General features: G+C 41.3%; 1 pseudogene; it reads left to right on the top strand.

The window, feature by feature from the left end:
- Positions 1–54,969: 54,969 nt before the first annotated feature.
- LOC100592135 lies at positions 54,970–56,189 on the top strand (annotated as a pseudogene).
- The last annotated feature ends 15,416 nt before the right edge of the window (positions 56,190–71,605 follow it).

The following is a 71,605-nucleotide window of genomic DNA, read 5'->3' as shown; positions in this document are numbered from 1 at the left end:
ATGACACTGTTAACATTGTTAAAATGATGACAAAGGATTTAGAATATTATATAAACTAAGTTGATAAAGCAGTGGCAGGGTTTGAGAGTATTAACTCCAAATTTGAAAGAAGTTCTACTGTAGGTAAAATGCTATAAAACAGTATCTCATGCTACAGAGAAAGCTTTAGTGAAAGGAAGAGTTCACTGATGCAACAAACTTCATTGTTGTCTTATTTTAAGAAATTGCCACAGCCATGTCAACCTTCAGCAACCACCACCCTGATCAGTCAGCAGCCATCAACATATAGGCAAAACCCTCCACCAACAGAGATTACAAATGGCTGAAGGCTGAAATGATTATTAACATTTTTAAGCAATAATTTATTTTAAAATTAAGGTATGAACATTATTTATTTTAAGCATAATGCTACGGCATACTTAATATGTTTCATTATAGTGTAAACATAACTTTATATGCACTGGGAAAACAAAAAATCTGTGTGACTCCCTTTATTGTGGTGGTCTAGAACTGAACCTGCAGTATCTCCAAGGTATGCCTGTATATATAAGGTGCAATAAAAGAAGCTGCACAAGAGAGAAGAAAGGTATTTTAAAAGTTCCAGGGAAGAAAAAGGTACTTCCACTTTGATTAAGATTTCATGAAGGAGGATTAAAATGGCAGACAGGAGGCAGAAGTAGCTTTCAGCTTCTATTCAGCCAGACAGAGCAGCATGTGGAGGCTCACATTGTGAGCTTTTGCTCCAAGAAATACCACAGGAACATACCAGGAAAACTGAGAGAATCCACAGACCCTTTGAAGGAACTGGATTGCCGCTGCAGGCTCCCTGAGATTCCAAAAAAACTGTTAGTCTGCTTGCTTTCTCAGTGGGGAGGCTGGTGGTCTGGGGCAAGTTCTCAGCCCTGGTCACTGGCTGTCTTGAAATAGACTCTGTGCTGTTGCACGGCAGGATGGGAGTGAGATCGGCCTTTAGGACTGCGGGCTGTGTGAGAGAGGGGTGAGGCCTGTGACTGCCAGCTTTCCCCCACTTCCCTGGTGACCTGTGTGACTCAACAGAGGCAGCCATAATCCCCCTGGGAACATAACTCCATTGGCCTGGGAACTGCACTCCCAACCCCCACAGCAGCCACATCAAGCCCCGCCCGAGGAAGGCTTAGCTCAGACACACCTATCCCTTTCCCCACCTTCTGGTCTTTCTCTACCCACCCTGGTTGCCAAAGAAAAAGGACATAATCTCTTGGGAGCTTGTGGCCCTGCCCACTGCCTGAGAAACCTAAATACTTAACTAGGTGACCCTAGCCAAGATTCCTTCCTCCCTATAGTACCACAGCTAATGCACTCTTGAAAGTGCCACCTCCTGGCTGGAGGCCAACCAACACAAAACCAGCACACTAAACAAAAATACAGCCAAGGACACTCAAAAGGTCCACTTCACTCACCTGCTACCTCCACCAGAGCAGGTGCTGGCATCCACAGCTGAAAGACCTGAAGACAGTTCATATCATAGGACTCTTTGCAGACACTCCCTAGTACCAGCCCAGAGCCTGGTAGCTCTCCTGGGTGGCTAGACCCAGAAGAGCAAAAACAATTACTACGGTTAGGATCTCAGGAAGCACCGTTCCTAGGGAAGTCCCCCTAGGAACAGGACATCAAGGAAGCACCCCACAGACAAAAGAATCTGAACTACCCTTGAGTCCCAGATCTTACCTCTGACATAGTCTACCCAAATGAGAAGGAACCAGCAAAACAATTCTGGTAATATGGCAAAATAAGTTTATTTAACACCCCCCAAAATTACACCAGCTCACCAGCAATGGATCCAAACCAAGATGAAATCTCAGAATTGCCAGTAAAAGAATTCAGAAGGTCGATTATTAAGCTAATCAAGGAGGCACCAGAGAAAGATGCAGTCCAACTTAAAGAAATTGAAAACATGATACAGGATATGAAAGGAAAAATCTTCAGAGAAATAGATAACATAAATAAAAAATAAACACACTTCTAGAAATCAAAGACAGACTTAGAAAAATGCAAAATGCACTGGAAAGTCAGCAATAGAATCGAACAGCAGAAGAAAGAACTTGAGACCTCAAAGACCAGGCTTTCAAATTAAACTAATCCATCAAAGACAAAGAAAAAAGAATTTTAAAAAATGAACAAAGGGTCCAAGTAGTTTAGGACTATGTTAAGCATCCAAACCTAAGAAAAGTTGGTGTTTCTGAGGAAGAAGATAAATCTAAAAGTTTGGAAAATATATTTGAGGGAATAATCAAGGAAAAGTTCCCTGGCCTTGCTAGAGATCTAGATATCCAAATACAAGAAGCTGAAAGAACAACTGGGAAATTCATTGCAAAAACATCATTGCCTAGGCACATAGTCATAAAGTTATCTAAAGTCAAGAGGAAGAAAAGAATCTTAAGAGCTAAGAGGCAAAACCATCAGGTAACATATAAAGGAAAATCTATAAGAGTACCAGCAGATTTCTCAGGAGAATACCTACAAGCTAGAAGAGATTGGGGTCTTCATTTTAGCCTCCTTAAGCAAAACAATTATCAGCTAAGAATTGTGTATCCAGTGAAACTAAGCTTCATAAACAAAGAAAAGATACATTTTTTTCCAGAAAAACAAATGCTTAGAGAATTCACCACTACCAAGCTAGCACTATATGAACTGCTAAAAGGAGCTCTAGGTCTTGAAACAAATCCTCAAAATACACCAAAATAGAACCTCCTTAAAGCATAAATCTCACAGGACCTATAAAACAATAACACAATTTTAAAAAGGGTATTTAGGCAACAAATGGCATGATGAATAGAATAGTAGCTCATATTTCAATACTAACATTGAATATAAATGGCCTAAATGTGCCACTTAAAAGATACAGATTGGCAGAATAAATAAGAATTCACCAACCAAGTTTCTGTTGTCTTCAGGAGACTCACCTAACACATAAGGACTCACACAAACTTAAGGTAAGTGAGTGGAAAAAGATATTCCATGCAAATGGACACCAAGGTGAGCAGGAATAGCTATTCTTATATCAGACAAAACAAATTTTAAGTCAACAACAGTTAAAAAAGACAAAGAGGGACATTATATGATGATAAAAGGACTAGTCCAATAGGAGACTATCACATTCCTAAATATATATGTACCTAACACTGGAGCTCCCAAACGTATAAAGCAATCACTAGTAGGCTAGACCTAAGAAATGAGACAGATAGCAACACAATAATCATGGGTGACTTTAATACTCCACTGACAGCACTAGACAGGTCATCAAGACAGAAACTCAAGAAAGAAACAATGGAGTTAAACTATACCCTACAACAAATGGACTTAACTGATACTTACAGAACATTCTACCCAACAACTGCAGAATATACATTCTATTCATCAGCACATGGAACATTCTCTAAGATAGATCACATGATAGACCACAAAACAAGTCTCTGTAAATTTAAGAAAACTGAAATTATATGAAGTATTTTCTCAGTCCACAATGGAATAAAATTGGAAATCAATGCCAAAAGGATTCCTCAAAACCATCCAAATAAATGGAAATTAAATAACCTACTCCTGAATGATTGGTGGGTCAACAATGAAATCAATATGGAAATTTAAAAAAATTTTGAACCGAACGATAATAGTGACACAACCTATCAAAACCTTTGGGATTTGGCAAAAGTGGTGCTAAGAGGAAAGTTCATAACATTAAATGCCTACATCAAAAAGTCTGAAAGAGCACAAATAAACAATCTAAGGTAATACTTCATAGAACTGAAGAAACCAGAACATCCAAACGAAAGCCCAGCAGAAGAAAAGAAATAGCAAAGATCAGAGCAGAATTAAATGAAATTGAAGCAAAAAAATACGATACAAAAGAAAAATGAAATAAAAAAAACCGCTTCTTTGAAAAGATAAATAAAATTGATAGACTGTTAGTGACGTTAACCAAGAAAGGAAGAGAGAAGATCCAAATAAGTTCAATTAGAAGTGAAATGGGAGATATTACTACTGATACCACAGATATATGAAAGATTATTCAAGGCTACTATGAAAAACTTTACATTCATAAACTAGAAAACCTAGAGGAGATAGATAAATTCCCAGAAATATACAACCCTCCTAGATTAAACCACAAAGATATAGAATCTCTGAATAGACCAATAAGAAGCAAGATTAAATGGTAATAAAAAAGTTGCTAATAAAAAAAAGTCCAGGACCAGATGGAGTCACAGCTGAATTCTATCAGATGTTTGAAGAATTGATACCAATCCTATTGACACTATTCCACAAGAAAGAGAAAGAGAGAATCCTCCCGAAATTATTCTATGAAGCCATTACCACCTAATACCAAAGCCAGGGAAAGACATAAAAAAAGAAAACTACAGACCAATATCCCTGATAAACATAGATGCAAAAAATCCTCAATAAAATACTAGCTAAACAAATCCAACAGCATACCAAAAAGATAATACACCATGATCAAGTGGGTTTTATACCAGAGATGCAGGGATGGTTTAACATCCGCAAGTGAATAAATGTGATACACCACATAAACAGAATTAAAAACAAAAATCACATAATCATCTGAATAGATGCAGAAAAAACATGTGACAAATTCCAGCATCCCTTAATGATTAAAACATTCAGGGAAATCAACATAGAAGGCATATACCTTAAGGTAATAAAATCCATCTATGACAAACCCATAGCCAATATTATACTGAATGAGAAAAAGTTGAAATCATCCCCTCTGAGAACTGGAACAAGACAAAAATGCAGACTTTCACCACATCTATTCAACATACTACTGGAAGTCCTAGCCAGAGCAATCAGACAAGAGAAAGAAATCAAGGGCATCCAACTTGGTAAAGAGGAAGTCAGACTGTCACTGTTTGCTGATGACAGGATCATATACCTAGAAAACCCAAAAGACTCATCCAAAAAGCTCATAGAATTGGTAAATAAATTCAGCAAAGTTTCAGGATACAAAATTAATGTACACAAATCTATAGCTCTGCTATACACCAACAGCAACCAAGCTGAGAGTCAAATAAAAAACTCAACCCCTTTTACAATAGCTGCAATAAAAATTTTAAAATTTCAGAATATACCTAACCAACCAGGTGAAAGATCTCTACAAGAAAAACTACAAAACACTGCTGAAAGAAATCATAGACAATGCAAACAACTGGAAGCACATCCCATGCTCAAAAATGGGTAGAATCAATACTGTGAAAATGACCATACTACCAAAAGGAATATACAAACTTAATGTAATTTCCCTCAAAATACCACATCATTCCTGATAGAACTAAAGAAAACAATTATAAAATTCATGCAGAACCAAAAAACAGCGTGCATAGTTAAAACCAGACTAAACAAAAACAACAAATATGGAGGCATGACAGTACCTGACTTTAAACCACACTATATATAAGGCCACAGTCACCAAAACAGCATGATACTGGTATAAAAATAGGCACATAGACCAATGGAACAGAATAGAGAATCCAGAAATAAAGCCAAATACTTACAACCAACTGATATTTGAGAAAGCAAACAAAAACATAAAGTGGGGAAAGGACACCCTATTCAACAAATGCTGCTGGGATAATTGGCAAGCCACATATAGAAGAATGAAACTGGATCCTCATCTCTCACCTTATACAAAAATCAACTCAAGGTGGATCAAAGACTTAAATCTAAGACTGAAACCATAAAAACTCTAGAAGATAACATCAGAAAAACCCTACTAAACATTGGGTTAGGCAAAGACTTCATGGCCAAGAACCCAAAAGCAATTGCAACAAAAACAAAGATAAATAGATGGAACTGAATTAAACTAAAAACCTGCACAGCAAAAGAAATAATCAGTAGAATTAACAGACAACCCACAGAGTGGGAGAAAAATCTTCACAATCTATACATTCCACAAAGGACCAGTATCCAGAATCTACAAAGAACTCAGACAAATCAGCAAGAAAAAAACAAACAACCCTATCAAAAAGTGGGCCAAGGACATGAGTAGACAATTATCAAAAGAAGATATACTAATGGACAACAAGCATATGGAAAAATGCTCAACATCACTAATGATCAGGGCAATGCAAATCAAAACCACAATGTGATACTACCTCACTCCTGCAAGAATAGCCATAATAAAGAAACTAATAGATGTTGGTGATACAGTTTGGCTCTGTATCCCCACCCAAATCTCATCTTGAATTGTAGTCTGAATTGTAATCACCACATGTTGGGGAGGGACCTTGTGGGAGGTGATTGGATCATGGAGGTGGTCTCCCCATGCTGTTCTCATGAGAGTAAGTGATTTCTCACAAGATCTGATGATTTTATAAGGGTCTTTTCCCCTCTTCACTCTGCACTTCTCCTTCCTGCCGCCTTGTGAAGAAGGATGTGTTTGCTTCCCCTTCTGCCATGATTGTCAGTTTCCTGAGGCATCCCCAACCCTGTGGAACTGTGAGTCAATTAAACCTCTTTCCTTTATAAATTACCTGGTCTTGGGAAGTTCCTTATAGCAGTGTAACAATGGACCAATACAGTAAATTGGTACTGAAGGGGCAGGGCACTGCTATAAGGATACCCAAAAATGTGGAAGCAACTTTGGACCTGGGTAAGTTCCAAAGGAAGAGGTTGGAACTGTTTGGAGGGCTCTGAAGAAGACAGGAAAATGTGGGAAAGTTTGGAACTTCCTAGAGACTTACTGAATGGCTTTGACCAAAATGCTGATAGGGATATGGACAATGAAGCCCAGGCTGAGGTGGTCTCAGATGCAGATAAGGAACTTGTTGGGAAGTGGAATAAAGATGACTCTTGCTATGCTTTACCGAAGACAGTGGTGGCTTTTTGCCCCTGTCCTAGAGATCTGTGGAACTTTGGACTTGAGAGAGACGACTTAGGGTATGTGGCAGAATAAATTTCTAAGCAGCAAAGCATTCAAGAGGTGACAGAGCATAAAAGTTTGGAAAGTTTGCAGCCTGACAATGCAAAAGAAAAGAAAAATCCATTTTCTGGGGAGAAATTCAAACTACCTGCAGAAATTTGCGTAAGTAATGAAGAGCTAAATGCTAACTGCCAAGGCAATGTGGAAAATGTCTTGAGGGCATGTCAGAGACCTTCATGGCAGCTCTTCCCATCACAGGCCCAGAGACCTAGCAGAGAAAAAATGGTTTCCTGGGCAGGGTCCAGGGACCCCCTGCTGTGTGCAGCCTTGGGACTTGTTGCCCTGCATTCCAGCTGCTCCAGGCTTGGCTAAAAGGGGCCAAGGTACAGCTCAGGCCATTGTTTCAGAGGGCGCAAGCCCCAAGTCTTGACAGCTTCCATGTGGTGTCAGTCCCGCAGGTATGCAGAAGATAAGAATTGAGATTTGGGAACTTCTGCCTAGATTTCAGGGGATGTATGGAAATGCCTGTATGTCCAGACAGAAGTCTGCGGCAGGGGTGCAGCCCTCATGGAGAACAACAGTGCAGAAGTGAAATGTGGGGTCCAAGCTGCAACACAGAGTCCCCACTGGGGCACTGTCTAGTGGAAATGTGAGAAGAGAGCCACCATCCTCCAGAAACCAGAATGGTAGATCCACCAACAGTTTGCATCGTGTGCCTGGAAAAGCTGTAGACACTCAATACCAGCCATGAAAGCAGCCAGAGGGGGCTATATTCTGCAAAACCACAGGAGTGGAGCTGCCCAAGGCCGTGGGAACCCACCCCTTATATCAGCATGCCCTGGATATGAGACATGGAATCAAAGGAGATTATTTTGGAGCTTTAAGATTTAATGATTGCCTTGCTGGATTTTGGACTTGCGTGAGGCCTGTAGCTCCTTTGTTTTGGCACTTTCTCCCATCTGGAACAGCTGTATTTACCCAATGCCTGTACCTCCATTGTATCTAGGAAGTAACTAACTTGCCTTTGATTTTACAGGCTCATAGGCAGAAGGGACTTGCCTTGTCTCAGATAAGACTATAGACTTGGACTTTTGGGTTAATGCTGAAATGAGTTAAGACTGGGGAACTGTTGGGAAGGCATAATTGTGTTTTGAAATGTTAGAAAGATGAGATTTTGGAAGGGCCAGGAGCAGAATGATATAGTCTGGCTCATGTGTCCCCACCCAAATCTTATCTTGAATTGTAATCCAAATTGTAATCCCCATGTGTTGGGGTAGGAACCTTGTGAGAGGTGACTGGATCATGGGGGTGGTTCCCTCATGCTGATCTTGTGATAGTGAGTGAGTTCTTACAAGATCTGATGGTTTTATAAGGTGCTTTTCCCTGCTTCGCTCTGCACTTCTCCTCCTTGCTTCCTTGTGAAGGACATGTTTGCTTCCCCTTCTGCCAAGATTGTAAGTTTCCTGAGCCCTGTGCAAATGTGAGTCAATTATACCTCTTTCCTTTTTAAATTACCCAGTCTTGGGCAGTTCCTTTTAGCAGCATGAAAATGGACTAATACAGTTGGTGTGGATGTGGTAAAAAGGGAACACTTTTACACTGTTGGTGGGAATGTAAACTGGTACAAGCACTATAGAAAACAGTGTGGAGATTCCTTAGAGAACTAAAAGTGTATCTACCATTTGATCCAGCAATCCTGCTATTAGGTATCTACCCAGAGGAAAAGAAGCAGGGGTGGGTTGTGGCCATATTGTGGATGCTTTAAATGCTGGGGATGGAGATTAACTCAATTTGAAAGAGCCAATGAGACATTTTGAACAGGGGGCAATATGATTGGAGTTTTTATCAGAGTTCATTAATCACGTAGTAAATGATACTCACACCTTGGGAAGTGATAAAAATTAAATGAGTCCAAAGCAGCACAATTTGCAATTACAAAAATATTGAACCAGCCCAAATGCCCATCCCTCAACAAGTGGATAAAGAAAATGTGATATCTATATCAATATCTATATCTATAGCTATACTATGGAATACTACTCAGCCACAAAAAGGAACAAAATAATGGCATTTGCAGCAACCTGAATGGAATTGGAGACTATTATTCTAAGTGAAGTAACTCAGGAATGGAAAATCAAACATGGTATGATCTTACTCATAAGTGGGAGCTAAGCTATGAGGACACAAAGGCATAAGAATGATACAGTGGAATTTGGTGATGACTTAGGGGAAAGGGTGGAAGGGGGGTGAGGGATAAAAGATTACACATCGAATATAGTGTACACTGCTTGGGTGATGGGTGCACCAAAATCTCAGAAATCACCCCTAAAGAACTTATTCATGTAACCAAGTACCAACCTGTTCTCTGAAAACCTATTGAAATGAAAAATAAATTAAAAAAATAAGACTTCATTAAGGAGAATTCACATGACTTTAAAAGATGGGTGGAATTTCAACAAGTGGAGGGAGCAGAGCAAGAGGGTATGTCAAGACAATCTGTCAGGTGGAGGGAATAACATTAACCAAGGATGGAGATGGAGAAATGAAGTCTTGTTTGGAGAACATCAAGGAGTCAACTTCAATTGCACTAAGGCAAGAGATACATATATTTAAGTAGTGGAAGAAAAAGCAGCAGGGGTGGGTTGTGGCCATAGTGTGGATGCTTTAAATGTTGGGGATGGAGATTAACTCAATTTGAAAGAGCCAATGAGACATTTTGAACACGGGGCAATATGATTGGCATTTTCATCAGAGTCCATTAATCATGTGGTAAATGATACTCACATCTTGGGAAATGATAAAAATTAAATGAGTCCAAAGCAGTGAAGTATCTAAATTTAGTAGGTGCAAAATTAATTTCCTCTTCTCCCTTCTATTGCACTCATTGTTTCTGAAGCTGTGATCTGCAAAAATGGGCCTAGAATCCTATCAAGACTCTGCTGGCTGTGAATTTCATTTTTCCTCCCAGAATCCAGCTAAAGGGGTCACTCTGTGACCTGGGTCTAGAAAATCCCCAGGTGGAGGCCAGAGGATAAGTTTTTGTGACCTCTAGCTATTTACTTGAGCCTGAGAAACTTAGAATTCCAGCCAGCCTAGCACTCCCTGCTAAAAGCTGCCTGAGGAGAGCTGGCCCTCTCTCTCTCCTCTCTTTTAATATGTCTCTTTAGAGGCTCATTTTGACTGACCAGCCAACATCACTTGGCATTCAGGAAGCATGTCTCCCCCTTCACTGCCTCCCCTGCGCTGAGCCTTGAGGATGATTTGGGGTTTTGTAGCCTATTATTTCTCCTCCCTCTTCCCTTCTCCTGCTGCTGGGAGGCCTTTTTTTCTGATAAGAACCTTCTAGCAGTTTCATCAGAGCCATTGTTAAGAAGAGGCGAGTCTTCTCACAATGGATGCCTGACGATTTCCCCCTTTCTGCAGACAAATCAGTCCTTAGTGAAAGGTCTCATAATTGCTCTTGCACCATTATTCTGGATGTGCTGGCTTAGGGCCCCTCACTCAGCCCCCTCGGGGGAGGGAAAGAAAAATCCTGTTCCTTGCCATTCACTTTTTAAAAAATATGGCTCTGAAAATGCTCTCATTCTCCACTAATGGGATTTGAGGAAGACACAACTTCTGCACTTCTTACCCCTACACATTCTTGCAACGTCCTTTACAGACTCAGAGGTTAACTGTGCTTTCCTGGGGTCCCTCCTCTCTTGTCCAGCACAGGGTGTTTCATCTCCCCAGAAATCAAAATGCACTAACCCAGGTCCATCTCAAGCATTTCAGTGTCTTAAAATAGAAAAACCACCCTTTCTGTATTCCACCCCTCCTAGGTAATTTTCTTTTTCTTCTATTCCCACACCTGCAGGCTAGCTTTCATCAGCTCACTCAAAAATTCATAAATTAAGTGTCCAGTGTGGTTAAGGCACTGTGATAGACACAGTGGGAGATGAATTACCCCTCAGCCTTCTCTATCTCACATTCCTATTATATATTAGAGATCAAAGGCAGGCACTTTCGTTGGAAAGGCCAAATCCTTCCCAAGGCACCCAGGAGCAACCCCATCTGATTTGCTCGTGATGTCCTCCGGGTAACAGACACTCTGTCAGAGGTAATTATTTACTTTAAAGCCACTCATTAGGAAATATTTAAATCTGGATTTCTTAACCCAACTTCCTGCAAATTGCAAGACTAATCTCCAGTGAATTCGTTTCTTACTCAACTTTTGGCTGACTCTTGGGAAAAAAGGAATTGGGGAAAGTGTTTCAAGTCAAACTGAGAACTGAACATACAGATACTCATCTGTAAGAGGAAAAAATGTATTGACCAGACAAAAAAAGGGGAAGGTGGAGGTCTCCATTGATGGGTGACAAAAGAGAAACAGATTTAGTCTTATAACTGTCAACTGAAGAATGATGGGTTCATAAATTTAGGAAGGAGAGCTTCATTTCTCATAAATGGTTAGTCTGCAGGGTGGCCAATCTGATAAGCTGGAAAGCATAGCCTTTGGACAGAAGCCAGAAACAGACACTTTGAGGGAAGGGTAAATGGAATATAAATTTATAATATGTAAAGCAGAATGGTTTTATATATTTTATTTATAGATATGTGTGTATATATATATATTATATGTATATAAATATATATTATATAAATATATATAAGTATATATAAAGCCATTCTGCTTAATATTATATAAGTTATAGGAGAAGTCATGAATATTTATGAAAGGAGAAATATGCATGAACTTCATGCTCATTCATGGATCCCATGTTCAAAAAAATGGTGGCAAGCAAGATCCAATGGTGGAATTTTGGGCCTGTAATATCCAAAGGTGAAGCAGAGGACAAGAAAACCCTCACTGCACATCCTCCACAGACTTGCCAGAAGCACTCCATGGTCAGTAGTCTCTTGTCAGGAAGGAGTGCTGGTTAGTTGTGTTGAAACCACAAAAGACAGGGGCAGTGTCGGGTGGCTGGTGGATATCAGGGGTGGAGTCTTTTGAAAGAGCTGGTTTCTGTTGAACCCTTTGGGAAGAAAGCCTAATGGCAGTTAGCGAGGGAGGAGGTATGACAAGGCATGTCAGATCCCCCATCCTGTCATGGCCAGGAACTCAGCTTCCAAGGTTTCTCTGAGGTCCCCTTGGCCAAGAGGGGGTCCATTCAGTTGGCTGGGGGGCTTAAAATTTTATTTTTAGTTCTCATAATTGAGTAATTTGTTGGAGGAAGAGCAAGTACTACAGGTTTCTCTACTATTGACCTCTAAAGCAGAGGATCTGAAGGACAATTAGACCATGTTAAACAGTGTTAAAGGCACTGGTTTTGCTACATGAACATGTAAAGCCAACATGGTTTTAATACAGTAGCCATATCTCTCTTCTTGCCTCCTTCATCTTGTCATCCTACAGAAGCAAGCAGAGCCAATGCTCAACTGCCCATGCCAAGGAAAAGGGGCCATACACATTATTGAGACTCCAGGGCCTTCTCTGTAGGGCTTGGTGTTTTGCTCAGTTAATCTCTCCTTCCTAACTGTTGAATTCAGTTAATAACATCTCTTTTCATATTGAGGGTCTCTTGTACTTGCTTCCTTATTCTTGGCTACATTTCATTGAGTTTGGCTTATTGAGTAAGCAATGCTTTGCTTTGGTCCTGTTAAAGGCTCTTACCTAAACATTAAGGGAAGAACTATGGGCAGAGATTTTCCTTTCACCAAATAAGCCATTTCACAGGAGGCTTACATAGATTCACTAGACATCAGTAAAACAAGAGTAAGCCTCCACGCCACCCCTAATCTGCCAGCACCCAAAGGGAGGAAAGGGCAGCATCCCTGGTCCAGAGTGATAGCTCTCATAGTGCTAAACAGTGTGAGGACCATGCAAGAATACAGATGAACAGACATTGTCCTAGCAGCATGTGTTTTATGAAAAAGTGCCAAGTCTTATTTTGGTCAGAAGGGTCATCAATCCTGTTGCTGGTTTTAGCATGGACAAGTGTGCTAGGATCCCCCAGAGAGAGGTGGCCACTTGGAAGTAAGCATGGCCCTTAGGAGGTGTGGCTAGGTATTCAAATGCTGGACATCATGCCGAGAATGCACTGCTTCTTTCAAATTACATCCCTAAAACCAGTCACATCTTTCCAAATCTAACATAACATTTGCACCTAAATTCAAATACAACTCTTTCGTACAGTTGAATGAATCATTTTGTGCCTTAGTTTTTTCACTTAAAATACTGAAAAGAGGCCAGGTGTGGCGGCTCATGCCTGTAATCCCAGCACTTTGGGAAGCTGAGGTAGGTGGCTCACTTGAGGTCAGGAGTTTGAGACCAGCCTAGCCAACATGGTGAAACCCCATCTTTACTTAAAAAAATTAGCCAGGCGTGGTGGCTGGTGCCTGTAATCCCCACTACTTGGAAGGCTGAGGCATGAGAATCACTTGAACCTGGGAGGTGGAGGTTGCAGTGAGTCAAGATTGCGCCACTGCATTCCAGCCTGGACAGCAGAGCAAGACTCTGTCTCAAAAATATAGATAGATGATAGATAGATGATAGATAGATAGATAGATAGATGATAGATAGATAGATAGATAGATAGATAGATAGATAGATAAAAATGTTATTATGATGATTAAATGAGATTAGAATAGTGCTTGGCATATAGTAAAAACTCATTAAATGTTGTCTAGTATTATTGTTGTTGTTGTTGTTATAAGTTAAAATCTACAAGCTTTAACTTAGAGTAGAATTTGGAAATTGGAAAAAGTAATTTCAAGGCCTAAGTTTCACCAAAAACGAACTTCCCTGAGAACCCTTATCAATACACATCCAAATAAGTGAAGGAATACAGTATTATATCTTATTTGGCAGAATGTTTTCCTTCTGGGTCTATTTTACTAATTTATAGCTTCAGTGAGAGAATGCTGATTGGGTTGCAGGGAAAGTTGGGTAAAGTTTTCATAGCCTAGAATATTCTTGATAATGACTAGAATTTATCCAAGAAATTAAAATATAAGATCATCCACAGGTTATATATCAGTAATCAAAAGTGAGTATATTATTCTCACTCGGTTTGCTAATGGTTGAAATTGCTCAGCGGGGTAGTGGAGTAGTAGAGACCAGATGCTAAGATTCTCTGGTCCTGGGGAAGCAGGTCTCCATAGCACAGGTCACGGTGACATTTACCATAACTGGCAACTCATGCACAGCTCCATAGTAAACATGGAAATGACTTCACTGTAACTAACTTGCTAGCTCCATGTTGTAAGAATTGTGCAAGAACCACTCATCTGCATAGATAGTACTGATGGTTACACAGCATTCTGAATGTATTTAATGCCAGTGAATTGTACACTTACAAGTGGTTACAATGACAGATATGTCTATCTTGCCACAATAAAACAATAAAGTTGCAAATAAAAAATAAACAAAAATAAGCACCACCCCGTCTTTAGCCCAGAAGATAGGACATCGTAATACATCTACCCACCAAATGGTAGGACAAAATAGGTAGTAAGTCCATGGGTGAGAAAGTTGACTTGAGGAGAGGAAAACTAGCCTATGAATCACATCTAATTTCAGAGAGTATCAGCTGGTATTCAAATATGTACAGCCCCTTATGTATGCTGGGATGGAAAACTAACAAACAGGAAAGAATGTGTCTCTGTAGTTTAGCAGGGTAGCCAAGATGCCAAAATAGATTCTGCCCGTAAAATGCTATTAGAAATCTACTCAATTAAGGCAACCCCTTACTGTGAGGCCCAATTTCTTTGGCCACATTTTTCACTCTGTATGGGTGAGGTTGAGTAAGGACGCCAGCCCAAGTTTATGGGTCTTCAAGTCTTCTTTTAAGAAGGCTTTTAATCCCTCTTTTCAGGGAGGCTGGTCTCGCCAGGAATGGCAAGCTTGCCAGGAACCTACAGTCTTTGGCGCCACTCACAACACTGCTAACTGCTGCTGTCACCATGCTTGTAGGGGGTGATCTCCTGCACGGCGCCTGCTGCGCCCTCTAGTGTCGTCAACGGTCTTGTGCAGTTCTTTGTGAGAAAGGGAACAAGGCTTAGCGCTACTCAAAGCCTAACCTCCAGCGATTTTCCTTTCTGGACTCGTTGGTTCATAGAGAGCGCCCTCAGGGGTCATGGCAGAGGGATGCCCTGGGTATCCTGTGTATCCGTGTGTATACCCAGGAATTCGGGTCACTTAAAAGTCTTGCATTCCTCTTCATTCATTTTCCAGTGAAGTTCAACAGCACACATACAATAGCAATTTTAGAAACTATTCTGGACAGATAGGTCTCCAGGGCGCAGAGGCTAAATAGACACTAACAACAACTATGGCAGAGCCAAGTTGAGGCTCACAGCCCTGTTTTTTCCCCCTAAGCCTATGTCTAGACTGTACATCCCAGCCAGCCTTGCAGTTAGCTATGACCAGTAATTGAATTCTAATCCATGTGTAAAAATCCATATATAAAGAAACAATGAATTTGTTTAGGCTCATAAAAACTCCCACACTTCATCCTCCTTTTTTTTTTTTCCTCATGTGCTAGCTGAATGAAAAAGATTTCAATTTCCTGGAAGACAGTGGGCTATAATATGGGACACCATCCAGGGAAAAACATGGACTTTGGTCTGTGACATGAGTGAGAAATAAACTTTTATTGTATTAAGCCACTAAGATTTTGAGTCTGTTCATTATATCAGCAAGGATTACTTGGTCTAACTAGTACATTGACCCTGTGGTTCTACTTTCAAAACAGCATGCTAATAAAAAAAGCAGTGATGCATATAATAATTTTTAAAAAGAAGATAATAAGGAGGAAAAGTTGTGTATTTTTCATTAAAAAACTATCCCTTGTTTAATGATACAAAAAGCTTCCAGTAAACTGACCACACGAGAAATGATTGTCAAGTGAATCTATTTCAGTAATGAAAACCATTATAAAACCAGCTATATTTTTTCTGAAGAAAAAACAGCCTTTTATGTGGTAAAATTACATGTTTAAAGATATAATAAATATTTTATAAATCAAAATTATAAAAGGAGAGCAGAATAATTTATCACAATTAGGTACTATTATATACGATATAGAAATTATCAATATTATATATCATTCTAGACTTCAAAGGAAGTATCTGCATTATGTCAATTGGTGAGCATTACTCAGCTGCCAGAATTTCATTGTCAGAACCTCATCGAGGTAGGCTCTGTTCTTTTGTCCAATGATGGCAAGGAGGAAAAGTTCCCTGACCATCTGGCAGGGATGCTCTGGTCTGCCTTGGGTGGGTATGGGATGGAACTCTGAGACCTCTTTTAACCCTGAGTGTTTATGCCTTAGCAAAGGAGCCAAATGATCTCCAAATTCCATAAGTTTTATGAGGCTTAATGTGAGGCCATATTTGGAATTCTTGGAGCAATTTTTTACTTATTTTGTAAAAAAAACTCCCAATTCTAAATTCTAATTAAGAAAAGCACAAATGCAGCCAGGCGCGGTGGCTCACGCCTGTAATCCCAGCACTTTGGGAGGCCGAGGCAGGTGGATCACGAGGTCAGGAGATCAAGACCATCTTGGCTAACACAGTGAAACCCCGTCTCTACTAAAAATACAAAAAATTAGCCGGGCGCTGTGGCGGGCGCCTGTAGTCCCAGCTACTCGGGAGGCTGAGGCAGGAGAATGGCGTGAACTCGGGAGGCGGAGCTTGCAGTGAGCGGAGATGGCACCACCTCAGTACGGCCTGGGCGAAAGAGTGAGACTCTGTCGCAAAAAAAAAAAAAAAGAAAAAAGAAAAGCACAAATGCATATGATGAGGTCTTCCTAGCAATTTCCTTGATGTTTTTTTGGAATACTAAATAATACTGATTTTGCATTACCTGAGTTTTCACTAACTCAAGTATAAAGGGAGGGTGGGAAGAATGTGAATTCTTTCATCCTAAAGAGCTATCAGCATTTCAAAAGCAAGAAAGTCATTCTGCAACTTCCCTGTCTATCTGGGAGGGGAAAAATGAATTTAAAATAAAGCAAATGGTTGAACTAGTGTTAATTGAAGATCAATCAGGAGTTAACCTACATTACGTCTGAAATTTTAGTGCTAATTGATGGAATGCTAGGATTCAATTTAAAAGCAGATGGTTCATATACAGATTTTCACAACTCAAATAATATAAAAGATTAGATATCCTGCCATATTTGTTTACGCTTTCAATAGGCAGGAATGAGCTCCTTCAAAGATGCACATGTGAAAGAAGAAAACTTCCTCTTTAGTTTCATTGGTTTAATTTCACTGGGGGCCTAGGCTTGGGATGAAGGTAGGTAGGGGCAGGGTCTGAGCAGTGAGTAGATACATATTACCAAACATAAATTGCCAGTACGCTTTCTGTTTAACTGCTGTGCACATGAAATCTCTGTTCCCAGCAAGAAGAAATTTGCAGGCTGGTTGCATTCATCACCAGAAAAAGCCCTGGATTTTCTGCTGCTGTTGTGTTTGGTGGCTTGTTTTAATTAGGGACCAGGAAATTGATCAGTTTTAGCCTACCGAGCACGAATTCCGGCTTAGACTCTTACTCTTTTTGCCACCATTTTCAGAATTAATTTCTACAGTTCTTCAGCTGCATCAGCATTTTGACCCTGTATTCACGTGAATCCAAAACAGTTGCTTGAGTTGGTCAATACAAACATGAAAAATCATGAAATACAGTCGAGAAAAATCATCATTTCAGTCAAAAAGTTGATTTAAATGCAGTAAGAAAAGCCTAAAGTTCACCTTTTTGTTGAGAAGCAAAGGGCTGTGAAGAGATTTTACTCTAAGGCAAAATTTAAGACAAATGTCTTTAAAATGTCACTATCTCTACAACCTAAAGATCCCTGGGCACAGTGTCTATGTGTATCCTTCTAACAGTGAATGAATTTAACATTCTATAAACACTTGCCTGTATTTCTGCTCTCCACCCCAACACATACACACAAAATAAGACAAAGCACTAGTTTTAGATGCAAAGATTGTACTCTTTCCTTAATAGTTACATTTGTTGTTTAATGGAACCTATTATTTTGAAAGTGAATCCTTTACTTAAGATGGTATCAAGTGTAACATTGACTTGCATTTCAGAAAACAGTGGTACATGTATGACTGGAGAGAGGTATGACTCTCTCCCTTCAGGAAGAAATTTAAAACAAGAACCACAGTCAGAATTTAGTTTTCAATTCCCCCTTATCTAAGGTCTATGTGATAGCAGTGGGCATTTTCCAGCTGGTGGGAGTTTCTATAAAACAACTCAAGAACATATGCTAAGAAGTTATCTTTTAGTTTCTATAAGGAGCCAAAACAACTTGTGACTCTGGCTTGCTTGGGAGATTGTTGTTACTATTTTCTTGCTTATCTGTTCCTCATTTACTTTTTTATTATTTTGAGCTCTGTCACCCAGGCTGGAGTGCAGTGGTGGGATCTCGGCTCACTGCAAGCTCTGCCTCCCTGATTCACGCTATTCTCCTTCCTCAGCCTCCTGAGTAGCTGGGACCACAGGCATGTGCTTCCACTTCCAGCTAATTTTTAAATTTTTCGTAGAGACAGGGTCTCACTGTGTTGCTCTGGCTGGTCTTGAACTCCTGACCTCAAGCTATCCTCCCATCTCAGCCTCCAAAAGTGCTGGGATTATAGATGTGAGCCACCACACTTGGCCTATAGTTTAATTTTGAAATAAGAATAATAGGCACTTTGCAAAACTGAGTCCCTCAAGGGACTGAATCTGCCTTTGTAAGACTTTGTAAAAGGCCACAAATTTAGGATTATAACAGGGGTCTGAATTCTGCTAAGACATAGGGATAATTAAACAATAACCAGCCATTGTTCCCTAGCTTGCTTTTTGATAATTGCTTACTGCTCAGGAGTCACGTTGCTGAAGGTCACAAGATTTGTAACTTCCCCAATTGCTCCTATAGATAACATCACTGTTGTAAAACTCAACACGATCTTTGAGATACTTTTTAGACTTTTGCGTTCTAGTGGTCCAACTGACACCATCTGGACCCACTCATACCAAGAAACTGACTTAATTGGTCCTGTGACCTCCCAGCCAGAAACTGATTCAGCACATGAAGACAGTTTTGACATTCCTATGAGTTCATACCCAGCCAATCAGCAGCACCCATTCCCTAGCCCCCTGCTCACCAAATTATCCTTAAAAACCTAGCCTCTGAGTTCTCAGGAAGGTGGATTTGAGAAATATTTCTCATCTTCCTCACTCTGTGCCCCACAAATATTAAACTCTTTCCCTACTGCAACACCTGCAGTCTCAGTGTATTGGCTTCTTCTGTGCAACAGGCCATAAGAACCCTCTGGTTTCTTTTGGTCTGTAACAAAAGTGTCATACATGCATAAGCTATTACAGAATAATGTCTGGCACAGAGTAGCACTCCATACATATTTATCCCCAAATTAATGAGTACATATGCTATGACACTCATAAAAATCTTTCCAAAAGGAAAATACAATATGCATTGACCATTGTGTCATTTGACTTTAGAAACTTAACTCTCACAAAATCTCAAAAGTATACAATGACTGTTTTTTCCCAACCCTTTCTGCTAACCATCCCACAACTCTCCTTGAAGACAACCAATGTTACCAGTTTCTTAAGTACATTTGAGATATTCTATGCAAAAACAAGCAATTTTTTTCTATTTTCACACAAAATATAACATATGGCAAAACATACATGATATATACATATGTGTATATATAGTATCATTGGGGCTCAGAAAACAATGCCCTAAAATATGTTGCTTTGACATGCTGGCTTAAAGCAGCAGCTGCAAACTCTATTTCTGACCCCCTGACTCCTCTCTCTGATCCTCTTCTTTTCTGAGGTACCACAAGAGACTTTCTTTGGAATTTTCTTATCTGAATAAGAAAACTTCTTTCCAAAAGAAATACAATTATCTTAAAACCCTCCCTCTAGGAATTTCCTCAAGGAAATAGGAAAGATTAAGAGAGGAGACTGGGAGTTGTCATTATGCACAAGTAGACTTTTCCATCTATTCTTCTGAAAGAAGCTCTGAGAGATTACCTGGGAGATTGTATCTGCATAATAAGACAGTATTTGTTCTGTCTTTCACCTTCCTGTAACTTGTCCACAAACAATTGTTTGTCCTTCAATTGTTGACAAACCATTGCCTGATCTTTGGGCCCATTAATTTACAGCTTCCCCCTTTACATCTCCCCAGGGAAGATGATATTTAAGCATCAACTATCTGGCCTTTCTTTGAGTTTTCACCCTTTTTCTGCCCTTACAATAAATACACACACACACACACACACACACACCCCTTAATGTTTTCTACTTAAGATATCTTAGAGAAAAAGTTCTAAGATCTTTAATAAGATCTTAGAAAATACTTATGAATATATTATATTACACTTTCCAGATGTACTAGAGTTTACTTAAAAAGTCATCCACTACAGGAAATTTAGATCGTTAACAATCTTTTGATTATGAACAATGTTGCCATATAGATGTATCATTTCTGTGACTACAGCTGTAGAATAAATTCCTAGAATTGCAGAGTCAAAGACATATGTTTATAATTTTGATATATTTTTGCCAAATCACTTACCATCACTGTATGATAGAGCTGTTTACCACACTCTTACTCATATAGTCTTCAAACTTTCGAACAAACATTTAAAACAAACATCAATTTAGTTTTCACTTAGATATATCTTATTATGAATATAACTGGGTATCTTTTTCTATGTTCAAGGGAGTCATTTGTATTTCTTTTATATGTGTATGTGAATTCTCTCTTCATATAAATTATGACTTAACTTACGACTTTATTATTAAGTTGTAAGAACACTTTACATACTTGGGAAACAAGCTTTTGTGATGTGAACTAAGAATAGCCTATCAGATTATTGTTACTTTTTACTTTTTGTCATAATTTATTATATGCACAAATTTTCATTTTCACACATTAAATTAAGAGTCCACACATAACCATTTTGCTCTATTTTTTACTTGAATTGTCGTGTTGGATGTACTAATAAATCCAATATAAGTTCACCTTACTCTCATGAATAAGATGTCTCTCTTATCTTCAGTTTGTAGATAAGATAAATGAAGTTCTGAGTGTATAAGTAACTAGTCATGCATTAAGTGGCAGAGCCAAGATTTAAACCCAGATCATTTGGGTTACACTTGATGTTTTTAGCCTCTTTGCTGAATTGCATTCTCAAATACCTGTAAGTTTCATGAAAGTTGAGCCTGTCTTTATTTTTTGTATTCTCATAATACCTAACACAGGGCAAGGCACATAGATTTTCACTAACTGATGGACTGTTTTCCATTTACTTCTTTCTCTTTCTCTTATTAATGTAGCTCTTATGGGTAACGTGCTAACTTTCAGCCTCTTATATTGATTTTTAAGAAATCCACAAAGTCCTCAGATAAGAGAGAATTCACAGGAAGACAAACATCAGACACAAAATAGCTAAAGGACATTTGCTTTTAGAATAGTCTAGGGCGGCTTCATTTGGATAGATAAGTGTTTTCACTTTAATAGGAAGCAAAGACACTAGCTACATACAGACACTGAAGTCCTCAAGTAATCAAAAGTTCACCTCTTTCTAGAGGCCAAGCAGGGAGCCAGCATCATTTACCAACCACAAAGAGGTATGATATGAGGACTGCATTTCATGGCAGTTAGTGTTAGGGCAAGAAAATGATGCCCCAAAATACAGTGCTTTGGCATGCCAAGTGCTTTGAATTTTAAACAATGGAAAGGCCTCAGAAATAATCCTTAGAACCAAGATCTCTCTCTGATCCTTTCCTGCTCTCCTGTGTCTCTGATCCTCTTTCTTTCCTGAAGCACCAGGAGGGATTTTCTCTGGAGAAATGCAATTGTCTTAAGACCCCCTTCACAGGAATCTCATCAAATAACCAGGAAATATTAATCCCTAGAGAAGAGAAGACACTAGACGTCATCGCCATGCCCAGGCAGATTTTTCCTCTATTCTTCTGAGGGCAGTTCCAAGAGATTACTTGGGAGGCTTTATCTGCATAACAACAAAACTTTTGTTCACAGTGAAGTTCCACCCCTCACCTTCCTGCCATCTCCCCCACAGCACAGAGGAACTCTGTCCTAGGCCTTTGTTCTTTGGGTCATTCCTTTCCCATGAAAATGACGTACTTTTACAACCTCCATCTCCCCTTCCCCTATGAAGAAGTGTACATAAGTATCTGGACCTCATTGGGTTATTGGGGAATCATTATCCTGTAATTCCCCCTTGCTCATGCACATTAATTAATAAAGCAAAGGCAAAGCTTTCCCTCTTCAACGCTGTATTAGTGATCCCTCAGCTGTAAGACATCCCATTCCTGGTAGCCCATTTCTAGGATAGTAAGCATGTGATTTCCCATTCATATCTCAGAGAGCCCTACCCCACATGGGCATTTCCCGAAGCTGCCTGTATGGCTTTATCACTCCACCTAGCCACCGAGAAGCAGCAGTAGTTCACTGTGCCCATGAGATTAGCAAGTGAGTAAAGGGCACCACAGCAAGCCGTTGCCGCTGCACTGCTCTCCACCACCAATTAAAAATGGACGCACAAAAATCAGATCAGTTAAGGCTTTACTAAACTTTGGCCTAAACAATGAGCCTTATTTGCTTAGGCAGTATGTGGGAGAGAAGCAAGACACTAGCTCCTTGTGTATCTCTGCTTGATGTTTCATTTTAAAAAACAAACAAACAAAAAAAGAATGTTACTGTTTCACACTCCCTTTAAAAAAAAATAAAAGGACCTGACAGTCTCCGAAGGCAGCCTCTTGTACAGCCTAACCTTGTGCTCTCTTTTATCTTTCCTCCTTCGTGCTGCTAGATAATTCAAGCCCAACTCCTCCCTCTCCTGCTTGCCCCAGCCCTGTATTACTTCGCCCCCTCTGTAGTGCTATAGAGGCGCTGCGGAGCACAGGCTCCCCACCTGGCTGGGCTTGGGAATCACCGGGGAAGCTTTTTAGTATGAATCTGCAGGCCTGAGTGGAAAGTCACTGAATCACAATGTCACGGCAGGAGGGGAAGGGGCAGGTGTCTCACAAACTTGCTTTGTTGTTGTTGTTGTTGTTGTTGCTGTTGTTTGACTGGTTCGTTGGTTTGCTTTGGTTTGGCTTGATTTTGTTTGTTTTTTAATGGATTTTAATGCAACCAGCTAGAAAGGGCCAGAGTCTGGGAACCACTGCCATAGAAAATTTTTGTCTTGAGATGAGCAGTTGAATTAGGCTAGTTTAAAAGTTCTTTTCTACACCAAGATTCCGATATTTGGTATTGCGTACAAGCAAAATGAAGTCCATAAGGTGCAAAGAGTGAGGTGTGTGCAAGTTGTATTTGGATTTTGTTTCCATCACTTGCTATGTCACCTTCACCAAATTTGTTAACTTCTTGAATCCTCCATCTCTCCATCTGTAAAATGGGAGTAGTAACTGCGCTCACCTCATATGATCATTATGAAAGTTACCTGAGATAGGATGTATAGAGGGCCCAGTACATAGTAAGTATTCAATAAATGCTAGCTCTTATCAGTGACTTCAACATTCTGATTCCGCACTCAAGTCCCTGGTATAAAATAGCACAGTAAGACAGGTGCAGTAGCTCATGCCTGTAATCTTAGCGCTCTGGGAGGTGGAGGCAGGGGGAATCACTGGATTCCAGGAGTTTGAGACTAGCCTGGGCAACATAGCAAGACTCCAGTCTCAACCAAAAACTTAAAAATTAGCCAGGTGTGGTGGCACACACCTGTGGTCCTAGGGACTCAGAAGGCTGAGGTGGGAGGGTTGCTTGAGCCCAGGAGTTTGAGGCTGCAGTGAGCTATGATCACACCACTGCACTCCAGCCTGGGCAACAGAGTGAGACCCTGTCTTTAAATAAATTAACAAATAAAATGGTGCATCTGCACACAACCTCCCATATTCTTTAAATCACTTCTAGGTTACTCATAATACTTAATGCAATATAAATGCTATGTAAATAGCTGTTACACTGTATTTTTAAATTTGTATTATTTTTAATTGTTGTATTATCATTTTATTGGGTTTAAAACAAACATTTTTGATCCAAGATTGGTTGAATCTGTGGATGCAGAACTTGCGGATATGGAGGGCTGACTGTCCTTAAATTACCAAGTTAAAAAGATTTTTTAAAATTTAAATAAATGGTAGATCTGCAGTTGTTGTTGTTGCCTTTCAATGGTGAACTGCTGTTACTTATGCTTCTGACACTAAATTTGTGGTTTTGTTTTTTTGTTTTTTTGTTTTTTTCTGACACTATCCAATTCTCTAACTATCTGGACATCAACTGGTTGCCCTTCAACCCAACTCAAGTCAGACAGTAACTACCCAGAGTTTGATAATTTGCTGGAATGGCTCACAAAGTGAGGGAAATATTTACTTACATTGACTGGTTTATTATAAAGGAATAAAGGATACAAATGAAAAGCCAAATAAAGAGATACATAGGGTGAAGTCCAGAGGGTCCTGAGCACAAGAGTTTCTCTGCCTCCAAGGAGTTGGGGCACATCACCCTCCCAGTATGTGGATGTATTCACCAACTCAAAAGCTCTCAGAATATTATTATTTAGGTCTTTCACAGAAGTTCCATGAGGTAGGTATGCTTGATTAAATTATTGGCTATTGGTGATTGAGCTCAATGTCCATCCCCTCTCCACTCCTAGAGGTTGAGGGATGGGGCTGAAAACCAAATCTCTAATCACATGTTTGGTTCCTCTGGAAACCCACCCCATCCTGAAGCTATCTAGGTGCCCACAAATAATCATTTCATTAGCATAAACTCAGGAATAGTTGAAAGAGGCTTGTTATGAATTACAAAAGATGTGCCTATTATCCCTATCACTGAGGAGTTTTAGAAGCTCTCTGCCAGGAACAGGAGACAAAGACCAAATATTTATTTCTTATTAGTGGTTGCCCAACTCTTCCTGGGAAGCTCAGATGTGCTGCAGGTGCTGAGTCTACCATACAGGAGAGAAGGCAGTGCCAGACCGGCAGTACAGGGCATCCTAAAGTGAAATATTTGTCCAGATGGACTGAGACCACTGAAGGTGGGTCCCCTGTCTTCAAAAGCTATAGGTGCCCCAAAGGTATAATTATCATTCAGCACAACCTCCCAGAGTGAGGAGTTAAGGGAGGGGAGGATTTTATATTCTGTTTGCAACCTCCTGGGCATCCTCCTTCTCCCTCTTCAGTCCTTTGTCTGTTTACTCATCAGAGCCCAAAAAGGAACAGGGAAGCAATCTGGTATTATGATTATAACTGTTTATGTTTCTTAATATTATAATCATCATCCAGATCATTTCTGTTGTTATTCTTACTTAATGTCTAAATGGCCCACAGTGCTTTCAAGATGTACACAGTGGAGATGCCAGTTAAAACTGTGGTGAGGCCTGGCCAGGCACAGTGGCTCAAGCCTGTAGTCCCAGTACTTTGGGAGGCCGAGGTGGGCGGATCACGAGGTCAGGAGTTCGAGATCAGCCTGACCAACATGGTGAAACTCCGTCTCCACTAAAAATACAAAAATTTGCTGGGCGTGGTGGCATGCACCTATAATCCCAGCTACTCAGGAGGCTGAGGTAGGAGAATCACTTGAACCCGGGAGATGGAGGTTGCAGTGAGCCGAGATCACATCACTGCACTCCAGCCTGGGCAACAGAGCAAGACTTCATTTCCACAAAAAAAAAATTGTGGTGGGGCCTGAGGTCAGGCCCCTGGGCTGGCAGAGGCAGCAATGACAGTCACTCTCACTCACTCACTGCACCGTGGGCTTCCACCTGCAGTTCCTCATTCCCAATGCCAGCCCTTCTCAGAAATGATCTGTAAGTAATCTGTTAAGTCCTTTCTCAGGGACTTAAGGGAATTGCAAATTTATTGTCTAGCCACTAGGTGGCAGGCAACACGATGTGCATTTTCCAAGTAAGATATTAACGACAGTCATAAACGGTCCCCCTCTGTCTCCAAGCATTTATTCCCTATAATAAAGTCAGTAAATCTCAAGCTCATTTCTGATTGCAAGCCCAACTTGCTCCATCTGAGAGCACCCCAGGTCTGCCTGCTGTAATGTCTGCCCTTCAGGGATTCATAATCACAACTCTGATAATAGCAAACCCGTGTGTCTATGGCGTTTTATAGTTTACAAAGCACTGTAGGGTTGGTAAAGCTCTTTTGCATGCAGGATCTTATTTGACAAGTGAATGTACATACACACCAAGCCCAGCCATAATGCAACTTCATTATACTGATGAACAATGCATACACAATATCCTGCTGATCCATTTGCATCCACTTTATATGGAAACAGTTGCTACAGAAGGTCTTGGAACCAATGGCAGTATTTTAAGGTACTCAACTAGTGATAGGCATCACTTCAGCTCAGTGTCTCTGGGACCACCATGGGGAGGTCAGCAGCTGAAAGGCCAAAGCTTTTGGGCTGGGCACCACGGGTACAGCATCTCCTCATTTGGCCTAGTAATGCCACATCATGGAGGTCTGGTTTGTTCTTTCTTCACAAACAAGAACCAGCTACATCTTGTCATTTGCATATAGCCAGCATGAGTTAAGTCACCCTTGCACTCTGGAATAAATTAATTCATTCAAGAAGGGAATGAATCCTGTATACGTGAGTGTGTGTGTGGCGTGGTGGCAGGGGGGGCGGATTTGGGGGGATTGAGGGTAAGAGAATTGAAAATCCACTTGTCTGAGATTATTTTCATCTGTCTCACAGTTTTATAACTCTGTCTGAAAAGGTCTGATTGCTTTTATTAACAATTGTGAAGGCTTTTCTCCCAGGCTGAATTTAAGAGGCCAACTCTGCATAGGCAGATAGTGATACACTGCAGAGCTCATTGTTTTCTGTTTTGAACTACAAATGACACACATTTGTATTTCATAAAATCAGCATAAAAGCAAAAAATGTATTGGCTTGGAGAGTGAGTTTGTCCATCAATGTAATATTCCTATTAGTGCAGCTATTCAGCTGTGGAAAAAAACCACATTGTATTCCAATAATTAAATAGAGCAGGTGAGTGTTAGGACTTCCACATTAGAAACTCTGCTATTTACACGTTGCATGTATTTTATTATAGGGCTGGAGGGAAATGAATTTTGCATAATTTTCCAAAAATCTTCATTGCATGTGGAGACTACAGAAAGCCACGGCTGTTCCCTTAGACTGATCTTTAATCAAGTCCCTTCCTCTCCAACCAGCCACTGAGATGACCCTGTTCAGTCTCCCTGGGTCACCCACTGTCCCAGGCCTCTCAGTGCTGGCCTCAGGTACCTTTGGTAACATGACTTGCTATTTCAGAATGCAAATTGCATAGCAGTGCAAATTCTGTGATGGAACTTGCAGAATGGACAGAGCAAAATCTCACCAGTTTCATTTCATCTGTGCCTAAAGCAGACTTTATAAAGCAATAAAGACTGAATGTATAAGGACTTAAAAGAAATGTGCTGTGTTATCATCAATTTATGAAACTCCCACAAGGAAGCAGGCATGATACAAAACATACAAATTGTATCGTTGTTGCCTCTGGAAGTTTAAATGGCAAAGTACGAAATGTTGAAATTGGATATTACTTCTGTCTCACCTCCTCTTTCTTCTCTCTCCCTACCCTTTTTTTAAATTTTCTCTTTTGCCTTTGAGTTTGAAGGGTTCCCTCTGGCGACCAGAGCTTGGCGAAGCCTCTGAGTGTAATATCTTAGAAGACACTGAGGTGTGAGCCACTTCTAAATACTGGGTTGGGGCTAGGGCCACAAGAGGGAAGTGGTGAGAAGTGTGTGTGTGTGTGTGTGTGTGTGTGTGTGTGTGTGTGTGTGTTGAACAAAGGAGTACAAGTTAAATGGGGCTAAAAAAGAAGGAAAACAGATGGAGATATTGACTAGGCTGTGTTCACTTTGTTTCTGTGATAGATCCTCCCTCCCTACCTCCACATCACCATCCCACCCTTTGGGAATTACTGGCCACAAGGACCTTTCCCTGCTTTTGGACATAAGCCTCATCATACTCATTGCACAAACTCTCCTCTGTGTTTAGAATGTGTCAGGCATTATAGAAGCAAGGATGACAAGGGCATGGCTCCCACTCTTGACAAGATCCTAATCGTGTGCTGAAGACAATTCTGCCATCCCAGTACAGAAGAACATGTTCTATGAGGACTGAGCAAAGTGCTAAGGGAACAAATGCATCTGTTCTGAGTGTCTGGGGCAGCTTCAGAGGACAGGGGACATCTTATAAAAGGCTGAAGGAGATAAAGAAATTCTGTAGAATTCTGAGCAGAAAAGACATGCACGTAGTACAAAAGCAGAAAATTGCTCACCCTGTTTTGAGTGATGATAAATTCTGTTGAAGAATATTGAAAATAAGAGTTGTAAAAGTTGGTTGGGGTCTTACTGTCAATTGCTTTATATGCTACAGTTAGCCAAGTCCTTTTAATTGCAAGTAACGATACCCAGGCTGGAGCTTAGGTTTGGGACAGGGAGAGTTGTTGTCGTTGTTAAGAAAAATTATTACAGAAGTGCTAAGATGTCTCAGAGGACTCAAGAAGAAGGATACAGTTAGGCTTCAGAAACAACTGGAAACAGGCCGGGCGTGGTGGCTCACGCTTGTAATCCCAGCACTTTGGGAGGCTGAGGCGGGTGGATCACAAGGTCAGGAGATCAAGACCATCCTGGCTAACACGGTGAAACCCCATCTCTACTAAAAATACAAAAAAAAAATAAAAATAAAAATTAGTTGGGCATGGTGGCGGGTGCCTGTAGTCCCAGCTACTCGGGAGGCTGAGGCAGGAGAATGGTGTGAACCCGGGAGGCGGAGCCTGTAGTGAGCAGAGGTAGCACCACTGCACTCCAGCCTGGGCAACAGAGCGGGACTCCATCTCAAAAAAAAAGAAACAGCTGGAAGCAGAGACTTGCATATTGTCAGTAATCCAGTCATCTAGGTATCACAAATTTCTGCTCCTCTCTCTCTCTCTCTGCCTGTCTTTTTCTCTGCATGATATGTATGTGTGTTGTTTAAATGCTTTCTCATTTACTTTTCTTGTCCACAAAATGAGAAACATGGCTGCAAACACAACCTGGCTTTCAGTCTTACATTCAAGGAATGCAAAGAGAAAATGACTTCTTTTTACCCATTTCAGTGCCAAAAGTCCCACGGAAGAATTTAGATCAACTTAGGTTATGTCAGGTATCTATGGAACAATCTGCTATGGACATGGGGCATTACAATGTTCAAACCAGCATGGGTCCTATGCCAAGTCCTCAACCAATATAAGAAAACTGGGCACTGGGGGAGGGATGTCTTCATGCAGCTACTATTCTGCAGCCTACTGATAGACAGACAGTCAAATCCTCAAATTAAAAAAAAAAAAAAGATAGTGCTGAGCAGACAGTTCTGTAGGAGCCCACTCCACCATGAGCTCCATTCAAAGCCACAGAGAAATATTACCAGCTTCAAGGAGACAATGACATGGTCTGATCCAATCTGTCCCCAAGAAACAGACAACAATCCTATTTTGGAATTTATTATAGCATCTAATAATTTTATTGTCAGCAAGTGTTTCTTTGTATCTGAACTGTCATATCTACACTTCCTTTAGAGAATATGAAATATTCACCTCATGACCACAGACTCAAAGACAACTAGTAAGCATTTCTAAAATGTGTCCCCTATAATCACGCACTGACAAAAAGACTGCCGCGTAGTGAGTACTCGGCTAGGTTCTAGGTTTTTAATAGCAACTAAGATCCAGTCCGTGCTGACAAGGAGTTTGAAGTCTGGGACCCAGCAAGACGGCAAAGACAAATCAAACCTCCACCAACTAGCAGCAGAGCATTTGGTTATGTTTCTCTGCCCCTTCTGAAGACCCAGCTCTGTGAGAAGAACTCGGAGGACACAAAGACCGCATCTCCCACTGCCCTCCCCATCCCTGACCTCCAGCTAATTGGGTGCCAGTAGGTTTGAACCCAAGGTAGGCAACTCTGCACCGAGAGTTCCTCTCCCACTCGCTGCTGTGCAGTTCAGTCACAAAAGAAGCCCTCTAGTTCACAGGCTGCTGAGCCCTGACAAGGAGAAAGCAGAGGGCTGCAGGCCTAGCACAGCCAGCCCACGAGACTCTGTGGATCCACTCCATGGATGCTTGCTTGCCCAGAGGCAGTTGGTACCCTGTGTCTATCATGCCCTTCCTGGTGACCAAGCCTCAGCACTTCCTGAAAGAGTGAGCAGCCTGAGAATCAGGACACCTTGGCTGTCAGCCACAGGGAGGAAAAAAGGCAGATAAATACTCCTGGGAATCAGAAAATCGGGCTTAGAAGCTCCACGATAGGCCAGATCCGCTGAGCTAGGCAGAAACTACCATTGCTGAAAACCAGGGCCAGGAAAGGAACATGTGGGTGGCACACGCATGAGCATCTGGTGCTTCTGCTGTGACTGGTGACTCTGCCACCCCTGGAGTGGGACACAGGGCCAGGAGACAGGTCCTACCACTTCAACCTCAGCTGTAACCCTGAACCCCCAGCCAAGTTAAACCACAAATCATTATTCTTCCGAGGCGTGGGGAATGGAGGCAGGAGTTGGCATTATTTTTCCACGCAAGTCGGAGCCTGAAAGCTTTGTTTCAGCGTAGGCGGAAGCCTCGACTCCAGGGCTTGGGGTGGCTCAGGAGGCCGCCCGCCGTCGGCCTGGCTCACAGCGAGCTCGGCGCTCCCTCTTGTGGCTTCTGCGTTCTCCGCCAGCCTCGGGAAGCTGCCGGCCACCACATACAAATGGACTCCGCGTAGTTAAGCTGTCAGGTCTAATGTATTTATTTGACTCTTTCCTGTTAAAATGATTTCTCTACAGCACTGCCGTTATTTACGACTATTGTCAGTACAAGGCGATGAGAAGGCAGCAGCAGAGGAAAACAACAACAGCTGAAGGAAAGGTTCTGTCTGGGAGGGCTGGGTGGCTTGGTCAGGGGCTTTCCCGCGGCTGCAGCGGCTGTGTGTTTACTTTATCTGCAGCGGGGGCTTCGGAGCTCATCCATCCATAATACAGAGCCCACTGCCCTCAGCCCGCAGTTCACGGCCAGCCCCAGTGAGCGCCCTTGCGGAGGAGCTCTGGCCCGGGGAGGACACCCCCAGCTCTTTTGAGCGCTAAACATTTTCACAGAGACCCCCCGAGTGGGCTTTTGGCTTTTCTAGGGTCCAGATCAAGTTCTTTCTTATTCAGATCAGGGCAGTTCAGAGATGGCTGAACCTGGGACCCAGATGTCGTCCCATGGTTTGTCATTTTGGGTACCGTTTGCCAGAATGCCGTCCCTGGGTAGCAGCATCCACGTCACCTAAGAATTTGTTAGAAATGCACACTCTCAGGTCCCACCCCAGGTTGAAATAATGGAAGCTCCAGGGATGGAGCCCAGTCATCTGCCTTGTAACAAGCCCTCCAAGGGATTCTGATGTGGGCAAGTGTGAGAATGACAGACCTGGAGAGTTAAGCCCCAGGACAGACCTTGAAGTGAGTTTCCAGAAGGAAATGACCCAATACTCCTGCACCCCAGTCTCTTCCTTCTTTTAAAGGTTCCTAGAGGCCAGGTGAGTCCCAGCCTCCCCTGGAGCTGATTTGGAAAATGATCTGCTCTGACCTGCGGTAGCATGGAACAGGAGTGATCTGAGAGAAGCAGGATAAGGTAGTGGTTAATGACACAGGTCCTGCAGTCAGTCTGTGTGCACATTAGATCACTCCACTTACGGGTCCTGTGATCTTGGGGAAATGACTTAATATCTGTAAAATGGACATGAGATAGCTTTATAGGGTTATTGTAAGGACTAGAGGAATTCATTCAGAAAAATTCTTAGAAGAGTGGCCGACATGTAGTGTTAGTAAATGCTAACTGTGATTCTATCTTGTAATATGGGCTTCCATGTCCATCTCCAAGTCTCGGTCATCACTCAAAGCTGCAGGTTCATGGAGAGATCACTTGTTATCAGAAGACCTGTGTTTATATGTAGCCCAGGCTGCTTATAAGCCATAGCACTTGGAGTAAGCCACGTAGCTTCTCTGTGCCTCAAATTTCTCATCTAAAAAATCAATACCTATCTCAAGTTTTCATATAAATTATCCTATTTACTCCTCGCACAAGCATTTGTGCTAGGAAAAACAGGTCTCTCACGATGCTCATTATACAAATGAATCAACTAGGACTCAGAGAGGCCAAGTCATGTATTCAAGGTCACACAGCAAGTAGACGGTGAAATCGAGACAGGCATCCATTTCATCTGAGTCCAGGTCTAATGAATTTTTATGAGATAATGCCTGTGAGGGCATATACAAATGATGGTTATTGTTGTTGTTATTTTGGAAGGGCAATCAGAAGAAAACATCCCATTTTCTGAATGTGAATTCAGGAAATTAAAATAACAAACCATAAAGTCCTTCTGAAAATAAATAAATAAATAAATAAATAACACCCCCCAAAAAAAAAAAACCAACAAAAAATAGAACACAACATTCCACTGCTATGATTGAGATAAAATCACAAAAATAAATAGAGAAGTGACACCAACATTTTCCCCTTCTTGGGAGATGTGTCTGTGTTCATGAAAGGTACAGAATTGACAACAGGAGCGGATGGTCTATTTATTCCTGGGACAAGCACAGCCTCATCTGTTTAGCATTTATATAGTGCTTGCCTCCTCTGCTGTGCCAAGGCGCCAGGGAGAATGGGTTATCGCTGTGAAAGCTGAGGAGCAGCCGAGGTCCCTGAGCAAGACAGAGGGTCCTTCCACTGCTCCACTCCACCCTGCCCTGAGTAAGGAAGGGACTGGACAGCTTCAGACCCACTCTGCAGGTTTGCCTGTGCTACTCATCAGCAGGGGATTCACAGAGAAGGAGCCCAGGAGGAGAGATCTCCGGAAACACTCCTCCTGAGATGTTCTGCAACAAGCAGCTTCCTTCCCCCAGGGGGTAAGGAAAAGAAACCTCCTGCAGCTGATCTCTGGGGAATTATCCTTAAACACTGATTCTATCCTGACCCCCAACCCTTTCCCTATAAATCTTCCATAGCCTTCCATTCCTGCCTTATTCATTCTTAACTTCTCTGCCTATTTTCTAGCCCTGCTCTTCCTATCTGGTCCTATTTTCCTGAGCTCCCCAATTGTGGTCTTCACTTTAGATATACTATGATGTTATGGAAGGTGCAAGAGACCTAGAAGTGAAAAGCTGGGCCTATGAACTGTGTGGTCTTGAGCAAGTCTCTTTACTGTTCTGTGCCTTGGTTTCATCTTCTGCAGAATAATGCAGAGCTCTTTTGAAGATAGAAGCTTGTGAAACATCTGTCATGTGTTTCAATGTGCTGTTCTCTTTTTTCTTTTTAAAAATTTTTTCCAGGAGCCCCTTTGCCCTGGGGGACAATAAGATTTTTTTATTTTTAACAGAAGTAAGAAAGAGTTAAAAGTCAGCTATTGTTGGTAGAAAGAATAATTGAATTTGCATCTAAACAAGTGATGTTGTCTTGAGATGTGATTTTCTGAATTTCAAGATGTCCTTTTTAAGTCTAGCAAGAATTAAGCCTAAATATCTCTGTTCATGGAATTTTCTCAGAGTCTGGAGAAAGGAACCCAGTGGGCTGTAACAGCTAACCTGTGAGAGTCACTGCTGTACTGAAGAAGGAAGTTATTTTGCAGGGCATTTGGGGGTGATGGGAAAAAAGAAGGCACAGAGAGAGGAACAGAGTTAAGAAGGAAGTTGGGTTTGGCTCAAAGGGGTACATGTGCATTAGCCCTCTGGTTTCTCTCTCTTACCACAAGGGAGCTCTCGTCCAAGGAGATGTTTCACAGGCCGCCCCTGGGTTAGAGCCACAGCAACACTGACTTGGTATTGCAGCATGGTGAAGCTTAAACACACTTCAGGGATTAGCTTAGGTGGGTCTCCTTGAGTTTCAGTGACACAGATGGGACCCAGATGTCCCCATAGCACCCCACCTGCAGCCTCAACAGTGAGACAGGAAAGGCTGCTGAGCTGCCTGTCAAAAGCCCTGCCATGGGGCGCACTATGACCAGGGAAGGGGACTCAGAGCAGAGGTTAGGTGGGAAGATGGAAGCTGTGGCAGAGACAGAAACAGAGGGGTCTACCAGGCAGGCCAGGAAAGTCAGCTAGAAAGGACTATTGCCCTTGATCAAACCCAGGGGGTGACACTAGCTACTGGCTTCATCACTGGAGGCCAACAGAGAATCCAAAGGCAACATCGACACTTCTTCACTGTCCCATCCTAGAGCCAAGTGAGTCCCTCACTTCCACCCTGCCACACACCCAGGCATTATCTCAGAAAAGAAGAGGAAACAATAGGAGAGACTGAGTACCATCCCCAAATTCGGGACATTACCTTCAGGGAATGTTGACATTAACAGAATGAACCATGTTTTAAACCACGGTAGATTAAACTTTAGTTTCTTTGTCACCATTCAGGGGATATGGGGGCTTGTAAGGAAGACCAGATAAGACATAGACCATGTTTGCTGAATATGAGTATACATAAGGAATTCAGGCAACAATTCATTAGACAACTTTGCCTATCCCCTACAGAGGCTAAATGTATCCTGACCTCTCTATTTCTGTGGCTCTATTGTACCTGTAGAATTTTTATCCTGTCCATCTAACTTTTGCTTACCCTTTGTGTCCTCATTACAGCTCATCTCATCCAGGAGTTGTCCCTGAGTCCTCCAACCTTCATAGGTGCCACCCTTCATTTGTTTCTTCCTTCACCTGTGTGTCCATTTATCAAGCCCAGATCAAATGTTCCTATGGATCAAGCACTAGGGATACAAATATGGCTACAGCACAAGGCATTTGCAAATGTCTTCAGAATCTTGCAGCACCTAGAAACTTTGATCGTTAGCTCTTAGGTACATACAGTTGCTGATGCTTTGTGCAAAGCTGACCCTTAATAAACATTGGTTGAATGAATGAAGAACAACTTAATCTTGGATTCTTGTCCATTCTCTTCCTCTGTTTTTTTCTAGAAAACAAAAGCAGGGCTGCAGCAGCACATGCTTTCGTGAGGGCAGGGGATGACAAGCCTCTAAATGGTTTCTCAGGTTCCAGTGGGTACCACTAAGTGAACACCTGCAAGTTCTTCTCTCTGCTTCCCAGGGTCATGCAGTGTGGTGATACTGCTGTACAGGGAGTTATCATAGCATAAAATAACAGGTTCAGTGGCTTGGAACTTCTACCTTTTAGCTGTTTGTTGTTGTTGTTGTTGTTGTTGTTGTTGTTGTTACTGCTACTTAGCTCAGGGAAATGAGAAAGAGAAGGACATATTTCACATGATTCCTCCTTCCTGGTCTTTAACAAGTTTAGCAGTCTACCACTAAGACCTGCTGATTCATTCTTTGGAAGAAAAATAATCTCTTATTTTTTCTTCTTCCTCTTTATTCCTGTAGTCACCAGGTAGGTCCAGATCCTCACCCTCAGAAACATCCCTCGAGGTTCCCCAGCCTGCCGTTTAGATAAAACGCCCCTCACTCTGAAGTACACCCTCCCATCTGGCTCACTGACATTCTTAATCATTTTCATCCCAATGGACAGAACAGTCCTGGCACCAAGTAAGCATGTAATAAATAATTATTGAATAATCAGGCACATTTCACCCTTATCTAACATGTCAAGTCTAAATTACCCCACCTGGAATTCAAGCAACTTTACACTCAGCCCCCTTGAGTTTCCTCTCTAACTGCATTGTAGCTGACCCCTCTAATCTAGGATGCCAGATCCCTCATTACTGTCCATCAGGGCCCAGGATGATTCTGACCTTAGGCAGAAGACTCTCTATCCAGGCATCCCAACATTTGCCCTCATTCCCTCTTTCTTCAACCATCTTAATTCTATCCATGCTTTCATTGATCTGAAGAGGCTCTCAACGAATGTCCACGCTGTGCAGTCCAGTTCCACTTCTTATAAGAAGCCCTCTGACTATGCCTGTGTGGGGCTCATTCCTGCTTGGCTGCAACACTGTCTTCCATTGGTTTGCTTGTATTGATCTCTCACGTGGCTACTCAAATGTCACCCCTAGTGCTGTAAAAGTTCTCCAAAGCCAGGGGCTATTTTACTTTCTCTTTTCATCTCCTTTTTACTTTTTCATCTTTTAATATAGTCTTTCCTTTTATTAATATATAATATTTTACATATTTTGGGGGCATATGTGTTTTTTACATGCATAGAATGTGTAATGATTGTGTTCTAGCTACTTTGAAATACATAATAGGTTGTTGCTAACTATAGTCACCCTAATCGACTGTTTAATATTGAAACCTTTTTTCGTCTATCTCACTGTAAGTTTGTACCCAATCACCAACCTTCTTTGTTTCTTCATCCTATCTTCACAACCTTCTCAGCCTCTTGTATCTACCATTCTATTCTCTATCTCCATGTGATCAAGCTTTTTAGCTCCTACATATGAGTGAGAACATGTACAATTTGCGTTTTTGTGCCTGGGTTATTTTACTTAACATAGTGACCTCTAGTTCTATCCATGTTGCTGCAAATGACATGATTCCATTCTCTTTATGGGTGAATAGCATTTTATTATGTATATATGCTTCATTTTTCTTATCCATTTGTCCACCGATGGACACTTAGATTGATTCCATGTCCTTGCTATTGTGAATAGTGCTGCAATAAACATGTAAGTACATATATCCCTTTGATATATTGATTTCTTTTCCTTTGGATGGCTCTCCACTAATAGGATTACTGAATAATATGGTAGTTCTATTTTTAGTTTTTTGAGGCATCTCCATACTGTTTTCCACAGTGATTGAACTAATTCATATTAACAACAAAAATGTATAAGAGTTCTCTTTTTTGCACATCCTCGCCGGCATCTGGTACTTTTCTGTCTTTTTAATGATAGCCATTCTATTTGGGGTAGGATATCACATTGTGGTTTTGATTTGAATCTCCCTGTTGCATAGTGATGTTGAGGATTTGTTTCAGGTACCTGTTGTCTATTTATGTTCTTTGCCCACTTTTTAGGAGGATCTTTTTTTTCCACTGTTGATTGAGTTGTTTGAGTTCCTTATGTATGCTCAGTATTAGTTCCTTGTTGGATGAATAGTTTGCAAATATTTTCTTCCATTCAGCAGGTTTTCTCTTCATTCTGTTGATTGTTTCCTTGCTGTGTAGAAGTTTTTGAGTTTGATATAGTCCCATTTGTCTACGTTTGCTTCAGTTGTTTGTGTTTTTGAGGTTTTGACATAAAATCTTTGCCTAGACCAATGTCTTGAAGTGTTTTACCTATGATTTCTTCCAGTAGTTTTATAGTTTTGGGTCTTGCGTTTAAGTCTTTCACCTATCTTGAGTATATTTTTATATATGGTGAAAGATGGGGTCCAATTTCATTCCTCTGCTCATGGATATCCAATTTTCCTACTGTCATTTATTAAACAGAATGTCCGTTTTTCAGTGTTTCTTCTTGGAGACTTGTTGAAAATAAGTTGGTCATGAATATATGGATTTATCTTCTGGGTGCTCTATGCAGTTCCACTGGTCTATGTGTCAATTTTTATAAAAATACCAAGCTATTTTGGTTACTAGAGCCTTGCAGTATATTTTGCAAGGCTACAGGTAGTGTGATTTGTTCTTTTTGCTCATATTGTTTTGGCTATTGAGGCTCTTTTTTGATTCCACAAGAATTTTAGGATTCCTTTTTATATTTCTGTGAAAAAATGCCTTTGGTATTTGATAGAGATTGCGTTCAGTCTGTACATTGCTTTGGGCAATATGATCATTTTAATGATACCAATTCTTCGAATCCATAAGCATGGGATGTCTTTCCATTTATTTATGTTTGCTTCATTTTCTTTCATCAGTGCTTTGTAGTTTTTCTTGTAAAGATCTTTTACCTCCTTGGTTAAATGTATTCCTAGGTATTTTTTATTTTTGTTGCTATTATAAATGGGATTGCCTTCTTGATTTCTTTTTCAGCTATTCTTTTATTGGTATGTAGAAACACTACTGATTTTCGTATGTTGACTTTTTACCCTGCAACTTTACTGAGTTTGCTTATCAGCTTTAGAAATTTTTTGTAGAGTATTTTGGTTTTCCTAATATAAGATCATGCCATCTGCAAAGAGTGAAAATTCAACTTCCTCTTTTCCAATTTTGATGCCTTTTATTTCTTTCACTTGTCTAATTGCTCTGGCTAGGACCTCCAGTATTATATTGAATAGGAATGATGAATTTGGGCACCCTTGTCTTGTTCCAGTTTTTAAAGGAAAAGCTTTCAGCTTTTTCCAACTCAGTATGATGTTAGCTGTGGGTCTGTCATATACACCCTTCATTATTTTGAAATATGTTCCTTTTATGCATGGTTTGTTGATAGTTTTTATCATGAAAGAATATTGAATTTTCTAAAGTACTTTTTCTACACTTATTGAGATGGTCATATGGTATTTGTCCTTCATTCCATTGATGCGATACATCATGTTTATTGATTTGTGTGTTTTAAGTCATCCTTGCCTCCTTGGTATAAATCTACTTATCTTTTTAATACGCTGTTGAATTTTGTCTGCTAGTATTTTGTTGAGGATTGCTTAGGGGTCTGGGTCTTCAAGGTGGCTGACTAGAGACATTTCATACTTGCCTTCTCCACTAAGAAGAATCAAAATAGAGTAGGTAATCACATGTCAAATAGATCATCTAAGAGAACACTGAATTCAACAGAAAAGTGACAGGAAATACCTAAAGCAAGGAAGGAGAAGGAAGTGTGGCAACCTGGTCAGCCAGATTGCCTTGGAGCCAAGAGAGACTCCTTAATAAGGGGAAAGAGTAAGTGATACACTCAGTAGTCCATATTCCCACTGTGAACTCCTGCAGTCCTAGCCATGAGAGAGCCCCTTGGCCCTCACAGGCCCTGAAACTAACATTGGAAATTGCCAGGAGATTGTGCAATGGCACTTCCCTAAGGAGGATGTTTGTTCTGGGTCCACACCCTCCCTGAGAGTTAAGCAGCTACAGCAAAGCACCATTTTAGAGCCCCTCCCCCAGTGGACTGTGCACTCTTTTGGGGCCCAGCAGTGCCGGGACTAAGGTGCAAGAGAAGCTGCTAACTCCAAGGCTTAGGTGCCAGGCTTAAATGTGAGTGATCGCAGGGCTACTGCTCCTGGGGCAAAGGCAAGACCCAGGCACAGACTACTGCAGCAGTGACTGAAGTGCATTTGCCAATGGGGCTGAGGCATGAGTAGCATGTGAGCTCTCCACATGCCAGCCTAGGCTGCCATCACTGAAGGAAGCACCACTGTCTCCAGTGGCAGGGAGGCAGTGCAGCCACTCCTGCTTCCACCCAAGCATTGTGCAGGTGTCCTGGGAATTGCTTCACCCCTGTTTACCATGGCTAGTGCCTGTTCACACCATCAGGAGTGCTGAAAACAAGTCCTCCCGCTCCTTGCCACTCCCCCCATGTCAGAGCACACAGTCTGGGAACGAGGAGATTGCCCAACCCGACACACTACTATTGGTACTTCTTGCCCAACCCAGTCCACCACTATTGGTACTTCTCCTGGGAGACTGAAGTTGGACTTATCTACCAGGCTGCTACCATTTCAGCTGGCAACTACCTGTATGTGGCTTTTGTGGGCCTGGAGACTGCCCAGTCCAGCTCACTGCAGCCACTGCCAACACCAGTGCAGACCACTTGGACCCAGAGGACCATCCTGCCACTGACACTGCTAACTTCCAGACCACGCCATCTGCCCAGGGGCATAAGAACCCATCCACCAGCCTGACCCCTTGCTGCTACTACTGGCATCTGAGTAAGCCACCCGGAGGGCCAAGAATTAGCCTGCCTGGGCCCACTAACATTGGTGCCAGCACACACCACTCAGGGACCCAAGGACCAACATGCCTGGCCCACCACTGCCACCACTGGAGCCCAAAGACTAGCTCACCTGCCATTCTAGTCCCCAGCAAAACTTCTCCACATCCTCCATTAAGCCACCAAGAAAATGACAGATACCACTGACACTGTTTACAGCCAAAGAAATTACATAGAGACTACACTACTGCACACACTCAGAATCAAAGCCAAATGCTTTATTCAACTAACACCATAGATTCATCCTCAGGAAAAAGTCTTCTACAAAAGCAAATTCAAAAAATTGCAACAAGTGATTGTTATACCAGATGCACAGATATCAGTATAAGAGCAGGAAATATGAAAAAATAAGGAAATATGACACCTTCAAAGGAATGCAATTAGCTCTCCAGCAATGGATACCAATTAAAATGAAATATACGAAATCCTGAAAGGAAGGAATTCAAGTTATTGATGCTAAAGAAGCTCGGTGAGATATAAGAGAATTCTGCAAAACAATACAAAGAACTCAGAAAAAAACTGTTCAGACTATGAATGAGAAATCTGCCAAAAAAGACAGATATCATAAAAAAGAACCAAATAGAAATTCTGGAACTGAAGAATTCATTAAATAAAATATAAAATGTAATACATCCAAAAGCTTCAATAGACTGGATCAAGCAGATGAAAGAATCTCAGAACTTGAAGACAGGCCTTTTGAAATAACACAGTCAGACAAAAATTTTAAAAAAGAATTAAAAAGAATGAGCAAAGCCTTGATGACATACAGAACACCATAAAGTGACCAAATATTCAAATAATCTTCTTTTTAAATCTCTAACTCCCATCTCACCATCACTGTACACTACAGAACAGCCATATTTGCACCTCACCTGATAACTAGCAGAGCTCCAGGCACATGGCAAGTGCTCAATATATACTGGTGAATTCATGACTTCTCTCTCTTGATAATTCCTTTAGCCAGTTCCTAGTGAATTTTCCAAGTACCTGTGCCTCGTCCCTCTATGTGTTAGAGGTGGGGCAGTTAGGGAATGTGGACAGGCAGAAAGCTGACTTCAAAAGACCATTTAGAAAACTTCCCCATTTAGTCTGACCTAATCAGTTTACTCTCCGATTTCCCGCAGAAAATTTCCTCCAATTTCCCCTTTCCATGGGGAAGGAAGAGTAAAGAAAAGGAGAGTGTGCTGGAGAACTCTAATCTGATACTGAAGCAGACAGGCAAGTGTCCTTTACTTATTGCAATTTTCATTTTCTGGCATTTTTGGTGCCAGCATGCATGAGAGGGAGGGAGCATTTAGCAGAAAAGGCTGTCATTCTGACAAACAACTTGCAGCCAAGGCCACCTCTGGCTGTGTTCCATGCCAGACACACCAGGACAGCCAGGTGTGGACAAGGGGCCTGGATATGAAAGAAACACACTCTGCCCTGGAACTCCGTTAGTAAGCTGAGGAATCAAAACTTACCTATGTTAAAATTACCTGAGAACATTCCTAACATAAGGTTTAAATTTTATTTTACTATATACAGTATAAACTCCACTTATACTGTTGACATTTGAATTTTTTCACAATTCCACAGAGTTAAAGCTGTTCTAAAAACTCATTCTAAAACTGGGGGAGAGAACATGGATATGGATGGCCTGGAGGCGCATCTCTAAAATTCAGTTAAGTTTGGTCTTCCAGACTCCCAGATTTCTGCTTCATGTGTCTTTTCCCACACTGCACAGCACCTTTGCAGCAATTTTAAAAGCCTCTGGGTTTCAGATTATTCCTTGTCAAAACAAAAACAAAAACAAACAAACAAAAAACCATAGGATGATCTCAGAGAAAGTTCCTCCCAGGTCTGACTATGACTCCGTGACTCCTTGACTTTTAAACAGCCACAGATTTCTTTTTTTTTTTTTCTGTCAACATCCTTCCCAGTCACAAGCAAGGACAAATGTCTGATAATGTGTAAGCCCTCTGGGGAATTATTTCTTTAACAGAGATCATAGAAAAGAATCTGTTGTGGTGGGAGTTCTGGCATCAGCCAGTCAGACTGAGGAAGAATCTTTGGAGGTATGAAGTCCTTCTAAGGGCCCTAAGCCTCGGGTCATCTTCTTCTGTGCCCAGTAGCAGTATTGTATCTGGCTCGTGGGGCAGGGCAACTCCTAGAGCTCAGATTTTTACCTTATTGGATGTTTCTATTCTTTATGTGTCTAGGTACATAGATTCCCTCACATAAAAAGTTGGATGAGTCATGTGGAATCCCTAACTAGGAGGGAGATCCAGATATGGAAAGACATAGTAATAACTTAGATATAGTAATACCAGCTATTGTATCCACAAATTGACCATGTGCTCACTGTATTAGGCTTTAAGCATATGTTGCTACCTTAATTCTCATAAATCCAGTAGAGAAGTATTATTAGTCTCAATTTATAGGTGAGAAAACTGACCAAAGGTCAAAAATGTTAAGATGTGTCCAAGGTCACACCAACCAGTGAGTAGAGGCAGTAGAATTGTTACCCGCTTGTTGCCTAAAGGTTTTGGGCTCCTCCTTGCAGTCTACGGCTATAGGAGTCCTGAGGCAGGAGAAGCCCAGCCAGAGGGAGCCATTTTACCCAGGGAAAGCCATTCTACCCAAGGAGAACTGTTCTACCCAGAGGAAGCCGTTCTACCCAGGGGGAACCATTCTACCCAGGGGGAGCCATTCTACCCAGGGGGAACCATTCTACCGGGGGCCTATTCTACCCAGCTACCGGGGGAACCATTCTACCCGGGGGACCATTCTACCAGGGGGAACCATTCTACCCGGGGGGAGCCATTCTACCCGGGGGGAGCCATTCTACCCGGGGGGAGCCATTCTACCTCGGCAGGGGGATGTGGGGGGCGTTGGGGGTGGGGGTAGGAAACTATTCTACCTAAGGGGAACCCTTCTAGTCAAGGGGAATTGTTCTACCCAGAGGGAGCCATTCTATCCAGAGGGAGCCATTTTACTCAGAGAAAGCCATTCCACCTGGTGGGGATGTGAGAGGACTAACAAGCATAAGGCTGTTGCCCACCCAACTGGGGGTTTCACGTCCCTCCCATCTTCGTCTCCTGGAAGCAAGAGGACTTACAGCATAAACAGAGCCTCCTTCTGCCAAGGGAACACTGGCTCAGATGACTTTTTGTTAAAGTGGGTGTGTATATTTGGAAATGTTCTGGAGTATAAGTGCATAAAAGGCTGGGTCAGACAGTGCCTGGGGCTGTGCGTAGGGAGGAGACTGGGCACTCCAAAGAACGCTGGAGCAGCAGCTTCAAAAAGTGGTTTGATATTTTTTCCTCCTGATTTTGATCTTAAAAATGTCTGGAGCCCCAGACAGCCACCGGCAGCTTTGTGCAACAGGGGCTCTAACCACCACGACCTCAACAGCCACACTGCAAAGGCTTCTAGTTAACAGAGCTCTTTTGTGTGATGGAAAACGAGGGAAAGCGTGAGAGACAGGAAAACGCTGGGGTTGACAGAGACAGCTGGTTGCTGTGGCAAGGCTTCAGAATTGTCAACGGAAAAACACAGTGGAGACAGCGAGAAATGCTGAGGCGCTCTGTGTGATCCTGGAAGCATGTTCCTTCGGCTGGCCCTGACGGAGCCAGTTTTCTTCTTTCTGGACTGAGAAAACAGATAACTCAGCTCCGGATCTCTCAATTGCTCTGCCTTTGACCAGTGACAAGATGGCATTGATGAGTTCCCGAAGAAGTCTGACTCCTCTTGGGTGATTTTTTTTTAATTCTGTTCCTTGCTTCTTCTTTTCCGAGTAGTTTTTCATGAGCAGAGATGGCAGGAGCAGATATCATGGTTATCCAGCCACCATTTGATCACGTTGTGGTCCCCATTTGAGTGACACCCAAAGGACATGAATTATGCTAAGTGTTTGGGGCTGCTGGGCACCCCTTTGCCAAGGAAAGCACTCAGCCCCAGGTCTGAGAGAGTTATGGCAGCCACCCATGCCATGGATTTCAAAGATGCTAGGTTGGGTTTACTACCATCCCCCCAAACCCAACTTTCCAGCCTTTTCTACCCCTACACACACACACATACTCACACACATACACACACATACACACACTATCTATATATATATACACACATACACATATATATACACATATGTGTGTATATATATATATACACACATACACATATATATATATATATTGGCCTGCCTGGGCCCACTAACATTGGTGCCAGCATACACCACTCTGGGTCCACTATAGATAGATAGATAGATAGATAGATAGATAGATAGATAGATAGATAGAGATATATATAGATATATAGATATAGATATACACAAACACATATATATACACACACTATATATATACACACACACACATAGTGACAATTCTGAATATATATATAGTGTGTGTATGTGTGTGTGTGTGCATTCACAGAGCCAAACATGGGTCCCACATGCCTGAAAATTAGTTTTGAACTCTCCTATTCAAATTGCTTCCTAATGCAACATGGAAACAAGGATATATTTGAAAAGCAAAAAAGACTGGAAGAAAACTGTTACTAAAATATTAAGAATGGTTGTGTCTGGATGGAAGAATATAAAATGATATTCTTCCTATATTAATTTTATGTTATAAAATTTTTATGAGAATATATATTTTTTTAAATGAGGGACATTTAGATTTCTTAAATATAGAAAATCCAATAAGGGTAATATGTTCAGACCTTACCAAGTCTTGAATTTGGGAACTCTCTGGGGGAAAGGCCCTATAAAAAGTGATAAGGGTCATGTGCTTTTGGGGATCGGAAATGTCCAGGGAGGTGAAGATGTGCTGAAAGGGGTTGTAGCAAGACCACAAGGGTGTATTTGACATTTTGAAATAAATTTTCTGGAGTCAGTCCCTGGCTTTAGCGTCTTTATCTGTAAGGTGAAAGCACTGCATTAAATGATCATGAAGATAGTTTGTAATGTACAATAACCAGAGTTTTGTCAGCCTTTAGGGTCCTGGGAATTCTCAACTTCCTTTTATCCTCTCTTTTCTGTCTCTCTGTTTGGAATCTAGAAGGCAGTTCTAAGACCTTTAGATGAAAATCACAACCTTCCTAGTACAACAGCATCACAAGGGAATTTAGGGCTTACTCATAAGGATACTGTAGATCTAAATGAGGCACCCAGAGCTCATCGAGGCTATCTGTCTGCCTGCCCCTCAATAACAATGAGTCCCTATCATGACAACATCTATATTGCCACCCCTCACATGTCTGTGTAGGAGGGTATCACATAAAAGCTTCACGGTCACTTTTCAGATTTCAGAATCTAGGAAGATAAGAGAGGGTGGTGATGAAATCAGGGGCTCTGTAATTAATCAAACGTGAGTCTGAACCCCAACACTGCCTCTTCTCAGCTTTGTGATATTAAGGATGTTATTCAACCTCTCTGGTCCTCCATTTTCTCTCACTCAAAACATAGATACTGATACCTCACTTATAACTGTGTTGGAGATGTATTTAAGAAGACAAAGTGTTTGGCATATGGCCGGTGTTAGATATCTTCCCTCTTCCTCATAACTTAATTTCTTATTGGTTCCACAAAATCTCATTTTCTCTTGCCCTAACTTCAGGAGAAAGTGAGAAACAGCACATTGTTTCCCGGGGGCAAAATAGTTTTATTATTCTCAAATTCAAGCCCCATACATCAGTACCAACAATCAGAATTGACATCCAACTCCCAAAACTCCAAGAAACACCTGCCCCAGAGATCCTGATTTTTCCACTTCATTTCTTCTGTCTCTAAATTATCTACACCCACACACAAACACACACCCCCAACACACACACATCCCTCAATCATTTCCACTCTTCTCCAGCACAAGATTGGCTAAATATCCAAACATATGCCCTGATCTTTCACCACCAGCTAAATGTCTTTAGATGTTGCTACTTTGATTATAATCCCTGCCTTCTCTTCCTATTATCTCAGATGCCAACCCCATGAGACACATTAAATACATAATGCATTTTGACTTGCATCTGGGCTATGCTGTCTGGTGTGGGGAGGTTACAGCAGAAGCATATGCCTGCTTCTTAAAATTCAATTATTCAAATTCAATTTCTTCTCTTTCTCCCAGTCCTCACCAGCATGTAGCCCAGGACTTTTCATTAGATCACTCAAACACCAGAACTGGAGCCAGAAGTTTCTGGCTCCCACTTAATTTGATTCAGCAGATGTCCGCCATCGTTGTCGCTGTTACTTTGCACTGTTCTAGGCACTGAGGGTCCAAAGATGTAGAAGACAGAACAGCAACCCTTAATAAGTTCATGTCCTGGTAGATAGAGAAATGCATCTATATTTAACCCCAACAGTGTGTGACAAGAGCAATTTCAGCATAAAAGATAAAGCAATATGAGAGTGCAAAGGATAAAGCAATTAATTATTTCACTATGGGAGTAAGGAACCAGTTAGATAAGATCTCATAACTACAATATGGGTGGCAAAGCACCATATGCTCACCAGAAATGAAGATTAGAGTCAACCAAGGCAGAATTAGGGTGCCAAATATTGTTCTAAGCTCAGGTGGGGACTCCTGGGTTTAGTAAGAATAGAAAAACCACAAATTTCTTTTATTTCAGAAGAACTGCCCACCAGTAACTGATAACCTTTCCCAGCTCCACTCCCCAGCTCATGCTATTCCTTTTACCCCTGTATACATTGACCTCACCCCTCTTTACCATCTGAAACCCCATTCCCTTTGCCCCTGTATGCATTGACTTCACCCCCTCTTTACCATCTAAAACCCCATTTATCCTTTCACCAGTACCACCTTCTTTGTGGATTTCTCACCCCTGACAGAATTAATTGCACTTCCCATATCATTTTGGTTTCATTTTTGCTTTTTGCTATTTGTTCCCATAGCATTTTTGGGCTCAACTCTAGTACCATTCATTAGTGACTGCTTTATATTGTAGATTGTGTAATCTTGAGAATAGAAAACCTATTTTATTTGTATTTGTATTCTCTTGCAGTAACTCACAAGTGCTTAGCACATCATAGACACTAAATAAATGTTCTTTGCATTGAAAAGTCAGTGGCAAATATAAACCCAGTAGAAAATATATAATGAGATACTAAGTATGTTTTTGGCCAAATTACAATGGGGAGTATTCACTACTTTTCTGAGCTACAGAAACCTTTATCCAATTGCCTGTTCAAAATCCTCTTGGCTATCTCAAAGGTACCTCACACTGAACTCATTAATATCTCCCTGGGCACTCTCAATTGGTCCTTTTCCAGTCTTCCCTATTTGTGTGAAGAGCATCATGGTTCATGCAATTGTACTAAACAGAAACCTAGGGGTAGTTTTTGATAACTCTCTCCCTTTCCCATCATGTTATATCCTCTTAGTTTCGTTTCTCAAATGTCTTTCAATTTCCGTCTCTAAAGCCACTACCCTCTTGCAAGGGTCCATTGGCTCCCGCCTGGAATACTGTGACAGTCTTCACTGGTCTCCCTGCATTTCCCTCTGCACCTTGCAATCCATTCCAAAATACAAATAACATGCTACCTATACCTTTCAACCTTTTAATCACTTCCCACTGTTCCAGGGTAAAGAATGGAACCTCTCTACAGACGTTAAGACCTTGCATGGTCTTGTCTAGCAGCAGGCAAACTTTTTCCGTAAAGGGCGTAACAGCAAATATTGCAGGCTTTTGGGGTCAGGCAGCCTCTGTTGGAACTACTCACCTCTGCCATTGTAACTCAAAAGCAGCCATAGACAATACAGAAATAAATGAGCATGCCTGTATTCCAATGAGACTTTATTTATAAAAATAGACAGCAGGCTGGATTTAACCTGGTGGCCACAGTTTGTGGACCTCTGGCCTAATCCATGCCTCCAGCTTTGTTTCTCTCAACTTTCCCCTCTCCTCTCTGTGCTCCAACCACACTGGACTTTTGCTTCCATGATTTCACCCCTCCTGCCACAGGCCTTTGCTCAGGCTGGTCGTCTGTCTGTCACGCTTCCATTCTCCTTCTCCATTCCTTTACCACCTTAACTTCAACTTTTCCTTCAAGTTTCACCTAGCTGTGACCTCTTCAGGGGAACATGTCCTGACACTCCAACCAAGTGAAGATGCCAGCTCAATGCTCTAAAACCATTCCAGCCTTTCCCTTCACAGAACTCATTGCAATTTGTAAATACATAGGTATTTGTGGGGTTGTTTCAGTCTGACCTTTTCCACTCTACTGTCAGTTCCATAAAGTCAAGTCTTCATCATTTGGCCCAGTACCTTCCTGATACAGCACCTGATAAAGAGTAGGGATTGTTGATGAAAGAATAAATGGGTGAAAAAACACCAAAGACTGAATGCATGGATACAAAAAGAGGATAGATGAAGTACTGAATGTGGTTGCTGTATTAAGGTAGAAATTGGACATTGTTACCAACTTTCCCAGGAGAACCGTGTCACTATATCTCAAAATGCTTATAAATGTACATATCATTTGACTTAGCAATTCTACTTATTGGAATTTCCTTAAGGAAACAGCCATAGATGTATATAAAGATTTATATACAGGTATTTTCCTCATACCGTAATAACCAACCAATTGAAACACATTGTAAATCTTCTAAATGTCCAAAATGTTATAGAAAATAAGTTAAATAAATTCATCAGTTGAAGCCATTTACTATGCAGATGTTAGTAATAATCTTTTAAAATCATGTTTATGCAGCACAGAAGATTTTTAGGGCAGTTAAACTATTCTGTAAGATACTATAATGGTGGATATGTGTCATTATACATTCATTCAAACCCATAGAATGTACAGCACCAACAGTGAACTCTGATGTAAACTGTGGACATTGAGTGGCAATGATGTGTCAATGTAGGTTTACCAATTATAGCAAATTTACCACTCTAGTCGGGGGATATTAATAAGGGGGGAGGCTGTGTGTGTGTGAGGACAAGACATACATTGGAACTGTCTGTATCTTGCATTCAATTTTGCTGTAAACCTAAAATTTCTCTAAAAATAAAGTCTATTAAAACATATAATAAAAATAAAAATAAATCATATTTAATGATTTGAAAAAAGTGATCACAATATTTATCATTCAGTCAAGGCTGGCTATATAGTTCACAGGGCCCAGTGGAAAATGGAAATGAGGGGTCCCTAAACAGAAAAAAGTATCTTTCCTTTCTTCTGTGGTCTCTCATTTGACTTGACATAAAATTCTTAATTTGCTATTTAATGTTAAGTAAATAAAATTTAAAAATTTAATTTATTAGCATGAATTGTACCATTCATCTTTCTATTGTGTGGTGCAAGTTTAAAATGTAAATAAAACTACTTGTTTTTTAGAATCACCAAAATTATGCAATTTCTACTTTGAAGTTCTCATATACATATGTATTTCTCTCTTGCCAGAACATGGAAATGAGTTCACAGAGTAAACTCAACTGTTTTTATTTCACTTCTTGATGTACCCACAGTCTACCAGCACTCTCTACCTTTGACTTACTGAAGAGTAAGGAAGAACTGAGAGGAAAGGAATTACAGGTTGCCTTATTTTTCCTTCTGTGTCATCATTTCAAGTGCTTGGCTAGTACAGGGAGGTAACCTGTGTAAGAAAGGATATGATAAGTTTTCTTGGTCCTTCATGTTTCTTAAAACACCATTGTCTTCTCTCTGCATTAGAAGCAAGCTCTGGTTCAAGCGGAAAGCACAGTCCCTCAGGATGGTGAGCATTCAATTATAAATATAACATGCTTACCTCATGCTTGCTTTCAGTCTCACAAAGTCCCTTGCGTTGTGGACCCATCGGAATTCTGTGCTCATGGAGCACTGTGAACACTATATGCAAATGAGGCATCAAGAATATGAGCCACCCATATTGCATGCATCTCCTCCACTCCCATTGGACTTCACTTACAACACACAGGTTCAAAGATAAAATTAAGTATTTCATGATGGCAACAGCAGAGCATTAAACCAAGCACAGGCCACATGCTCATGAAGTCAGCCTGAGTTAAATGGAAAATAATACAGTTTGATTTCATTTTTGCTTTGAAAACACACACATAAACACACACACGAATGCACACAGGAAATTTTAAAGACTGGAAGGATATACACTGAAATATCAATATTAGCTATTTCCAGGTTTTATAAATGACTTCTATTTTTTTGCTTTGTGTTCTGCTATGCTTTCTGCAATAAACCTGTAGTAAACCTGTCTACTTGTAATAATAAAAAATAGTTTGTTTATAAGACTGTTGCTTGTGAAGCCATCCCTTTATGCAGTTACAATAAGAAGAATGTCAGATGGCCGAACAGGCCCTCCTCAACGTGCATCCTCAGGACAAGCCAATTTCATTTCATTTCACCACTTGGAAGCGCTCTTTTTCCCCAATCCCACCAGGATGGCGAGAGAGGGTGCCAGATGGTGGAGTGGCTTTGTAGTCCTTTTAAGATAGCTTCATCTATTGTTGGGACAGTTTAAGCACTCAAAATTATGTCATCTTCTAGTCTTTGCCAATAATGTTATCATTTGATATGGAAACGATGCATACCATTAAAATGGTAATTTGATTTTTAAATATGCTTCAGCAGCCAGCGTGCCCTGACTGAAGTATTTATCTTGTTTTTCCAAACCCTTTCTTCTTGAGCCACAGTAAGCGAGCTGCATGGAGTAAGTTCAAGTGTGTGATATATCTTCTTCATCCTTTTTTTTTTTTTTTTTTTTTTTTTTTTGATGAATGCGACAGGTTTGGCAAATATTCCTTCCCTAGAGGAAGCCAGGAAGTGAACTCTGGTTGTTCAGATTTTACTACCTTCCATACTGTCTTATTCATCAGGTATATCCAAGGCACCTCTCACAACTTGCAATATAGTAGATGCTCAGTAAATCTCTATTAAATGAACAAATGGTGTGGCTTGCATAAATGAATAAAGTCAGTAATTCACTTAGAAAGCCTACCTATCTAAAATTTCTCCATTACAGTCCCAGAGGCAGAACTGAATTTAATTAGAGACAACATAGAAAATGACATACTTGGTGGCATCTGAGCAATAGGGCCACTCAACTCAAAAATTTTCTACCAAGGTGCCTAGAATTCCACCAAAAGATATGCATTCCTTTGGGTTAAATCACTTCTGAAGTCTCCTTTTGAAATTCAAAATCCGCAGGAGAAAACACCGTATTAACCCTTTATTCTCCGGTACAGTTGAGTTTACCAGTTAACTAGTGTTTACTTAGGACACTAGAGAGCAAGGTTTGTGACTATATCTGGATGAGAAGGAGGGGTCAGGCATCCATGGTGGTGCTATACAAGGCAGATATATATATAGTCTAGGATAGCCAGAAAGTAGCACGAGAACTCTGTGGGGCTAGAAAAGAGAAAGGGGGAAGTTAATTAAGGAGCCATATGAAGAAAGAAAGGTGTTAAGGAAAAGGGAGATTAAGTGAATTTAAATAAATTTCACCTATTTAAAATTTTCCCTTGAGCTGGCTTTCCTTTCTATTAATTCCTTCTGGTGATGCCCCAATGCTGGCTAGCCATTCACAAAGCTCCCGGCCTTTTAAGTAAATGCATCCCATTTATTATATGTTTAGTGTCTGAAAGGGTTGGGGGAAGAGGTTGATAATGGGATGGTTAAAGGAATTAAGCACTTGTAGAGTTTTAACCTAGACCATCAAAATGCAGTCTTGATCGAGGCATTCAAAGTGGGTATTAAGTTCAAGATCTGACTCTGGAGATTTCCAGAATGAAACAAGAGGGAAAATGGGACAGCAGAGAACAGAACTAAATGAAATGGATTGGAATTGAAAGGAGTGGTGTTCAATTCTTACAAGGAGAATATAAAATTTCAGCCATGTCACTACCTCACAATCTCATCAGTTAGTTGAAAGAATTAAGTATCTTTGAGAATAAATCTTAGAGAAGAATCCATTTAAAAAAAAGAAGAAGATGAATTAGCTGTATAAAAGATTTAGGTTCAGGAAAATCTAGGTTATTAATGGAAGTTGGCCATGGGGAGATTAAATAATGTTCCTCTCCTTCAATCTGTGTTTGTTTAATGCAGAAATTGGCTGGGCAGCATTACTAAGGCTTCGTGATAAAGAGAAGTTTGAATTCCAAGAAGCATGTCACCTATCTTCTCCAGTCCATGTTCCTGCCAACCCTAGTTCAGCATCCAAAGTTGTGAGAGGTGAAAAAAAAAATGAAAAGTATAAAAACGTGATGTAATTTTCTTCCTCGTTTAATTATGAAAAGGTTGCTTTACTCTCCTTCCTTTCTATATTGTGAGCCTCTAGGGAGGAGTAAGACATTTTCAATCTGCTTACCCAAGTCATTATCAGAGTAGATTAGAGCTTGCAACCTTGCATGCAAATGGACCAACTTGACAAAAAAAAAAAAAAAAATTGGAATTTAGATAGCAACAAATAAACTGTATTAGAGGCTAATTTCGATGCTTTGCCCTTGTACTGATGGAGCTGAAACTAGGACAGAGTTATTGAGTTGTTTAGCTACATTCTCTCTCCTTTAGGCCTTATTATACACGACTCCTCTCTCTCAATCCTCATCTGCCCTCCATGCACAAACACACCTGTCCCAGCACAGATTCTCTGTCTACTTAAAGCTAACAGTTACCATCACCCCACAGATGTTACATGATCAAATAACTCTGCTTACGACTTCAGGGCACAGCCAGACACCACAGGGTACTTGCTGGAACAAGCCATCTCTTAGTCACATATTTCTCACCTGCATGCCTTTCAGAAAATACCCCAGGCATTTATTTTCCAGATGAATTATATCTGTCATTCTCACCAATTTCTTTCTATATCCCCTCAACTCTTGCCAACTCCTTGTCTACATCTCTGAAGACAGCTTGTAGCAAAAATGCACAGCCAGCAAAGTTTGCCTTTGGGCTGTCTTGTTTGTTCCTCCACCATGTCCCCATTCTTGGTGTCCTCTCAATCCTTCCAATCTACAAATATGGAACATCTTTTCCTTTTGTGTGTGTGTCCTCTTCAATTTCATTCATTGGTGTTTTATAGTTTTCATTCCAGAGATCTTTCACTTCTTCAGTTGTTTTTCCTATTTTTTTGTAGCTATTGTACATTAGCACACTTTCTGGGTTTCTTTTTCAGGTTGTTCACTGTTGGCCTATAAGAAGGCTATTGATTTTGTATGTTGATTTTGTATCCTGCAACTTTACTTAACTGTTTATCTGTTATGAGAGTTTTCTGATGAAGTCTTAAGGTTTTCCCATATAGAAGATCACATCATCTTCAAAGATGATTTGACTTTCTTATTTTTTATTTGAATGCCCTTTAGACTGAACATGACCAGTTGCAGTAAGTTTAAGCCAGTTTTCAACTGGCCAAAACTGGTTTTGCATAGCTATGACAGGCTACAACCAGTTTAGACTGGTTCTGACCATCTGTAATTGGTTTTCGCTGGTTTGGGCCAGCCTCAACTAGTTCATACCAGTTCTGCCAGGTTATGGCTGGTTCTGATAGGCTTAGACCAATTATACCTGGTCACAACTGATTTAGACTAGTTATGACTGCCACAGCCACTTTAGACTGGCTATGGCTGGCCTCAACCAGTTTTGTCCAGCTTTGTCTGCCTATACTTGGTTTACACCAGTTCAGACTGATTATGGCCAGTTCCAACCAAATCAGTCCTGTTTCAACTGGCCACAACCACGTTAGAACTTGTCTTACCAGGTGCAATTAGTTTAGTATCATACCAAACTGGGAAAACCTGAGATACTGGAAGAAGCCAAGAATGTCCACTTTCTCTACTTTTTTTCAACATAGTATGTAAATCCTAGCCAGAGCAGTTGGATAAGAAAAAGACATAAAGGGCATATAAACTGGAAATAATAAAGTCAAATTATTCTTGATTGAAGATTGTATTATCTCATATATGGACAAACCTAAAGACTCCATCAAAAACTCTCATAACAGATAAACAAATTCAGTAAAACTGCAAGATAAAAAATCGACATACAAAAATCAATAGCTTTCCTATATGCCAACAGTGAACACTCTGAAAAAGAAAACCAAGAAAGTGCCCTAGTGTACAATAGCTACGAAAAAGAAGTAGGAATCAACCAAAGAGGTAAAAAATCTCTAGAATGAAAACTATAATACACCAATGAAAGAAATTGAAGGGGACACACACAAAAAAGGGGAAAGATACTCCATGTTTACATATGGGAAGAATCAGTATTGTTAAATGTTCATATTACTCAAAGTGTTCTACAGATTCAGTGCAATCCTTATCAAAATATCAGTAATATTCCTCACAGAAATAGAAACAATAAACCTAAAACTAATACGGAGCCACAAAAGATCCATAATAGCCAAAGCATTCTTAAGTAAAAAGAACAAAGTTGGAGGAATCACACTACCAGACTTCAAAATGTACTATTAAGTTATAGTAGCCAACACAGCATGGTAGTGGCATAAAAAAATAAACATAGAGGTCCCGGCGCCACTCAGTCCAGACGGACCCCTCCACGGCCTGAACCGCCGGGACCTCCGGGCTCGGCCCAGCCCCTGCCTGCGCCTCCCCGCGCCGCCCTGCGCCCCGCCCGCGCGACCGGGCCGGGCAGCCAGGTGCGGCGGGTAGGGGATGCCGTGGGTGGGGCCCAAGGGAGCGGACGGGAGCACGGGGCGCGGGGCTGGACCCCCGGACACCCCATCCCGCGCCCCCGCTGCGTGTAGGCGCCGCGCAGCCCAGACCTGCGTCCTCCTGGACCCCGTGCGCTCGGCGCCGGTGGGGGCTTCTTAGGTGACCGCGGGGCGGGGGTCCCGGGCTGGGCCCTCCCGGCTGACAGCCGCGCCCGTGCCCCGCGCCGGACCGGGGGCCGAGGTCGGGGCCAGGGTTGGCCGGAGCGCGGAGGGTGGGGGAGGAGAGGCAGGCCGCCCGGCCTGCGGGTACCTGGTTCCAGCGCGCGCAGGAGGCTCGCAGAGGCGGCCGGAGGCCTAGTGACAGGCGCGCGGTGCGGACCCCGGAAGCCCACTTGTCAGACTTACCGGTCAGCTGGGCTGGCGCCGCCAGGGTCTGGGGTGGTCCCACGAGTCTGCACGTTGCTCCGGGACCCAGGGGCTGCTCCCAGAAAAATCATTTTTCTTCTGTGGGAGGGTGATCATTTATAGCATTGATTTCCCAGATCTGGTAACATGGCAAAAGTTGCCGGTCTAATTGAAGCCAACGGAGGACTCAAGGTCTTCATAGACCAGAACCTTAGTCCCGGAAAAGGCGTTGGTGTCCCCCGTGGCCGTTCGCCCCTCCATCGTCAACCCGCTGGGGAAGCAGCTCTTGCCGAAAATCTTTGGAGAGCCCAATGTCAACATTGTCCAGCAAGTGGTAACCGGTGCGCCTCGGAGACCAGCAGCGTCAAACACCCTCGCGGTAGGAAGCCCACAGACCGCCAGCACTCACTTTGCCTCTCGGAACCAGCCTTCCGACTCCTCACCTTGCTCTGCCGGGAAGCTCAACAGGAAAGGAGAGAAGAATGGCAAGGCCTGTGGCATTTCTCCAGGAAGGTCTGAGACAAGGTGCAGTGGAAAGGGACCACTTCATACCACGAAGTGGCGGACGAGCTGGTCGCGGAGTTCAGTGCTGCGGACAACCACATCTTACCAAGCGAGTCAGCTTATGATCCGAGGAACATCGACGGCGCGTCTACGATGCCTTAAACGTGCTGATGTCCATGAACATCTCCAAGGAGAAGACGGAGATGGAGTGAGTTGGTCTGCCCACCAACTCGGCTCAGGAATGTCACAACTTAGAGGTGGAAAGACAGAGGAGACTTGACAGAATAAAACAGAAAATTTCAATTTCAGGAACTTATCCGACAGCAAATTGCCTTCAAGAACCTGGTGAAGAGAGAAACCAGCACGCGGAGCGGCAGGGCAGCCGGCCAACGAGGCCCAGCTCGCTCATCCACCTGCCCTTCATCATCGTTAACACCAGCAAGAAGACCGTCATCGACTGCAGCATCTCCAACGACAAAGTCGAGTATCTGTTTAATTTTGACAACACATCTGAAATCTGCTGACATAGAAGTGCTGAAGCGGATGAGCATGGCTTGTGGGCTGGAGTCCGGCAGCTGCTCTGCCGAAGACCTTAAAATGGCCAGAAGTCTGGTCCCAAAGGCCCTGGAGCCGTACGTGACAGAAATGACTCAGGGAACTGTTGGAGGCGTGTTCATCACGACGGCACGTTCCATGTGTAATGGCAAGAAGCTCTCTGCCAGCGACCCGACCAACAGGGCGGATGAGATACTGGCCACAAGCTCCAACCTCAGTACAATGGCTCTGGGGTGGAGACCCCGGTGTCCTACGTTGGGAAGGATGATGAGGACGACGACTTCAACGAGAACAACAAGGACGACTGACGTCCTCTCCACTTCACATTCAGCTTCAGGAAAACGTTTAGGGAAAATAATTTTTTTTTTAATGTGGGTTTTCTGTTTCCTTTTGGCCTATTCCTAAGAAGATATTGGTAAGCCATTGAATTTAGATATGCACCTCCGATAAGCAAGGATTGGGAGGTGGGAGTAGGATGTGCTGTGGATGTATGTTTTGATACCAGTGTGCTGATGCCGAGCGTTTATTTACTTTTTAGGATTTTGTGTTTTCATTTTCTGTTTTTCTTTAAGTGCAGACTTAATTTTTGCCCCTTAACAGTTTTTGCTGAGTTTGCTGAAGAAATTGTATTTCATCCACCTACATGAAAATAAAACGCCCTCCTGTTGTGGATGGTGAGCACCGAATGCCGTTTATTTGTCGTGAGTTTCGACAGCACCCACGCTGGCTGATAGCGAGACTCTGCGGAGTTGTCCATTTGTTCAGTGGTACCGTGTCCAAGAGCCCCAAGCAAACAGCAGAATTCGACTTTCTAAACAATAAACACCATCAACCTTACTGACTTTATTCTCCCTTAAATTATACTGACTGTTGTGATTCCATCAAGTTTATACACACTTTTCTCTCCCTATTTTGCAGCAACAAATTGCAAAGTGCTTTTGTTTGTTTTTGTTTGGTTTGGTTAAAGCTTATCACCACGCTGGTGCGGCTATGGAGACTGGAAGGCTTGGAATGGTTTATTGCTTATGGTAAAATTTGCCTGATTTCTTACAGGCAGCGTTTGGAAACCTTTTATTATATAGTTGTTTACATACTTTCAAGTCTATCATTTAAAGACATGTACTGAAACAAATGTTGTATTTGTTTCATAAGCATCTTCCTGTAATCTATTATAAAATTGAAATTAAATATAGGGAATGTTTTAACAATTTTTAACTCAAAATTTGTCGTTTTTAATAGTTCTTTTTTTATAAAAAGAAAAAGGAATTTAAGGACAGGCAGTAGTCATTTAAAATTTATTCACAAAATCCATTAGCTGCACGGTTGCTATTAGCTGCCTGTTCTAAAAGGAGTCTTTTTATTGAAACAAACTTTTCTGTAATATTTTATGGAACATAAAGAGACTTTAATTGTTTGACTTGTTTAACTTGGCCCTGTTGGTTTTTATTAATGAAACATGCATGGGCATCTAAAGAAAGATTAAAAAAAAAATAGAGAACCCAGAAATAAATTCACAATTATACCGTTAACTCATTTTCAACAAAGGCATCAATAACATACATTGGGAAAAGATTAGTCTCTTTGATGAATAGTACTGGGAAAACTGGATATGCTTATGCAGAAGAATGAAACTAGACTCCTATTTCTTGCCATATAAACAAATCAAAATGGATTAAGGATGTAAATTCAAGACCTAAAACTATGAACTACTAGAATAAAACATTGGAGAAACACTCCAGAATATTGTTCTGGACACAGATTTCTGGAGTAAGACCTCAAAAACACAGGCAACAAAAGCAAATTTGAATCACATCAAGCAAAAAAGCTTCTGCACAGGGAAGAAACAACAAAGCCAGTTTCAGCTGCTTTAAACATAGAGCAAGGACTTGAGTAGCCAGCTCTACGAAAACAATTTATAAATATCCAAGAAGCACATGAAAATATGTTCAGCATCATTACTCACAAGGCATAGGCAAATCAAAACCACAATTCACAAAAGTTTATTTTTAATTTAAGGACCTCCAATAATCTATGGTTTGCTGTTCATCATGTGCTGCTACTGTTCTATGAACAGTCATGAGCAGTCAGCTCTGGACACTGCTGTTTACCCCTGGACACTGCCCATCATAACCAGTTGAAGCCAGACATAATGAGTCAAAACCAGGAAAAACTAGCTAAAAGCTAGTCTAAACTGGCCGAGATTGGCTTCAACCAGCTGTGACTGGCCCCAGCCTGTTTATAGCAGTTCTTTCTGGTCTAGGCTATTTCCAACTGATTTAGATAAGTTTTAACTGGCCACAAATGATTTAGACTGACTATAACTGGCTACAATCTGTTTAGGCTGGTTTCTTCTGGCCACAATTAGTTTGGATTGGTTATGACCAACCATGACATGTTTAGACAGATTGAACATGGAACAACTGGTTTAGGCTGGTTTATACCAGCCACAGTTAATTTTGGCCATTTCTGACTGGTCTTGGTCTGTTACAAATGGTTTAGACCAGTTTTGACTGTCCCAAACCAGTTTGGACCTATTATGACCAGCCACAACTGGTTTAGACTGGTTTTAATAGGGTATAACTGGTTTAGGCCAATTTTCAGTGGCCACAGTTTGTTTCTGTGTTTCTCACTGGTTGTGGTTTTTTACAACCAGTTTTGACTGATTTCAATAGGCCACAAAGAGTTCAAACCAGTTCTGACTGGCTGCAGACAATTTAAGCTGCAGACAATTTAAGTAGCTGGACACAACTTATTTTAATTGGCCACAACTGTTTTAGAACACCTGTGCCCAGCCTCAGTTTTGACTCATTACTCATTTTGACCAGCTGCAATTGGTTTATGCCTATTCTGACTGGTCATGGCTGATTCTGACCAGTTTAGACTAGTTTCAACCAGTTTAGGCTGCCTCTGATCAGCTGCAATTGGTTTTGGCTGATTTTGACCTGCCATAATTTGCCTGAACCAGCTATGATTGGCTGTGACTGGTTTAAACCCTGCCTAGACCATCCACAACCAGTTTTTGTGGGTTTCAATCAGTCATTGATGATTCTAACCAATTTTAACTGGCCACAACTGCTTTCAACCAATTTTGACCAGCTGCAAAATATTGATGCTGTTTTCGGCTAGGCTCAACTGTGACTTGTTACAAACAGTTTAAACTGGTTCTGATTGGTCATGGCAGGCTCTTACCATTTTGACTGGTTATAACTAGCCACAAATGGTTTAGACCAGTTCTGACTGGCTGCAGCTGGTTTAGGCCAGTATTAAGTGGCCCACAACACCAGTTTCTAATGGTTATTAAAAGGCATGACCAGTTTAGAGTGGTTTGAACTGGGCACAACAGATTTATGCTGGTTCTGATGCATTACTGCCTGTTACAATTTGTTTTGACCAATTGTAATGGGTCACAGCTGGTTTACACTGGCTATGGCCGAACCTAACTGGTTTCAACTGATTTTGACCAGCTGCAATCAATCTATGCTGGTTCTGACTAGTCATGGATGGTCTCGATCAATTTGGAGTAGTTTCAGCTGATTGCAATCAGTTTAAATTTAGGCTGTGATGGCCCAACTAGTTTAGGCCAGTATTGACTGGCCACAGCTGGTTTGGATTGGCCTTTTCAAAACCTGATCTGGAAAGGACCCATGCTGGTTAATTATTCATTAGTGTAATTGCTTTTATCTCAGACATTTGGGTTTTAAGCCCAATGGGAAGTCTTCCCTTTGTACCCTCAAGGACCCTTCTAGTGCTAGTGATGGGATGGAGAGGAGAGGTTCTCTGGGACTCTGAATTATACCTCACTGGGTAAGTTTCTCCAGATACGGTGTGAGGACCCTGAGCATCAAAATCACCTAACACACTGATTAAATAAGCAGCTGGACTGCTTCTCCCCCGCCAACCCCCAAACACTACTGAATAGGACTTGTTGGGGTGAGCACAGAAATCCTTCATTTACTAAAACCTCCTGATGATACTGAAGCCCAATAAGGTCTGTAAACTTATCCTGGGACAATCAGTGTAAAACACTGTGCTTGCCTAGCTCTTTAACTCCCTTCTTGGTTACCCAGCCCTATTTCCATATTTTCCAAATGTGAAATTGTCCCAGAGCCACTGTGTGACTTACCAAAGATCACACAATTGGTTAGCACAAGAGAGAGCATTGGAAAGCAAGCTTTCAGATTCCAAAACCAGGATTTTGCACCTCAAACTTAGTTTAGGGAGAGTGACATAAACCAAGAGGGTATTTATAATAAAATGACTGTCGAAACTGCCTAAACACAGAACTATATCTTTCAAACATGCTTCAAATTATCATTTAGCACATGTCCAAATGACCAGAAAAATTTCTTAGACCTCACGTGGAGACTTCAGGCAGATATTCTAACTTTCCATGAAGTATTGAGAAACTCTGCAAAATCCCTTCATTCCCTGCTACTATTCCTGTGATTGAGCACATCACATCAGGGCTACATCTCTGAGCCTCTTAATATTAGAAATCCCTTTACTGTTACCTATATGATAGCATTTAGTTGGGACAGTGGAATTTGAATGTAATCAAGACCAGAAAAAGAAGCAACATGGGCTGCCTTGGTAAAGAAGTCAAGATTATGGACTTCAAAGTTCCTGAAAGAGATTGTTTCAAGCCAGAAGAGGCCACGATGAACTACAGGAGTAGAAAAAGATTTTGGAAACAAAGATTATGTCAGTGATGACTACAAAGGTTGTGCTTATGACGATTTCTGATCATCATAAATGGGGATGACCTATTTATAGACAACAGGATGCTAACTTCTGCTGGTAAGAAGAGTTCAATCCCCTTTTGAGTCTGACTTGCTTGACCTAACCCATCTAAGACACTGCACAGGAACTTTCAATAACTATGATTCAAGGCTATATATTTTAACTTTGGATCTTCCAACTTTTAGAAAGTCTGTTCTTTTATGGTACTGAAACCAGAAGTGATCCACTGGAGAAAAATAGAAAACAAGGACAGGAGAGCAGAAACTAAATCAATTAAAACTCATAGGGTTGAGTTGAGAAAAGGAAAAGGCCATTTCATTTACTCAATGAGAAATTGTATTGAGGAGTAGGTTTGGGGATTTGGTTTTTGTTTTCTGTACCATGCAGAGAGCATTTTCCACCCCCAAAAGATTTTACTCCTTGCGAATTCTAATCAGTCCCCAAAGGACAATTTTCTTTGACTAAATAAGGTTTCTCAGTTGTAATGAACTGTAAAAGAGACTTATAAACTCTTCCTCACTTATAAAACCATCACAGATGAAAAACAATTAGAAGAATCTTGCTTTTTTAGCCTGCAGAAAGTGGAGCAAGAATCTCCAACCTGGGGCAGGTTTTAAAGTCCAACTCAGGAATATTGGGCTTCAAGGTCTCAGGAAAGATTGAGGTCAGACAGGATGGATGCCTCATCAATGTTCTTCCTGCATGTGAGAGATTCCAGCCTAGCCCATGAACCCTTGAGAAAGAACTCCGAATCACTAAAGCACCTCTCATTTGAAGAATATGTGTTCTGTGAGATAATATTAACTTGCCAAATCTGCCTTTCCAAAGGAAGAAACGTGACCCACTTATAAATGTTGAGTTAGAAACTCCATGCAGAATTAAGTGACCTCTGGAAGTTGTCTACCAGAGTGCGGGTTCTACAGATATTTCTTCAAAGACTAAAAAGGCTTATTTCTCTTCAAAAATCTCAGCTGATTTCCCACAGCTGGCCTCAGAAGCATGCAGAAGGCTCTGGCCCTTTCATCTGGGCATGGCTGGCAAACGAAGGAGGAACCTTCTTTTGTAGGCAGATTATGAGAATAAATTATCGCTCATGCTCCTAAGATATCTATATGGAAATAGGTGCACAGACACCTGATTTAGAAAGGATTAGAGTATTTATAACAAGTCTTTCTGAGCCTAGGAAACAGAATACAATGTCTAAACAAACGGGAACTATAAAGAAATATCATTAAGCTAAACATGTATTCATATTCAGGGACAGACTTACCTCTCTCTGTTTAGATCATTTCCAAATTAAGAACAATTCCAAGCAAACCCCCACCACCTCACATGGATTCTAGTAGGCAAATAGCTGTGTCTCCACAATACCAGGAATATTGGAGACAGGCGAATGTTGCATGTCCAGTTTGAAGGGTGATTATACGAATTGGGTCACTCTTGTCATACCCAACTAGATCAGAGTCAAGAAGCCAGGGTGGGAAAGCACTTGGGGCACATAACACTGTGCAAAGAATTTAGTTTTGCAAGCCTAGCTGCCGAAACTGCCTGCTGTAACTCTAAAACCAGTTAGATCCAATAGCTGCTGAAACAGCCTGCCACAACTCTTAAGACTAGATTTTACCTACCACCATCACCCACCAATCAGAGCTTACCATCTCCTAAAACTCTACCAGTGCCAAGAAACTTTCCTTCAAAACAATAAATAACATTTCCCTTTCTAATAACCCCCTCTACCTTCTCTTTGCTCTTCAGACACACCAAAGACCACCCAGTCTCTAGGTATGTCTCGAATCACTATTCTGTGATTCTAAAAATACAATGTTAAGTTTAGAGATCCACCTTTATATTTTATTTTGACTTCAACATAGTGTATTATAGGTTGCCAAAAATCTGTATATTTAGAATGATGTAGATAACAAGCTGTATTTTTCCTGTTTATTTTCTTTTTCCAAACTCCCTAAAATGACACTTAGTGAAAGTACATGAAAATCTAACTGTAAAGCACCCTACAAATATAGAATGTCATAATTGCTGAGATCTCATTGCTCTTAAAATTGATAGAAATCCTTTTAGAAACATTTTGAGTAAGAAATACCTTCTTGACTATAAATCATTAATGCTGTATATTTCTCCCCCACCCCTCCACTCTGAATGCTACAGAAGAAGCTTAAAAACAAGAGAAAATAACAATAAATGATATTACAATGTTGTTTTGAAATGAGAATTGGTAGTATAGGGCAGGGGAGAAACAGATGGGAAAGAAATGTACCCTGAGAGGATTATTTTTGTTTAAATAAGTTCATAATATGTGAAATGCACGATGGAAACTGACAGGGGAAGTGGAAGATCATTGTTTGAATAGCATCAATATAAACACAGATGCAAAAGAAATTGGCTTGGGAGATGGAAGAGCCTAGCTTGAATAATGTTGCTATACCAATAAAAACCATAAAAAGGGGAAAATATACAGAGTGGGTGATTATTTCTGTGATGCCTGAAGATGCACATTTCCGCTGATATCAAGGGGAAAGGAAAATATGCCTTAGCTATGCCTTCGTTGGCTATTTTTGCTACAGTTCATAATTCTTCTAGGTTTCACCAGATCACGATTTGTCTATCTACTGGGTTGTATGCTAAGCAGACCTCTATCTCCGAATGAAAGAGGCTGCATATGGGTCAGTCCTGGGAAATATAAAATATGGAGATGTGAAGCATGAATAAGTCCAACCCAAATCCCAGCCCTTGTTGACATTCACACTGTTTAATGGGAACCACAGAAATGTTTAGGGCAGACAGAGGACAAGGACAGCCATCCTCACTCCTACTCACTGCCTACCCACTCCTACTGTGCTCCAGGGAGCCTCTTCTGTGCCTCTCTTTCTTCACTACCTGCCTATATTATCCTGGCGAGAGAGAAAGATATTTGTTAGTCATATAGTAATATTTATCAAGTATATCAGCAGAAAGAGCAACTGCTCCCCATTCAAACTTTTTAGTATTCCACTGGCTTGGCTGAAAATCTTTGGATTGCATTCATAAAAAGTAACCGTGGATAACAACAATAATAATAGTAATGACAGCCAGTTTGTATTAAGGACAATATACCTGGTAGGCATTGCGGAATGTGCATTATCTACATCATCTCTTGTAATCCTCACAACAGCCTGTGAAGTAGGCCAATTACTCCCATTTTGCCAATTACTCCCATTTTACTCCCAATGAGGCTCCAAGAGGTTTAATAAATTAAATGAAAGTGGCACAGCTATTAAGAGGAGCTGGATACAGGTCTCCCAAAGTTTAGGCTGGCTGTCTTGACTCAATATTCATGGTTAATCTTACATACATTACATTACTTGAAGGATGTGGGCAAAGTTCACCCTAACCCCAATCTCCGTTTTAGAGTTTCCTGAAATGTCATCATTAATAATTCAGCATTTTGTATTAAGCATTGCTCGCTTCTTGCAGGGCTTATCTTGCAAGGGACCAATGTCAAAACAAACAAACAAACAAACAACAAAAACACAAACATACCCATCTACTTTCCTTTATGACAACTAAGACACAGAAAGCCTTGGAAAACAGAAAGAGCAGAGGATGTATTAAAGGGTGGGGGCGGGGAGAGAAGAGAAGGCACTAAAACCAACCTTTACCTATTTTATAATTGTTTTATGGGGGTGAGCTTTGTGAGGAAGAAGGAAAGTAAAATATGGCAGAAAAGATTTCAATTAGATATAAAGCATTCCAAATATAAGACATTGTCATGGCCAATAGCAGGAAGCTGAGGAGTGTCCTTCCCTGGAGACTTTTGAGGTGAGGGAGGGATCTCTAGAAGAGCATCTTGCACAAGACAGAAGATGGACAAGATGATCTTCAGGGGAGCTTCCCGTGCTGCTATCCAGTGTGCTGGCGCTGAGCTGATTGGCAATCCTTTCCGAGCTTTGTGAAATAGACTCATCCTGTTTCATCTTATTTCTGTTATCCTGGACAGAGGCAGCAGCTCTTGTCTGTGAGAAGGGTCGTTGTGGAGAAGCAGTTCCCCCGTGATAAGATCCAGGAGGAAGAATAAGCAGGAAAGAAGGGGTAAGGCTCCTCACTGTTGACAACCAAAAGGGGCAGATGCTTCATAAAAGATGACAAGCAATCGCCTTTACAGGGGGTGATAATATGTCTGGTTGATCTGATGTGTGGCTGTTCTGCCACTGTTGTCTGAACAGAAGCAACTCCATTAAGAGTCTCAGGATGTGCTCGGCAGTTTTCTTCTTCCAAATCAAAATATTATTTCTTTTCACTAGTTGCAATTTGTTGTTCAATGAGCAATGATGGGATTTTATTTTAAATCCTTTTCCTTTTTTAATTTTTTTATTTTTGCTCTTTGAAAATGCTTAAGAATGTGCAGCTCTCAGCCCCAAGCATATAGACTTTATATTTTAAGTAAAACCAGAAGAGTTGGAATAAAAAAGAATAAATCAGAAAAGCAGTTTTTCTCTGCTTTAAGAGAAACTTGCTGGAAATGGAAAGTCCCTTTGAGGGGTCAACTCATCCATCCTCTTGAATTTAGGCAAGAAAAACTGACTCCACAGCTGGATGAATCCCACTTTGTGCAACCCTCAGGTTCCAGGCTTGCCTCTCTGCCTCTGTGTCATTGATTTGGGTTGGTCCTCTTTGAAATGAACACTGGATGGCTTCAGATATTTCAGCATCAGCAGCCTTGGTTCTGACATGATAATGGTGTGATAGAGTAACACTTTGAGATGTTACCTGGCACACAATTTTTTTTTTTTTTGAGACAGGATTTCACTCTGTTGCCCAGGCTGGAGTGCAGTGGTGTGATCATGGCTCACTGCAACATTTACCTCCTGGGATCAAGCGATCCTCCCACCTCAGCCTCCTGAGTAGCTGGGACCACAGGTGTGTGACATCAGGCCTGGCGTGTGTGTGTGTGTGTGTGTGTGTGTATGTGTGTAAAGACAGGGTCTCCCTATGTTGCCCAGGCTGGTCTCGAACTCCTGGGCTCAAACAATCCTTTTGCCTCAGCTTCTCCAAGTGTTAGGATTACAAGCGTGAGCCACTGTGCCCAGCCACAATTTTTTTTTAACCTCCCTGTGTCCATCCTTGCTCCAGCTGTTGACAAGGGGCCACCTTCAACCCCAGAGCTAGAGAACAAAGATGTCACATTGTCAGCTTCTGAAATAAAGTGTTGAGATTTCTGGTGTAAGACAGAAAATATAAGAAAAGGAATTCATCTAAGTAGAAACATCTCTGCCCCAACTGTTTTCTCCATATGTAAAAGAGAGAGGAAAGAGTCTGAGGGAAATCCAGGAAGCAGAGATGTGGATTCCTCCTTGTGTCTTGCCCCCACTACACCCAGATAATTTGAAAGAACGGAGTACAACAAGAATCACTGTTTCTCTGGGGTCAGAGAGAGACCTATGTCTTCAGCATAGAGAGAGAGAGATGCAGAGAGATTCAGTCTTTAACATTCCTTCCAGGGACCTTGGTGCCTTTGGGCATGTGAACAACAAAGCAGAAAGATTGCAAGTCTATGCTGGGGCAGTGAGGACCCCTGAGTGCCCCCTTCGTCTTTCCGGGGTCACAGAAAGACTCAGAACCACGTGACCTTCAAGCTCGCAAGAAGGATGAGGAAGGGCTGATGGATGCACAGGAACCTGAGAGTCCAAACAAGGAAAATGAAGAGTAACCCTATGAGCCTGGATGGTGGAGCTACAGCAAAACCACAAATACTTCAGAGAATGCGGCTCCTAAAGGATTGGGATGACTGAACACCTTGTGGTGCGGCAGTTTGAAAGGGGCTCCTTCAAAGACCAAATATCCATGTTACATCCCAGAGGACAACAGATCAGGATCAAGACAGCTGGACCCTGGGAAATGGGCAGCTCCTGTCCAGATGACACCATGGTGGGGGACCATTGCAAAACCACCTCCTCTCCAGCTAAAACTCTGTGCTGAGGAGGTGGGGGAGGGAACAAACCAAAAGGGAGAATTTTTTCAAATCTATAATGTAACTGAATCCTAACCCCATTTTCCTGAGAAGATACTACATAGGAGTAAATTTACTCAAAAGTGACTAGATTAAGTTTCTGCCTCAGGTGGAATGAGGGCTTAGGTTCAGATAATTGGCTTTTAAGAAGATGAAGAAACTTACTTTTGTTCACTTGAACCTGTATTAGTGAAAATTCATATCCAACAAATAAGTTACATTCCATGGAGATACTTATATTACACATTGTTAAGAAACAATGTACATAAGGATTTCCCAGCAGAATCATCTGAGTTCCCATTACTAGTGCTAAGCCCAGCACTTCTCTGTGCCTGAAAGGAACGAGTTGTTCAAATAAACTCTTCCACTCTGAGCTAGGATTGCTATAGGAGATAAAAGTTCCAGGCTCAGTGTGGCTAGCTATAAGCCACCATCTCATTAGGATTCTTTCTTTAATTAATTATGCAAATAGGTTATTGATTATTAATTAGAACATTTAGTGATGTTATTAAGAACCCGGAAGATAAATCTTTTTGACTTGTATTTAACTGGTAGATTGTATAAGCAATAAAGAATACATGAGCAATAGCTGCATAATTACATTTTATGAATAGCAAAAACCTGTAAGGGATGTGGAGAGATTTAATTGACATTTAACAAGATAACTACAGCAAATTAATTAGGAATTATCTGCTAAAATATGAATTAACTTCTAATAATATTTTAACCAGCTACTCAGTGATGCTAGTGTCTTCTTATTGTTGCTAAAATACCTAAATAAAATATCCTGCTAGTTAATACGATAGTGCTAATTTGTCTCCCAAATAATCAACCAAGTTTTATTGAGATTTATTGTGTAGCCAGGACATATTAGAGGATAAAAAGAGGTATGGCATGTGGTTTCCACTGTCATGAGACTCACAGTGGGGAGTTCTGGGGAAGAACCCAGCACAAGTGACTGTTGGGAGCAACCACTTTAATGTGTTTGCAAAACCTGACTCACTTTGTCTCTTGAAGCCTCAGTTTTCTCATCTGTAGAATGGGAAATGAATCTCTCTAACTCAAGATTTGTTGTAAAAATGCTTCAGTGCCTGCTACATAAGAATTGTTCAATAAATATTGGCTTAGTTCTAACCTTACTATATGATCCTGAGAAGAAAACAGAATCAACAAATGCAATCCACACACAGACAAAAAGAAGGATTCCTGGATTGCTTCATGAAGCAGAGTTTGCACACCTAGACACTGGAATAACCTAATGCCCATAAAAGAGGTAATGGTTAAATAAGTGGTTATTCATACTACAGAGCCGTCCACATGAGATAACCAGTGGGAGGCTCCTCCAAGTAGGCTAACATGGATAGATGTCCAACAAGTTTACAAAATGTAAATATATGATGCCATTGATATTTTTTAATTGGCACATACAACATAAATTCTACATATACTTAATAAGCATATATAAATATATATGAAAATGTAAAAAAAAAAAAACCCATACCTGGAAGTATACTCCTCAAGCACTTAGCCATACTACCTGGGCAAGGGGGAACGAGGAAGATTGGAGGAACTGATAAAGGGGACTTTAGTCTTCTCTATAAAGTTTATTTTTAGAGAACATTATATCACTTGTGTAATTAAAATTTAAATTACAAAGAAGGAATGGGATCAGAATGCAGATAAAGTGGGAGTGGTTTGGAGGGCTATGCAGGGTGGTAGATGCCAGCAAGGAGAGGGGAAAGTAGAGAACACGCACAGAGTCCTCCAGTTTTCATTACGCACCTGCTGAATGCACGTGCAAAGGGGGATGGAGGAACATCACGGAGCTGGAGGGTAGGCAGGGGCCTGCTGGCTGAAGCTGGAAAATAGCGTAATGGTTGAATAGACTGAAAAGGAACACAATACGGAATCCAGGCTGAGAAGCTTATACCTGGGGAGCAGGCGGTGGGAAGTTATCTGTGGGGTCTGGAGCAAGGGAATGAATGTTAAGGCGCAAGGAGCATTTTAAAAGATTGATTTGACAAAAGATAGGTGAGAAACAGGGAGCCTCCCGAAGGCTGTCGAAGGCACCTGGACATGCAGCATGAAACACCTGAGCTGTGGGGATGCAGAGAGAAGAGTAAACCTGAAAGACAGCTGGGAGCAAACCATGGCAGGAACTGATGAAGGGGAGGGGTGCGGTCAAGATCAGCTCAAACTGTCTAGCCCAGGAGCCCGGAGGAACAGGGAGTGGTACCTCAGAATGTAGAGTTCTAGGCCATAGTTGGACATCTGGGTGGAAATGTCCAGTTGTTGAGTTTCATGCAGGGGAAGGTCTTCTAGTTTCCTTCTGAGAGGGATTAACTGAAGCCACGAGAGTGTACAAACCCCCCAGCAATGTGAGTGAGGTCAATGTGGAGAGGGAAAGACAAGAGTCAAGAACTGAAGGAGGAGAACCTGCTTGCTCAGAAGTTCAGCACTGGCATTTGAGTCTCCTCTATCAGATGCTATTTACTAGGTAAAGAGGTGCCACTAAAATTATTTATTTATTTATTTATTTATTTATTTATTTATTTATTTTGAGACAAGGTCTTGCTCCGTCGCCCAGGCTGGAATGCAGTGGCACAATCTTGGCTCACTGCAACCTCCGGCTCCTAGGTTCAAGTGATTCTCCTGCCTCACCCTCCCGAGTAGCTGGGATTTCAGGCGCCCGCCACTGCACCTGGCTAATTTTTGTATTTTTAGTAGAGACAGAGTTTTGCCATGTTAGCCAGGCTGGTCTTGAACTCCTGACCTCAAGTGATCTGCCTGCCTCGGCCTCCAAAAGTGCTGGGATTACAGGCGTGAGCCACTGTGCCCGACCTAAAAGAATTTTATATCTACACCAGGGAGGCCTCTTTCTTTCTTAAGAAATAATTTTTAAAACTAAGGGAGGCCCACAAAGCTATGTGCATTATATTGTAAGAATGCTTGGCCGGGCGCGGTGGCTCACGCCTGTAATCCCAGCACTTTGGGAGGCCGAGGCGGGCGGATCACGAGGTCAGGAGATCGAGACCATCCTGGCTAACACGGTGAAACCCTGTCTCTACTAAAAATACAAAAAATTAGCCGGGCGAGGTGGCGGGCGCCTGTAGTCCCAGCTATGCGGGAGGCTGAGGCAGGAGAATGGCGTGAACCCTGGGGGGCGGAGCCTGCAGTGAGCCGAGATCGCGCCACTGCACTCCAGCCTGGGTGAAAGAGCGAGACTCCGTCTCAAAATAAAATAAAATAAAATAAAATAAAATAAAAAGAATGCTTTTCCCTGGCAATCTGCATTCCACTGCACTTTCCTGTTTGAATAAGCTGAGAGCTGTGACGGAGAAATGACTGCTGTTTGCACTGGCTGGGCTCTCCAGGAAGGCCTCTCTCCTCTCCTGTGGAAGCAGTTACTGACTAAATGATGAGTCTTTGCAGTGGTCATGAGCCTTGCAATGATCCTCTTGCCTCAGCCTCCCAAAGCGCTGGGATTACAGGCATGAGCCACCATGCCTGGCCCTTTTTTAATCCATTTTGACCTCATGCATCCCTTCCAAGAAGAAAAAAGAGGAGAGTTATGCCTATTTTCCCCTCTAGGTTTTTTCCTTTGTGAAAAAAGTAAAGTTATTTTGCCAAGATTGGTTGGTAACTGATTGAAAGAAATAACAAATACCTAAGGAAAGTAACAGACACTTACTAACTGCCAAGCGCTGTGCAAAGAATTGTATCTGCATCATCTCATTTATGATTATCCCCTTTATAAAGAGGTCACTGAGGCTTCCTAGGACAAACAGGGGGGAGCAGAGCCAGCACTAAAGCCCAGGTGGTCTGACAACAGAGTCCCTCCTGCTTAACCACGCATCACATATAATAAGGAGGCAGCCTGCATTCTTTTATAATTCAGATTTTTTTGGTTGACATTTTGTATTAGTCTGTGTTCTTCAGAGAAATAGACCAATAGGATATGTATGTGTATGTGTGTAAAATATGTATTATATTATATATAATATGTAATATGCATTATAGTTCTATCTATTATGATAAATAGCTAATTGTTATTTTATATATATTATATAGTATAATATATTATATATTCATATGTATAATATATATTACATATTCATATATAATCTATTCATATGTATATTATATATAATATATTCATATGTATATTATATATCATATATTCATATATATTATATATTACATATTCATATATATTATATATTCATAAGTATAATATATTATATATTCATATGTATAATATATATATTATATTCATATGTATAATATATATTACATATAAATAAAATAAGAAATTAGCTCATGCACCTATGGAGGCTAAGTCCCAAGATCTGGAGTGGCAAGCTGCCTCAGGAGAGCCAATGGTGAAGTCCCAATCCAAATGCCAGCAGCCTCAAGACCCAGAAATAGCCAATGCTTTAGTTTGAATCCAACATCAGGAAACAAATGATGTCCCAGCTCAAAGGCAGTCAGGCAGGCAGGAGGAATTCTGTCTTACTCTAGGCAGGGTCAGCCTTTTTGTTCTACTCAAGCTTTCAACAGATCAGATGGGGCTTGCACACATTAGTGAGGACAATCTGCTTCACTCAGTCTACCGATTCAAATGTTAATCTCTTTCAGAAACACCTTCACAGACACACTCATAATAATATGTGACCAGGTGTCTAGACACCCCACAGTCCAGTCAAGTGGACACATGAAATTAACCATCATATCCATATTGTTCCCTAGAACTACTTTGATGGATAAGGGCTATGAATTTGTTTGTTCGGATTTTTTTTTTTTTTTTTTTTTTTGGTCTCCTCTCTCTGAATTCCTCTTCTTAGAAAGAAAAGTCACCATGAGCAGACAGAGAAGAAACTCATGCCACCTTCATTTGGCAACCAGGTCCCAGAAGTCGTCTGGTGAGACCACGTGATCTTCTCCCTCCCTGTGCCAGGGAGACCCCTCTACTGGATGGGAGCC

The sequence above is a fragment of the Nomascus leucogenys genome, chromosome 5 (genome assembly GCF_006542625.1).
Source record: "Nomascus leucogenys isolate Asia chromosome 5, Asia_NLE_v1, whole genome shotgun sequence".
NCBI lineage: Eukaryota > Metazoa > Chordata > Mammalia > Primates > Hylobatidae > Nomascus > Nomascus leucogenys.
The sequence above is the reverse complement of the archived record's forward strand: the minus strand, read 5'-3'. Positions and strand labels throughout refer to the sequence as shown.